Source organism: Rana temporaria, chromosome 5 (assembly GCF_905171775.1).
Source record: "Rana temporaria chromosome 5, aRanTem1.1, whole genome shotgun sequence".
Lineage (NCBI taxonomy): Eukaryota > Metazoa > Chordata > Amphibia > Anura > Ranidae > Rana > Rana temporaria.
This window is the reverse complement of record NC_053493.1, coordinates 415646561-415718649: the sequence shown is the minus strand read 5'-3', so window position 1 is coordinate 415718649 and position 72089 is coordinate 415646561. Positions and strand designations below refer to the sequence as shown.

The following is a 72089-nucleotide window of genomic DNA, read 5'->3' as shown; positions in this document are numbered from 1 at the left end:
TTTGGGTCATTTCTTTTACTTTCAATGATAATGGTAAAAAAGGACCAATAGAGAAGGTGAGACCCCTTAACGGGGGAACAGACTGCAATAAAAAATTGACAAGTGTTTAGTTATACATCAAATGGTATTTTTATGTGTTCTCTGAGTTCAGCTTTAATTAGAAGAGTCACATTTAGCTTGTTGTTGGTGGACACGGTGGAGGAACTAACCCCTATGCAGGCTTCCTGACCCCAACATTTGGAGGATGTATCTAGAAGAGGGGGGTCCAACAACTTTTACATCTCCCACCCTGTTCTTGGACAATCAACATCTTCACATTCCATGGTGACTGGATGAAGGTGCCAATGCTACCTGTGTGGATAGAAATGCTATAGTATGGTGTGAGCCGTCTCTTCTAGTTACATCGTCCCATCCTTGGTGTCTCAATGGGATGATGTAACTAGAACAGGGGGGGTTCCACACCTTTCACACCCCCCATGCTGGATAATCAACATCTGTCTCATCACATCTAATGGTGATTGGATTAACCACTTAAGACCCTGACCTTTAGGCAGGTAAAGGACCCGGACAGTTTTTGCGATTCGGCACTGCGTCGCTTTAACTGACAATTGCGCGGTCGTTGCGACGTGGCTCCCAAATAAAATTGGCGTCCTTTTTTTCCCACAAATAGAGCTTTGTTTTGGTGGTATTTGATCACCTCTGCGGTTTTTATTTTTTGCGCTATAAACAAAAATAGAGCGACAATTTTGAAAAAAATGCAATATTTTTTACTTTTTGCTGTAATAAATATCCCCCAAAAAGATATAAAAACACATTTTTCCTCAGTTTAGGCCGATGTGTATTCTTCTACCTATCTTTGGTAAAAAAAATCGCAATAAGCGTTTATTGATTGGTTTGCGCAAAATTTATAGCGTTTACAAAATAGGGGATAGTTTTATTGCATTTTTATAAAAAAAATTTTTTTACTACTAATGGCGGCGATCAGCGTTTTTTTTTCGTGACTGCGACATTATGGCGGACACTTCGGACAATTTTGACACATTTTTGGGATCATTGTCATTTTCACAGCAAAAAATGCATTAAAAATGCATTGTTTACTGTGAAAATGACAATTGCAGTTTGGGAGTTAACCACAAGGGGGCGCTGAAGGGGTTAAGTGTGACCTCATCTGTGTTTCGAACTGTAGGGGGGTGTGGCTGTAGGTGTGACGTCATTGATTGCAGTTCCCTATATTCGGGAAACACACGATCGATGACGGCGCCACAGTGAAGAACGGGGAAGCTGTGTTTACACACAGCTCTCTCCGTTCTTCAGCTCTGGGGACCAATCGCGGGACTCCAGCGGCGATCGGGTCCGCGGGTCATGGAGCTTCGGACCGGGTCGCGGGTGCGCGCCCGCGACCCACGGCTGGGCACTTAATGAGGACGTACCTGTACGTGCTTGTGCCCAGCTGTGCCATTCTGCCGACGTATATGTGCAGGAGGCGGTCCTTAAGTGGTTAAGGTGTTGGTGTCACCTGAGTACATGTTGGGGGATCTTTCTGACACTCATTACAATGAAAGAAGTGGCTTAGAGAATCCACAAAATGTCTTCAACATTACAGAACAAGTCCAGCTGAATGTGACTAACTGCTACTAGATAAACAATGAAGGGTTTGTCCATACTGCATTGTATAAAATAATGCTTAGTTTATATTACAATAATGCAGTGTTTCTCAATTCCAGTCCTCAGGCCCCCCCAACAGGTCAGGTTTTCAGGATTTCCCTCAGATGAAAAGGCTGTGGTGATTACTAAGGCAGTGAAACTGATCAAATCACCTGTGCAAAATAATGGAAATCCTGAAAACCTGACCTGTTGGGGGGGCCTGAGGACTGGAATTGAGAAACACTGCAATAATGGAACATATGAGGTTAGGGTTACCACCTGTCCGGGATTCACCCGGACAGTTCGGGTTTGTAATCATGTGTCCAGGTTTCAGACTACCTGAAACCCGGACACATTATTTAGACTGGACTATGGGTCCCCAGCAGGGTTGCTGCCTGCAGTCGGCTAAGCTGAGAGTGTCTGTTACACTCTTTCACACTGCCCATCACTAAAAAAAAAATACAGAGATGGGAGAGGAGAGAGGGCTTAATCTGCACCTCTTTCTCCCACTCCTACCCCTCCTTGTCTGCCCCCCCCCTCCAATCCCTGGCCTCCAATCCCTGGCGCTGTGCCTCGAAAAAGAAATCGGGGTCCGGAGATTGGAAGTCTGGCAGCCTCAGATACATCTGAATGAGAGGTGCTCACTGTCTGTGACTGAAGTCTCCCCCTTCTCTCTCCTGCCTCTGAGTGAGAACACTAATGCCGTGTACACACGATCGGATTTCCCATGGAATAAAATTCCGATGAAGCTGACTTTTATCAGTCTTGCCTACACGCGATCAGACTAAATTCCGACCGTCCAAAAGGTGGTGTCGTAAAACACTACGACGAGCCGAAAAAAGATCAATGCTTCCGAGCATGCATTGACTTGATTCCGAGCATGCGTGGATTTTTTTCCGATGGACTTCCAAACAGATAATCGGAATTTCCTATTGTTTTTTTTTCCATCGGAAAAATAAAAAAAAAATTCAATTTTTTTACACCGATGGGAAAAAGGTCAGATGGGGCCCACACACGATCGTTTTTTTCGATGAAAAAAGACCATCTGACTTTTTTTTCATCGGAAAAAAACGATCATGTGTACACGGCATAAGGTAAATCATAGTTCTCAGAGTACCCCTTACCTCAGAGTTCCCCTTTACACCAGAGGCCACAGTGTTCCCTCTACAGCAGAGTCCTCTTCGTACATCAGAGTTCTCAGTGTCCCCCCTTAAATCAGTTCCCAGAGCAACCCTTACATTAGAGTCCCCAGAGTTCTCCCTTACATCAGAGTCTGCAGAGTCTCCCCTTACAGTAAAATAAATGTGATTAGAAATGTCATTTAAAAGCAAAACATATGTATAGTTTATACTATATTAAAAAAAAAAATTGCTGTTCGGCGCTAAAATGTTCAGGTTTGATTTGAATAAAAGGCGGCAACCCTATATGAGGTGTGTCCAGAAAATAATGAGAATGATGCTTCAAAAATTATTTTATTGAAAATTTTTACAATTGAACACAGTCTTCTAGTGGGATGGCGCTCAGAGCCGGTGTAGTGGTCCTTTGGGCGTTATCCACGCTACCAAAATGGCGTCCTTTCTGGTGTTCAAATCCTGCGTCACGATTTCATGAACAATTGACTTGGTAATTCCCGTTTCCTCTGCAATCATTCTGATAGTGATCTGTTGGTCGCGGTTGAGAACCAGTGTTGTTCATCTTCCTTTAAAAAAGTAATTAGTTACAATTACAAGTTACTTGTCCGAAAAAGTAATTGAGTTGGTGACTCAGTTACTTTATTGGCAAAGTAACTGAGATTTTTTTTTTTTATATTCTACAATGCAATTACGTTCTATAACATCTTTAATTTCAAAGATGTTTCGTACTGTGTACAATTATTAATATCATCATCACACTCCACCTGCCCAGGCAGCAATACTGTACAATATAGATTCAGTGTGCAGTGTGAGTGACACTGCTGCAGGGCACACTGAATCTATATTGTACAGTATTGCTGCCTGGGCAGGTGGAGTGTGATGATGATATTAAAGGGTTACTAAAGGAAACATTTTTTTTTGCTGAAATGACTGTTTACAGGGTATATAGACATAAAAGTTAACTGATTCTTTTTAAAAATAGATTAAATTCAATCATATAATGTGCCTCTAGTTTCACTTTCCGTTTTAAACTGGTTTCATGTTTCTGTGAAGTAAAGAGACCCACAGAACAAAAAACAAACAAATCCAGGGCAGTGTTTTGTTTTTAACCACTTAAGCCCCGGACCAAAATGCTGCCTAAAGACCCAAGGGGTTTTTACAGTTCGGGACTGTGTCGCTTTAACAGACAATTGCGCGGTCGTGCGACGTGGCTCCCAAACAAAATTCGCGTCTTTTTTTCCCCACAAATAGAGCTTTCTTTTGGTGGTATTTGATCACCTCTGCGGTTTTTATTTTTTGCGCTATAAACAAAAATAGAGCGTCAATTTTGAAAAAAATGCAATATTTTTTAATTTTTGCTGTGATAAATATCCCCCAAAAACATATATAAAAAAAAAAATGTCCTCAGTTTAGGCTGATACGTATTCTTCTACCTATTTTTGGTAAAAAAAATCGCAATAATCGTTTATCGGTTGGTTTGCGCAAAATTTATAGCGTTTACAAAATAGGGGATAGTTTTTTTGCATTTTTTAAAAATTTTTTTTTTTTTTACTACTAAAGGCGGCGATCAGCGATTTTTTTCGTGACTGCGACATTATGGCGGACACTTCAGACAATTTTGACACATTTTTGGGACCATTGTCATTTTCACAGCAAAAAATGCATTTAAATTGCATTGTTTATTGTGAAAATGACAGTTGCCGTTTGGGAGTTAAACACAGGGGGCGCTGTAGAAGTTAGGGATCACTGTGTATGTGTTTACTAGTGTAGGGGGGTGTGGCTGTAGGAGTGACGTCATCGATCGTGTCTCCCCTATAAAGGGGATGACGCGATCGATGCGCCGACACAGTGAAGCACCATTCTTCAGCTCCAGGGAGCGATCGCGACGGAGCGGCTATAAACAAATAGCCTCGCCGTCGTCCCGGATGGCTCCCCGAGCGGACCCGACCTCCGCATGTACCGGGGGGGTCCCGATCGGACCCCCCACCCACGTCTAGCAGAGGACGTACAGGTACGTGATTGTGCCTGTCCGTGCCATTCTGCCGACGTAAATGTACATGAGGAGGTCGGGAAGTGGTTAAAATGAATCTGATTGGTTCTGAGGAGTTTTAGACACACAGTAATGACAGCTTAGACCACCGTGAGAAAGCTCCCAGTACGATGGTTATAAGGAGCCAGACAAGCAGGAAGTGTGGAGATCACAGCAGAATTACAGCTACTTCAAAGCAAAAACGAACAATAAGGACATGAAATCAGTACTGCAGTAAGGTAAAGGAAGCTATTTAGCTAAAAAAAATTTTTTCCTCTAGTGACCCTTTAATAATTGTACACAGTATTGCATTTGCTGGGCCTGCCTGGGCATGTCTGTGGGGCGGTCTGGTGGAGTGTCACACTGTGTGACACAGTCCACCGAACCGCTCCACATGCCCAGGCAGGCCCAGCAAATGCAATACTGTGTACAATTAATTATATCAACTCCACCTGCCCCAATGCCCACGCCCACTGCCCAGGCTGTGCCAGCAATACTGACATGCGGGGTGTGCCCAGGCAGCACACCCTAATTACTTGTGCTCTGCTCATCGCTGTCCCTGGCACTCCCTGCTAATTCAGCCATCAATATAAAGAAGTCCAATTCTTTACACCCACACCCCCAGTCTGCAGCTATTCTCTGGCAGTGATATTAGTAAGGCCTTAGGCCTGGTGTGGCGAAATATGAACTTTGTGCTGCTACTGGCTGAGCTGACTGACTGCTGATATTGCTTGTAAAGCTTAAAAGACTCCAATTATCTGTCTATAAATATATAACAGGCTGTTATATAGACAGATAGACAGTTGGAGTTTTTTTTAAGCTACAAGCAATATCAGGCAGTCAGTCAGCTCAGCCAGTAGCAGCACAAAGTTCATATTTCGCCACACCAGGCCTAAGGCCTTGGACTAGGCCACTCTCCCCCCCCTCCCAATCCGCTCCTCACCTGGCTCTGGCTGCGAAGGGGCCACAGTCGGTCGGTGCTGTCTCTGCTTGCGCTCTAGCCTCAGTCAGGACGGAGTCAGGAGGTATCCCGGCGTCATAGTCCGGACCGCCGACCGGTGTGGTGGAGTGGAGCGGAGCCTCCGCGGAGGACAGGGCGGGAGATGTCGGCGGCTGGGAGTGAGAGTCAGTGACTCAGGTGAGGAGTGAGGAGGAGTAGAGCGCCAGACTCCCTCGGGCCTCGACACACGACACTGCAGGCAGGAGACTCCAGGCGCGTGCATGCGCCAGCGCCACCCACCCAAGACGAGTCACGAGTCCGACCGACACATGACCCGCCGGCGACGAATCAGAAGATGATGTGCAGTGTAAGTGTGACCCTCACCCAATCACAATCCACTGGCCAGCTCCATCCCGCCGACACTCACAGTCATCACAGACGTGATGATCACCACTAGTCAGACATGACCCCAGAGTCTGCCCGGACTGCCCCCACTCGCGCACCCAATGTGATCTCGGTAACGAGAGGGTAAGAGTAATCTGGTAGATTACTAGTTACCCTCAGGAGGCCAATCGTTACGTAACGGCGTTTATTTAAACGCCGTTACTTACAACACTGTTGAGAACAGACCTCACTACATCCACGTTCTGTTCTGTTTCTGACCGACGGCTCACTATCGGAATGATTGCAGAGGAAACGGGAAATACCCAAGTCAACACGTAAAAGGACGCCATTTTGGTAGTGTGGATAACGTCCATAGAGCCACTACGCCGGCTCTGAGCGCCATCCCACGTGAAGACTTCCAGGGACGATATGAAGAATGGAAGAATTCCTGGGAGCGTTGTGTACACTCACAAGGCGCAAACCTCGAAGGAGACAATGTTCAATGAAATGATTTGTAAAATATAATTCTCATGACTTTCTGGACACACCTCGTATAATGACTCTGTTTACTGTAAATGTGTCTCCTCGTGTTGCTTCTTCCTCCTGCTGTACAGGGACTGAAAAAAGTTGATCCCAAGTCACATTCAGGTCCAGGATTTGTAGAATAATCTCCACCCCCGTATGTCTCACAAATCCTGCTGTTCCCTCCATTATATTAATGAAGACCAGTTTTCAGTAGCTACATTGAGCAGGCTCCTGTCATCTGCTCTCCCAGGATGTGTGAGACATTCCGGGGTGGAGATTACTCTACAAATATCTGGGGATCCTGCTGACCCCACACGATACTTATATATTTTTGTCTAACAGACAATAACATTTCTCTCCCTTCGTCCCCCACTATTTCTGCCACCAACTGTATCCTATATTACTTTATTACGGTGTTGACCACTGCTGTGGATGCCACACACCTTGGTCCATGTTTCTTGAGCAGTGAAGGACTCCCCGGGACATGTAATTACTGTCTATAGTACCTACCTGAAGCTCCTGAAGAAGCGCGTCAGCGTGAAACGTGTAGCGCGTTGAGCATTGAGCTCTTCTACCCTTAAAACCAACCCACATCAGGCCCATATTTTGCTACCTATGATTATACTTATTAAGTCGAGTTACAGCGTGGCCTAAGGGTAATGGTGGGGATGTCTATATGTGGTAGGTTGTTTAGCTTATGTTGCTAGGAATTTTAAAATGCACTTGTTGATTTTATATTTATGTATCAATAAACGATTATATTTTAAGATTGTGTATAGTGTGGTGCCTAAAAAGTCCATCTAGAGTTCACATCACCCAACTTAAACCCCATAGAGATTCTGTGGGGTATTGTCAAGAGGAAGATGAGAGACACCAGACCCAACCATGCAGATGAGCTTAAAGCCACTATCAAAGCAACCTGGGATTCCATAACACCTCAGCAGTGCCACAGGCTGATCGCCTCCACTCCACTCCGCATTGATGCCGTAATTCATGCAAAAGGAGCCCCGACCAAGTATTGAGTGCATACTATGGACAGACTTTTCACTAAGCCAACATTTCTGTATTAAAAATCCTTTTTTTTATTGGTCTTATGTAATATTCTACTTTTTAGAGATGCTGAATTTGGGGTTTTCACTAGCTGTAACCCATAATCATCAAAAGTTAAAGAAAGAAATGCTGGAAATACAGTATCTCACAAAAGTAAGTACACCCCTCACATTTTTGTAAATATTTTATTCTATCTTTTCATGTGACAACACTGAAGAAATGACATTTTACTACAATGTAAAGTAGTGAGTGTACAGCTTGTATAACAGTGTTGATTTGCTGTACACTAAAACACACAGCCATTAATGTCTAAACCACTGGCAACAAAAGTGAGTACACCCCCAAGTCAAAATTTCCAAATTGGGCCCAATTAGCCATGTTCCCTTGAGTGCATGTGCTCAGCGTCATATCCAGAGGTTGTCTTTGGGAAATAGATGTATGAGTGCTGCCAGCATTTCTGCAGAGGTTGAAGGGGTGGGGGGGTCAGCCTGTCAGTGCTCAGACCATACGCCGCACACTGCATCAAATTGGTCTGCATGGCTGTCATCCCAGAAGGAAGCCTTTTCTAAATATGATGCACAAGAAAGCCTGCAAACAGTTTGCTGAAGACAAGCAGACTAAGGACATGGATTACTGGAACCCTGTCTTGTGGTCTGATGAGACCAAGATAAACGTATTTGGTGTCAGATGGTGTCAGGCGTGTGTGGCGGCAACCAGGTGAGGAGGACAAAGACATGTGTGTCTTGTCTACAGTCAGGCATGGTGGTGGGAGTGTCATGATCTGGGGCTGCATGAGAGCTGCCGGCACTGGGGAGCCAGGAATGTTTTTAAGGCAGGGCAAAAAGGGCGTCTGCCCTGGGCCCCATTATTTTTCTCATACTTGCCAACTATCCCAGTTTAAATTTCCTCATCCCTTGAAGTTTTAGTCCCGTGCTATGTCCTGATATCTCAGTGGAAAGTTCTCTGCCCTATTGCCATGTACAGATGACCCCACCTGCAGACCCGGTGTTTACATGTAAATAACCTGCATTGGTATGTAAATAGCGGTGGCATTAAGTTGTAAATAGTCGTGGACTGCGGCACTGATATGTAAATAGAGGCGGCATTCATATGTATATCATGTCCCCCTGAGGCCATATCTACCATCACTTCTGCTGAATTCTGCCCACTGGGGAGGGAAAGGAGCTTGAAAGTCCTGCCTACAACTATAATCATTAAGCCCAACACCAGACTGTTCTGCAAAGGTAAGGAAATTGGAGGTGGAACCCTTCTTCAGAATAACGAGGTACCACAGCACCCTGAATTGTGGTGCATGTGAATACGCACATCTCAGCTGATGCATGAGGGTGTCACTAACAACTAATGGCACTGCTGTGTATCTGCTAAAGGGCAGCATGTTTCTGTGTTGTCAGGAAAGTGATTTTGCATGTATTCCCAACACACACAAATGTGAACGCAGGCTAAATGTCTCAGTTACATTGGTGGTCAGTGTGACTCTTCTCCTTACATTGGGGCTTTGTGTACAATCCTTTCATTCACACTAGTGGCCAGTGTGAAGGTCCCCCTTACATTGGTGGTCAGTGTAAATATCTCTTTACATTGGTGGTTAATGTGAATGCTCCTATTACATTGGTGGTCAGTGTAAATCCCCATTACATTGGTGGCCAGTGTAGAAACTCCTCTTTATATTGGTAATTGTTAATAAAATCCAAACTTGCATTTGTGATCAGTTTACATTGGTGGTCCATGTAGAAGCCCCCTTTAAATTGGTGGTGAGTGTAAATCCCCCTTACATTGGTGGCCAGTGTAGAAATCCCCCTTTATTGGCTGTTGCGGTAAAATCCCCCATTACATTGATTGTCAGTGTAAATTCTTCATTACATTGGTCATCAGTGTACATTTCCCTTTACATTGGTGGTAAGTGCAGAATTGCCCTTACATTGGTGGTCAGTGTAAATCCCCCCTAACATTGGTGGTCGGTGTAGAAGTGTCACCTTACATTGGTGGTCAGTACAAATCTCCTTGACAATAGTTGTCAGTGTAAATTCCCCCCTTACATGGTGGTCATTGTATATTCCCCCTTACACTGGTGGTTGGTGTAAATGCTCTTATTACATTGGTGTCAGTGTAGAGATCCCTCCTTTCTATTGGTGAGTGGTGTAAAATACCCCCTCACATTGGTGGTCAGTGTAAATCCCCCTCACATTGGTGGTCAGTGTAAATCCCCCCTCACATTGGTGGTCAGTGTAGAAATCCCCCTTTATTGGCTGTTGCGGTAAAATCCCCCATTACATTGATTGTCAGTGTAAGTTCTTCATTACATTGGTCATCAGTGTACATTTCCCTTTACATTGGTGGTGAGTGCAGAATTGCCCTTACACTGGTGGTCAGTGTAAATCTCCCATTACATTGGTGGTCTTTGTAAATCCCGTCAAACATTGGTGGTCGGTGTAGAAGTGTCACCTTACATTGGTGGTCAGTACAAATCTCCTTGACAATAGTTGTCAGTGTAAATTCCCCCTTACATGGAGGTCATTGTATATTCCCCCTTACACTGGTGGTTGGTGTAAATGCTCTTATTACATTGGTGTCAGTGTAGAAATCCCTCCTTTCTATTGGTGAGTGGCGTAAAATACCCCATTACATGGTGGTCAGTGTAAATCCCCCCTCACATTGGTGGTCAGTGTAAATCCCCCCTCACATTGGTGGTCAGTGTAAATCCCCCATTACATTGGTAGAATCCCCCACTATATACTTGCCAAAGATTTCCAGCTTTGCTCTACATGATTCAGAATTTGCCACAGTGTACTGCCTCCTAACTAATCCCATCCCCCCCCCCCTCCCCCCCCCCCCCCCCTCCCCCATTGCCACTGATGCCAGGAGTCCTAGGAGTTTTCTGTCTATTGATGGGTCCCCTCACCTCCCCAGTCCATGGTGTGCAGGCAGTGAGGAGATGATGAACCTTTAGCAACCAATCAGTGAGCAGTAATGCTGTGCACTAACCTCTTGCAACCAATCATTGAGCGGTAAGGACATGCAGTAACCTCTAGGAACCAATCGGTGAGCAGTAATAATGTGCAGTAACCTCTAGCAACCAATCAGTCAGTGGTAAGGATGTCCAGTAACCTCTAGCAATCAGTCAGTGAGCAGTAATAATGTACAGTAATCTCTAGCAACCAATCAACAAGCAGAAGTCCTGTGCTGTAACCTCTAAAAAATAAACAGTGAGACATAATGTGTGCTGTAACCTCTAGCAGCCAGTCAGTGAGTGGTAATGATGATACACTGTAACCTCTGGCAACCAATTGCAATCACTGCCTGATCTGATTCAGTAAACTGATTTTGAATCTATTTATTGTATGTCTCAAAGCGTGCGGAGAGCGAAATTGCATGGAAGACGGGGCCCAAGAAAATGTTTGACCAGGGTCCAGTCAATATTAACCAGTTGGTAACCGCCCTATAGCCAAAATACGGCTACAGAGCGGTTCCTGTACTCTAGGAGGGCGTCAATGTACGTCCTCCCAGAGACTGCGTTGTGCGCGCCCGAGCGGGCGCGCACACGCGATCGCCGGTGCTCGCCGGGTCTACGGGACCCGCAGCAACAGCACTCGCGGTAAGGAGCCAATGGACGCGGCTCCTTACCACGTGATCGCGCCGTCCAATGACGGCGCGATCACATTTGTAAACAAACCCTGCGGCTGGGTCACATGCAGGTCATCTCTCTCCTCTCCTCACACCGTTGCAGCGTGAGAGGAGAGGAGAGAGATTTTTTCAACCATAGTAAGTGCCAGCAGTGCCCAGCAATCCCCAGCAGTGCCCAGCAGTGCCCAGCAGTGCCCCATCTTTACCCCAGCAGTGCCATCTGTCCCCCAGGAAGTGCCATCTGTCCCCCAGGCAGTGCCATCTGTGCCCCAGGCAGTGCCATCTGTGCCCCACTAGTGCCATCTGTGCCCCACTAGTGCCATCTGTGCCACCTGTGCCCCACAAGTGCCCCACCAGTGCCACCTGTCCTACACCAGTGAACACCAGTGCCACAAAAGTACCACAACACTGCCACATCAGTGCCACAACACTGCCACCTGTGCCCATAAGTGCCACCTGTGCCCATAAGTGCCACCTGTGCCCATAAGTGCCCACAAGAGCCGCCTGTGCCCACAAGTGCCGCCTGTGCCCACGAGTGCCGCCTGTGCCCACGAGTGCCGCCTGTGCCACACCGTTGCCGCCTGTGCCACACCAGTGCCGCCTGTGCCACACCAGTGCCGCCTGTGCCACACCAGTGCCGCCTGTACCAAACCAGTGCCGCACCAGTGTCATCTGATCCACACCAGTGTCATCTGAGCCACATCAGTGCCGCCTGTGCCCATCAGTGCCACCTGTGCCCATCAGTGCCGCCTGTGCCCATCAGTGCCACCTGTGCCACACCAGTGCCGCCTGAACCAAACCAGTGCCGCCTGTACCAAACCAGTGCCGCACCAGTGTCATCTGAGCCACACCAGTGTCATCTTTGCCACATCAGTGCCGCCTGTTCCCATCAGTGCCACCTGTGCCCATCAGTGCCGCCTGTGCCCATCAGTGCCACCTGTGCCACACCAGTGCCCGCCTGTACCAAACCAGTGCCGCCTGTACCAAACCAGTGCCGCACCAGTGTCATCTGAGCCACACCAGTGCCACACCAGTGTCATCTGAGCCACATCAGTGCCGCCTGTGCCCATCAGTGCCACCTGTGCCCATCAGTGCTCATCTGCACCCCACCAGTGCTCATCTGCACCCCACCAGTGCTCATCTGCGCCCCACCAGTGCTCATCTGCACCCCACCAGTGCTCATCTGCGCCCCACCAGTGCCATCTGTGCCCCACCAGTGCCATCTGTGCCCCACCAGTGCCACACCAGTTCCACCTGCACCACTGCAGTGACGCCTGTGCCCACCAGTGCCGCCTGCTAATCAGTGACCCCAGAGCCACAGCAGTGCAACCAGAGCCACACCAGTGCCACATTTGCCCATCAGTTACACCTGCGCCACTGCAGTGCCACTAGTGCCCACCAGTGTTCTGCAGTCCAGCCTCACTAGCCACCAGTATGGCAAAAATTTTTTTTACCACCGAGCAGGCCTTCCAGAAACTATGGGCGTCTGATGACAGCTGCGAGGAGTCTCTGTCCGATTCCGATTCGGCCTATGAGCCCGTAACAGGAAGCGGGTCTGATACTGATTCAGAGGAGGAACCTGTGCCCGTTAAAAGAAGGCGTTCTGGCGTGGAGCAGCCTACTACTAGTGCAGTGCCGTCCACCTCGCAAGCAGTGCCGTCCACCTCGCGAGCAGTGCCGTCCACCTCGCAAGCAGTGCCGTCCACCCCGCAAGCAGTGCCGTCCACCCCGCAAGCAGTGCCGTCCACCCCGCAAGCAGTGCCGTCCACCCCGCAAGCAGTGCAACAAAGGTCAGGCACCAGTAGGGTGTCCTCTCTGCCCCAAAGGGATAGGGGCCATGCCAGCCTTCCCTATGGCCTTCAAAACCCCCTGTGGCTGCCTTCGAATTCTGGAGCATCAAGTATCCCCCCTTTCACCGCCCAACCAGGTGTACAGGTGAACACCGATAATTTTGACACGATTGATTTTTTTCATTTAGTTTTTACAGACGAATTATTGTCATCTATTGTGGCCCAGTGCAATCTCTACGCTCAGCAATTTATTCTAAGCAACCCCGATTCCAGCTATGCCCGCCCCTTTCATTGAAGAGACCTGACCGTAGAGGAGTTTAAAATATTCTTAGGCCTGACCTTCAATATGGGTCTCTCAAAAAAAAACAAAGGGTACTCCTATTGGTCTACCAAAGCCATCCACCACATGCCCGTCTTCTCATCCCGTATGCCCAGATCCCGATACTTCATGATTCTACGGTTCCTCCACTATAATGACAACACCCAGTGCCCTCCCCGAAATGACCCTGCTTTTGACAAATTATTTAAAATTCGGCCACTTCTAAAAAAAAATTCTGAAAAATTCCCCCAGTTATATACCCCTCAACAAAATATATCAATAGATGAGTCCCTTGTAAAATTCCACGGCAGGCTGGGCATCAAACAATTCATCCCAAGCAAAAGGGCCCGATATGGGGTGAAGATGTACAAACTGTGTGACCGAGACACGGGGTACATCTACTCCTTCATTGTTTACGAAGGGAAGGACTCCCAACTACATCCCCCCGAATGCCCCGAATACATCGGAACAAGTGGAAAAGTCGTCTGGGAGCTCATCTATCCACTACTTGGAAAAGGATACCACCTTTACGTGGACAATTTTTATACCAGCTTGCCCCTGTTTAGAAATCTTTACCGGAGAGACACCCCAGCATGTGGCACAGTGAGAATAAACAGAAAGGGCTTCCCCCAAAAATTGTTGAATCAGAAGCTGAGACGAGGAGAGACGACGTCTTTACGGAACCAGGAGCTATTGGCTGTCAAGTGGAGGGACAGACGAGATGTCCACATGCTCACCACCATCCACAATGACACCTACGTGGAAGTCCCCAAAAGAAGCGGCCCAGTGCAGAAACCATCTTGTGTCTACGACTACAATTTATTTATGGGTGGCGTAGACTTCAATGACCAGATGATTGAACCCTATCTTCCCTCCCGAAAATCCCGTCACTGGTATAAAAAAGTGTCCATTTACTTTTTCAGTTTGGCCTTCTATAACTCTTATGTTATCTACAAAAAAGCAACACAGAATCCCGTTCCATATCTACTCTACCAAGAAGACGTTATCACCGCCCTTTTGTTCCCTGAAATGCCACCAGACATTCTTCGTACTGATTGCGTGAGCAGACTTCACGAACGGCACTTTCCTGACAAAATCCCCCCCCGTCGAACAGGTGCAGCCCGTCAGAAGAAATGCCGGGTGTGCGCCAGAGGAGGAGTCAGAAGAGACACAACAGTTTATTGTCCCGATTGTCCCTCCCAACCAGGCCTCTGTTTAGGTGCATGTTTCCGCCGTTACCACACTATTGAAAATTATTAGGTAAACAAAATTCAAATTCCCTGTCATTTTCCTCCACACCCCTTATGCCACTGCACTCTACATACCTCTGCCTTCTCCGGAACCGACCCTGGACTGTTATACGACCACGATTTTGCCTAATGCTAAAAATACCTCTGCTTTCTCTGGAACTGACCCTGGCTTGTTATACGACCACTCTTTTGCCTAACCCTAAACTGTACCTACATTTGCCTGCTCTGGAATTGACCCTGGACTGTTTGACCACGTTTTTTGCCTGCCCCTTGGATTGATCTTTTACCCTGCTATGCTAGTGGGAACACAGGGGTCTCACACATGTGAGGGGCTCCAGAATTGTTTTTCTGGATGAAAAAACGAATTTTTTAGTTTTCTCATTCCCAGATTAGGGTCTGGTTGCCCGGAGGCTTCAAAGAGATTTGGGTGGGAGAAGCCTCTACCCCTGTCCCCATTCTTTCCTGGCCTTACTACCAGGACCAATATTTTGGCACTGCTGGCTATGTACCGACTATAAACAATATTGCTGCCTGGACAATTCCATTCATTGTCGCTGACCACGTCCCTGCCTGCTGCCTGGATCAGGGCTCTCCTCCTGTGGACAATTGCACTACTAAAAACACAGGTAATCCTTTTTTTTTGTACCCATTACTCAGCAGAATGTATTTTAGGGTGTAATTCTTGGTATGTACATGCTGTGTTAGAAATATGAAGGGCCTTCAAAAATGTGATAGATTGTAAGGAAATTGGATGTGTAATTTGTGTCCCTACAACACCTGATGGTGCTTCTTGGATGTTGGGTCTCTATGTGGCCAGGCTGTGTAAAAGTCTCACACATGTGGTATCGCCATACTCAGGAGGAGCAGCAGAATATATTTTGGGGTGTAATTTTTGCTATGTACATGCTATGTGTTGGAAATATCCTATAAATGGACAACTTTGTGTAAAAAAAATGCGTTTTCATTTTTTTTCCACATTTTCCAAAAACATCTGCAAAAAAATGAACTGTTCAAAAGACTCATTATGCCTCATAGATTATACGTTGGGGTGTTAGCTTTCCAAAATGGGGTCACTTTGTGGGCGTTTCCATTGTCCTGGTGCTCCAGGGCCTTCAAAAGTGTAATAGGTGGTTGAGAGATTAGATGTGTAATTTATGCTCCTAGAATGCTTGAAGTTGCTACTTCGGTGTTGGGCCTCTGTATGTGGCCACGCTGTGTAAAAGTCTCACACATGTGGTATCGCCATACTCAGGAGGAGCAGCAGAATATATTTTGGGGTGTAATTTTTGCTATGTACATGCTATGTGTTGGAAATATCCTATAAATGGACAACTTTGTGTAAAAAAAATGCGTTTTCATTTTTTTTCCACATTTTCCAAAAACATCTGCAAAAAAATGAACTGCTCAAAAGACTCATTATGCCTCATAGATTATACGTTGGGGTGTTAGCTTTCCAAAATGGGGTCACTTTGTGGGCGTTTCCATTGTCCTGGTGCTCCAGGGCCTTCAAAAGTGTAATAGGTGGTTGAGAGATTAGATGTGTAATTTATGCTCCTAGAATGCTTGAAGTTGCTACTTCGGTGTTGGGCCTCTGTATGTGGCCACGCTGTGTAAAAGTCTCACACATGTGGTATCGCCATACTCAGGAGGAGCAGCAGAATATATTTTGGGGTGTCATTTGTGGAATATACATGCCATGTGAGAGAAATAACCTGTTATAATGACAATATTGGTATGAAAAAAAAAAAAAAAAAATCTTAATTTTGCAAAGAATTGTGGGAAAAAATGGCAACTTCAAAAAACTAACTATGACTCTTACTAACGACCTTGGAATGTCTACTTTCCAAAAAGGGGTCATTTGGGGGGTATTTGTACTTTATTGGCTTGTTAGGGTCTCAAGAAATGAGAGAAGCTGTCAGTACTTTAGGTGTGATCAAATTGTTCAATTTTCAGAAATTGGTACCAAAGCTTGTAGACCCTATAACTTTCACCCAGACTAAATAATATCCAAATTTTTTTTTTTTTTTACCAAAAATATGTAGCAGTATGCATTTTAGGCCAAATGTATGAGGAAAATTACTTTTTTACAAAATGATATGATAGAAATGAAGAAAAATTCATTTTTTTACAAAATTTTCGTTCTTTTTTCATTAATAGCGGGGAAAAAAAAACGCAGAGGTGATCAAATACCACCAAAAGAAAGCTCTATTTGTGGGAAAAAAAGGACAAAAATTTCATTTGGTTACAGTGTTGTATGACTGAGTTATTGTCATTCAAAACGTGAGAGCACCAAAAGCTGAAAATTGGTCTGGTTATTAAGGGTGTTTAAGTGCCCAGTTGTCAAGTGGTTAAAGACGGCCCTGTGGGGAGCTACAGATCATTGAGGGAACCATGAATGCCGACATGTACTGTGACATATTGAAGCAGAGAATGATCCCCTCCCACCGGAGACTGGGCCGCAGGGCAGTATTCCAACATGATAACGACCCCCAAACACACCTCCAAGATGATCACTGAAGCTGAGGGTAATGCCGCGTACACACGATCGGAAATCCCGACAAGAAAAGTCAGATGTGAGATTTTTGTCGGAAATTCCAACCGTGTGTAGGCTCCATCTGACTTTTTCTGTCAGAATTTCCGCCAACAAAAGATTGAGAGCAGGTTCTCTATTTTTCCAACGGAAGATCCGCTCGTCTGTATGCAATTCCGACGCGCAAAAAAACACACATGCTCAGAATCAAGCAGAAGAACCGAACTGCCTATTGAACTTCATTGATCTCGGCTCGTCGTACGTGTTGTACGTCACCGCGTTTCTTGACGGTTGGAATTTCCGACAAGATTTGTGTGACCGTGTGTATGCAACACAAGTCTGAGCCAACATTCCGTCAGAAAAAAATCCACGGTTTTCTTGTCGGAATTCCCGATCGTGTGTACGCGGCATAAAGGTAATGGACTGGCCAATCATGTCTCCAGACCTAAACCCTATTGATCATCTGTGGGACTCCTCAAAGGGAAGGTGGAGGAGCGCAAGGTCTCTAACATCCACCAGCTCTGTGATGTCATCATGGAGGAGGGGAAGAGGACTTCAGTGACAACCTATGAAGCTCTGGTGACCTCCATGCCCAAGAGGGTTAAGGCAGTGCTGGAAAATAATGGCGGGCACACAAAATATTGACACTTTGGGCCCAATTTAGGCATTTTCACTTAGGGGGTGTACTCACTTTTGTTGCCAGCGGTTTACACATTATCCACTTAAGACCCGGACCAAAATGCAGCTAAAGGACCTTGCCCCTTTTTGTGATTCGGCACTGTGTCGCTTTAACTGACAATTGCACGGTCGTGCGACGTGGCTCCCAAACAAAATTGGCGTCCCTTTTTCCCCACAAATAGAGCTTTCTTTTGGTGGTATTTGATCACCTCTGCGGTTTTTATTTTTTGCACTATAAACAAAAATCAAGCGACAATTTTGAAAAAAATTCAATATTTCTTACTTTTTGCTATAATAAATATCCCCCAAAAATATATATATAAAAAAAAATTTCCTCAGTTTAGGCCGATACGTATTCTTCTACCTATTTTTGGTAAAAAAAATCGCAATAAGCGTTTATCGGTTGGTTTGCGCAAAATGTATAGCGTTTACAAAATAGGGGATAGTTTTATTGCATTTTTATTAATTATTTTTTTTTTACTACTAATGGCGGCGATCAGCAATTTTTTTCGTGACTGCGACATTATGGCGGACACATCGGACAATTTTGACACATTTTTGGGACCATTGTCATTTTCACAGCAAAAAATGCATTTAAAATGCATTGTTTATTGTGAAAATTACAATTGCAGTTTGGGAGTTAACCACTAGGAGGCGCTGATGGGGTTATGTGTGACCTGAAGTGTGTTTACAACTGTAGGGGTGTGTGGCTGTAGGTGTGACGTCATCGATTGTGTCCCCCTATAAAAGGGATGACACGATCGATGCTGCCGCAACAGTGAAGAACGGGGAAGCCGTGTTTACACGCGGCTCTCCCCGTTCTTCAGCTCCGCGGACCGATCGCGGGACTCCAGCAGCGATCGGGTCCGCGAGTCCCGCGGTCACGGTCATGGAGCTTCAGACTGGTTCGCGGGAGCGCGCGCCCGTGACCCCACAGCTGGGCTTAAAGGACAACGTACCTATACATTGATGTGCCCAGCCGTGCCATTCTGCGGACGTATATCGGCGTGAAGGGGTCCTTAAGTGGTTAATGGCTGTGTGTTGAGTTTTTTTGAGGGGACAGCGAATTTACACTGTTATACAAGCTGTACACTCACTACACAACATTGTAGCAAAGTGTCATTTCTTCAGTGTTGTCACATGAAAATATTTACAGAAATGTGAGGGGTGTACTTACTTTTGCCATATACTGTATATGACTCTGTGTGTAATTTTTTTAATAGAATTATTGAAATAAATGAACTTTTTGATGATACTCACATTTTTTGAGACGCTCTTGTATATCTCTCAGGACAGGTTTCTTTTACCGTTGGAAATAATTTTCTCCTAAACACAAAAAGCATCAACATACAAATATCTATCACACTGCATTATATAACTTAGTTTTGTGCCTCGTCTGCAGAAGTCATTTAAAGCTCCAAGTCAGTACAATGTGTATCAACATGTAGGACATATACCTTCAATATAAACATTTATTTCTCCACAAACTTCCTCAAGATAAAAGCTGCAAGACCAGCTCAGCCCCTCCCTGTGCCGAGGAATGTGAGACGCCCTTTAGATTTTCCTTGTCGGAGACTTTTTACTTTCATTTCTCTCTTCTGCTGTCAGCGATGGCGTCTGCTGATCTGAGACAGGAGCTGGACTGTTCCATCTGTCTGACCACATATACAGATCCTGTAAACCTGAGATGTGGTCACAACTTCTGCCGGGTCTGTATTGATCGTGTGTTGGATACACAGGGGGGGTCTGGAGGATATTCCTGTCCTGAGTGCAGAGAAGAGTTCCGGGATCGGCCTGTACTGCAGAGAAACATAACACTACGTAACATAGTGGAGACTTTCCGATCTACTCAGCTGGAAGAAGGGAAGACTGGAATCTTCTGTACTTATTGCTATCACTCTCCTGTACCTGCTGTTAGATCCTGTCTGCTGTGTGAAGCATCTCTGTGTGATAATCACCTGAGAGTCCACAGCAAGGCACCAGAACATGTCCTAACCGATCCCACCACTTCCATGGAGAACAGAAAATGCTCCATCCATAGAGAACTTCTTAAATATTACTGCACTGAGGACTCTGCCTGTATCTGTGTGTCCTGCAGGCTGGATGGAGAACACCAGGGACACAAGGTGGAGACTCTGGATGAGGCCTCTGAGAATAAAAAACAGGAACTGAGAAATGTTCTGCAGAAACTGATGACAGAGAGAGAGGAGACGGAGAAAAGAGTCCAGAGTCTGCAGGATCGCAGGAGAAAAGTACAAGAAAAATCAGAGAGAGTCACTGCCCTGTTCATAGAGCTCAGGAGACATCTGGAGGACCTGGAGAAGAGAGTCCGGAGGAACATCTCCAGCCAGGAAGAGCGGATCTCATTGTCTGATCTGATCCATCAGCTGGAAATAAAGAAGAAGGATCTGTCCAGGAAGATGGAGGACATTGAGAAGCTGTGTAACATGACTGACCCACTGACTGTCCTACAGGAATCAGACACAGGGGACTTGTGTGATACTGAGGAGGGAGATAATGAGGACAGAGAGAGACATGATAGACTCCTCCATGATGGAGGGGATCTGGATGTGTCTGGAATCTCACACACATTACACACAGGGTTATCTCATATGATAAAAGAGGTAAATGTATTCTTCAATATACAGGAAGCTTCAGACATATTACTGGATGTGAGCACAGCTCAGAATAATCTACAGATATCAGATGACATGAAAACTGTATCCAGGTCAGATATAGAGCAGAATCGTCCAGAAACACCGGAGAGATTTCAGAGGTGGGCCCAGGTATTAAGCAGTCAGAGATTTTCCTCGGGGCGACATTACTGGGAAGTGGATGTCAGAGAGTCAGAAGATTACAGCGTCGGGATGTGTTATCCCAGTATAGAGAGGAGAGGAGGGCAGTCACTGATTGGATATAATAAGAAGTCCTGGGGTTTGTGGAGGGATAGTGGTGGGTGTTATCTAATACATGACAATAAACAGATCATCACATCTCCCGATCTCTCCAGTAACAGAGTCAGGATCTCTGTGGATTATGAGGCCGGGCAGCTGTCCTTTTATGATCTGTGTGACCCAATCAGACACCTCCACACCTTCACCACCACCTTTACTGAGCCCCTCCATGCCGGGTTACGTGTATGGAAAGGTTCTATAACAATATCCGGGGGTGAGGGGCGACGTGAGAAATAATAATATAACAGAAAATCGGCCCAAATCTGCTGACATCACAGAAATATGAATCTGATGATTTTTAACCAACAGAATAATGCAGTAGATTCATATTCCAGATGTCATAAATCTAAAGATTTCCAACACAACCAATCACAGCATTGAGAAATCTCAGCACAGGGAAGTGTGATTTGTTCTCTTATAGTGACAATAATAAGATTTGGGGTTTTCAGGGGTTCATTAAGTGTTAGTGGTTATGATAAGACTAGGAGATATTATCATTGATTATGATTTGAATGATTATTCAAGATTTTCAGGAAATGTAATATACACTATTCATTAAATGTGCTGACTGCATTAGTTTTCTTTTTTCAGACGTTTTTTTAATTATTTTCTATTTTTACCTAGAGATCCTGCCAGTAACACACTTCCTGTCCTGGGGTGACACCACTCACTCATAGTACTGCACACTGTAGATTTTTAGGTACTGTCGTTTTTTGGCGCTGTTCCACGAGCGTACGCAGTTTTAAAGCGTGACATGTTGGGTATCTATTCACTCAGCATAACATCATCTTTTATATTTTACCATATGGGTAATATATTGTGTTTTAAAATTGTGTGTGTATTAAAATGTATTACGTTTTTTTTTTTTTTGCATTTAAAAAAATGCTGTGCAAATATAAAAATTACAACACCCAACATTTTATTCTCTAGGGCCTCTGCTTAAAACAATATATAATGTTTGGGGGCTCTAAGCAGTTTTCTAGCAAAGCAATGCTGATTGTTACATATAGGAGAGGAATGTCAGAATTGGCCCGGACTGGAAGTGGTTAATATCAGACTGCAGAGTGCACAGGACAGCACTGGATTTCTGGCAGGATTCACAGGTGATTTATACACTTATTGAATAACTAGAACAATATTCTTTCAAGTGTATATGTAACAGATCAAAATGAAGGAAATAAGTGACGTTTGTTGGTATCTTCATTGTAGATTATTGTTGCTGTCACACAGAAGTGTACAAAGCTGTAAAGCTCTAATTTGCTCAGAGTGCTGCCCCACATATGCAGCCATGTCCCTCACATATGCAGCCATGTCCCTCTAGCCATGTCCCTCACATATGCAGCCATGTCCCTCCAGCCATGTCCCTCCAGCCATCCAGCCATGTCCCTCCAGCCATGTCCCTCTAGCCATGTCCCTCTAGCCATGTCCCTCCAGCCATCCAGCCATGTCCCTCCAGCCATCCAGCCATGTCCCTCCAGCCATGTCCCTCCAGCCATCCAGCCATGTCCCTCCAGCCATGTACCTCCAGCCATGTCCCTCTAGCCATGTCCCTCCAGCCATCCAGCCATGTCCCTCCAGCCATCCAGCCATGTCCCTCCAGCCATGTCCCTCTAGCCATGTCCCTCCAGCCATGTCCCTCCAGCCATCCAGCCATGTCCCTCCAGCCATGTCCCTCCAGCCATGTCCCTCTAGCCATGTCCCTCCAGCCATGTCCCTCCAGCCATGTCTCTCTAGCCATGTCCCTCCAGCCATGTCCCTCCAGCCATGTCCCTCCAGCCATGTCCCTCTAGCCATGTCCCTCCAGCCATGTCCCTCCAGCCATGTCCCTCTAGCCATGTCCCTCCAGCCATGTCCCTCTAGCCATGTCCCTCCAGCCATGTCCCTCCAGCTATCCAGCCATGTCCCTCCAGCCATGTCCCTCTAGCCATGTCCCTCTAGCCATGTCCCTCCAGCCATGTCCCTCTAGCCATGTCCCTCCAGCCATGTCCCTCCAGCCATGTCCCTCCAGCCATCCAGCCATGTCCCTCCAGCCATGTCCCTCCAGCCATGTCCCTCCAGCCATGTCCCTCCAGCCATGTCCCTCCAGCCATCCAGCCATGTCCCTCTAGCCATGTCCCTCCAGCCATGTCCCTCCAGCCATCCAGCCATGTCCCTCCAGCCATGTCCCTCTAGCCATGTCCCTCCAGCCATGTCCCTCTAGCCATGTCCCTCCAGCCATGTCCCTCCAGCCATGTCCCTCCAGCCATGTCCCTCCAGCCATCCAGCCATGTCCCTCCAGCCATGTCCCTCTAGCCATGTCCCTCCAGCCATGTCCCTCCAGCCATGTCCCTCCAGTCAGGTCCCTCCAGCCATGTCCTTCTAGCCATGTCACTCCAGCCATGTCCCTCCAGCCATCCAGCCATGTCCCTCTAGCCATCCAGCCATGTCCCTCCAGCCATGTCCCTCCAGCCATGTCCCTCTAGCCATGTCCCTCCAGCCATGTCCCTCCAGCCATGTCCCTCCAGCCATGTCCCTCCAGCCATCCAGCCATGTCCCTCCAGCCATGTCCCTCCAGCCATGTCCCTCTAGCCATGTCCCTCCAGCCATGTCCCTCCAGCCATGTCCTTTCAGCCATCATGCCATGTCCCTCCAGCCATGTCCCTCCAGCCATGTCCCTCTAGCCATGTGCCTCTAGCCATGTCCCCCCAGCCATCCAGCCATGTCCCTCCAGCCATGTCCCTCCAGCCCTCCAGCCATGTCCCTCCAGCCATGTCCCTCCAGCCATGTCCCTCTAGCCATGTCCCTCCAGCCATGTCCCTCCAGCCATCCAGCCATGTCCCTCCAGCCATGTCCCTCTAGCCATGTCCCTCTAGCCATGTCCCTCCAGCCATGTCCCTCCAGCCATGTCCCTCTAGCCATGTCCCTCCAGCCATGAACCTCCAGCCATGTCCCTCTAGCCATGTCCCTCCAGCCATGTCCCTCTAGCCATGTCCCTCCAGCCATGTCCCTCCAGCCATGTCCCTCTAGCCATGTCCCTCTAGCCATGTCCCTCCAGCCATGTCCCTCTAGCCATGTCCCTCCAGCCATGAACCTCCAGCCATGTCCCTCTAGCCATGTCCCTCCAGCCATCCAGCCATGTCCCTCCAGCCATGTCCCTCCAGCCATGTCCCTCCAGCCATGTCCCTCCAGCCAGGTCCCTCTAGCCATGTCCCTCCAGCCATGTCCCTCCAGCCATTCAAACCACGTCCCTCTAGCCATGTCACTCCAGCCATGTCCCTCCAGCCATCCAGCCATGTCCCTCTAGCCATCCAGCCATGTCCCTCCAGCCATGTCCCTCCAGCCATGTCCCTCTAGCCATGTCCCTCCAGCCATCCAGCCATGTCCCTCCAGCCATGTCCCTCTAGCCATGTCCCTCTAGCCATGTCCCTCCAGCCATCCAGCCATGTCCCTCCAGCCATGTCCCTCCAGCCATCCAGCCACGTCCCTCCAGCCATGTCCCTCCAGCCATGTCCCTCTAGCCATGTCCCTCCAGCCATCCAGCCATGTCCCTCCAGCCATCCAGCCATGTCCCTCCAGCCATGTCCCTCCAGCCATCCAGCCATGTCCCTCCAGCCATGTCCCTCCAGCCATGTCCCTCTAGCCATGTCCCTCCAGCCATCCAGCCATGTCCCTCCAGCCATCCAGCCATGTCCCTCCAGCCATGTCCCTCCAGCCATGTCCCTCTAGCCATGTCCCTCCAGCCATGTCCCTCCAGCCATCCAGCCATGTCCCTCCAGCCATGTCCCTCCAGCCATCCAGCCATGTCCCTCCAGCAATGTCCCTCCAGCCATGTCCCTCTAGCCATGTCCCTCTAGCCATGTCCCTCCAGCCATGTCCCTCTAGCCATGTCCCTCCAGCCATGTCCCTCCAGCCATGTCCCTCTAGCCATGTCCCTCCAGCCATGTCCCTCCAGCCATGTCCCTCCAGCCATGTCCCTCTAGCCATGTCCCTCCAGCCATGTCCCTCTAGCCATGTCCCTCCAGCCATGTCCCTCTAGCCATGTCCCTCCAGCCATGTCCCTTCAGCCATCCAGCCATGTCCCTCCAGCCATGTCCCTCTAGCCATGTCCCTCTAGCCATGTCCCTCCAGCCATGTCCCTCCAGCCATGTCCCTCCAGCCATCCAGCCATGTCCCTCCAGCCATGTCCCTCCAGCCTTGTCCCTCCAGCCATGTCCCTCCAGTCAGGTCCCTCCAGCCATGTCCCTCCAGCCATCCAGCCATGTCCTTCTAGCCATGTCACTCCAGCCATGTCCCTCCAGCCATCCAGCCATGTCCCTCTAGCCATCCAGCCATGTCCCTCCAGCCATGTCCCTCTAGCCATGTCCCTCCAGCCATGTCCCTCCAGCCATGTCCCTCCAGCCATCCAGCCATGTCCCTCCAGCCATGTCCCTCCAGCCATGTCCCTCTAGCCATGTCCCTCCAGCCATGTCCCTCCAGCCATGTCCTTTCAGCCATCATGCCATGTCCCTCCAGCCATGTCCCTCCAGCCATGTCCCTCTAGCCATGTGCCTCTAGCCATGTCCCTCCAGCCATCCAGCCATGTCCCTCCAGCCATGTCCCTCCAGCCCTCCAGCCAAGTCCCTCCAGCCATGTCCCTCCAGCCATGTCCCTCTAGCCATGTCCCTCCAGCCATGTCCCTCCAGCCATCCAGCCATGTCCCTCCAGCCATGTCCCTCTAGCCATGTCCCTCTAGCCATGTCCCTCCAGCCATGTCCCTCCAGCCATGTCCCTCTAGCCATGTCCCTCCAGCCATGAACCTCCAGCCATGTCCCTCTAGCCATGTCCCTCTAGCCATGTCCCTCCAGCCATGTCCCTCTAGCCATGTCCCTCCAGCCATCCAGCCATGTCCCTCCAGCCATGTCCCTCCAGCCATGTCCCTCCAGCCATGTCCCTCCAGCCAGGTCCCTCTAGCCATGTCCCTCCAGCCATGTCCCTCCAGCCATCCAACCACGTCCCTCTAGCCATGTCACTCCAGCCATGTCCCTCCAGCCATCCAGCCATGTCCCTCTAGCCATGTCCCTCCAGCCATGTCCCTCTAGCCATGTCCCTCCAGCCATGTCCTTCTAGCCATGTCACTCCAGCCATGTCCCTCCAGCCATCCAGCCATGCCCCTCTAGCCATCCAGCCATGTCCCTCCAGCCATGTCCCTCTAGCCATGTCCCTCCAGCCATGTCCCTCCAGCCATGTCCCTCCAGCCATCCAGCCATGTCCCTCCAGCCATGTCCCTCTAGCCATGTCCCTCTAGCCATGTCCCTCCAGCCATCCAGCCATGTCCCTCCAGCCATGTCCCTCCAGCCATCCAGCCACGTCCCTCCAGCCATGTCCCTCCAGCCATGTCCCTCTAGCCATGTCCCTCCAGCCATCCAGCCATGTCCCTCCAGCCATCCAGCCATGTCCCTCCAGCCATGTCCCTCCAGCCATCCAGCCATGTCCCTCCAGCCATGTCCCTCCAGCCATGTCCCTCTAGCCATGTCCCTCCAGCCATCCAGCCATGTCCCTCCAGCCATCCAGCCATGTCCCTCCAGCCATGTCCCTCCAGCCATGTCCCTCCAGCCATGTCCCTCCAGCCATCCAGCCATGTCCCTCCAGCCATGTCCCTCCAGCCATCCAGCCATGTCCCTCCAGCCATGTCCCTCCAGCCATGTCCCTCTAGCCATGTCCCTCTAGCCATGTCCCTCCAGCCATGTCCCTCTAGCCATGTCCCTCTAGCCATGTCCCTCCAGCCATGTCCCTCTAGCCATGTCCCTCCAGCCATGTCCCTCCAGCCATGTCCCTCCAGCCATCCAGCCATGTCCCTCCAGCCATGTCCCTCCAGCCATGTCCCTCTAGCCATGTCCCTCCAGCCATGTCCCTCTAGCCATGTCCCTCCAGCCATGTCCCTCCAGCCATGTCCCTCCAGCCATCCAGCCATGTCCCTCCAGCCATGTCCCTCCAGTCAGGTCCCTCTAGCCATGTCCCTCCAGCCATGTCCCTCCAGCCATCCAGCCATGTCCCTCTAGCCATGTCACTCCAGCCATGTCCCTCCAGCCATCCAGCCATGTCCCTCTAGCCATCCAGCCATGTCCCTCCAGCCATGTCCCTCCAGCCATGTCAATCTAGCCATGTCCCTCCAGCCATGTCCCTCCAGCCATCCAGCCATGTCCCTCCAGCCATGTCCCTCTAGCCATGTCCCTCCAGCCATCCAGCCATGTCCCTCCAGCCATGTCCCTCCAGCCATGTCCCTCTAGCCATGTCCCTCCAGCCATCCAGCCATGTCCCTCCAGCCATCCAGCCATGTCCCTCCAGCCATGTCCCTCCAGCCATGTCCCTCTAGCCATGTCCCTCCAGCCATGTCCCTCCAGCCATGTCCTTTCAGCCATCCAGCCATGTCCCTTCAGCCATGTCCCTCCAGCCATGTCCCTCTAGCCATGTCCCTCTAGCCATGTCCCTCCAGCCATCCAGCCATGTCCCTCCAGCCATGTCCCTCCAGCCATCCAGCCATGTCCCTCCAGCCATGTCCCTCTAGCCATGTCCCTCCAGCCATGTCCCTCCAGCCATCCAGCCATGTCCCTCCAGCCATGTCCCTCTAGCCATGTCCCTCTAGCCATGTCCCTCCAGCCATGTCCCTCCAGCCATCCAGCCATGTCCCTCCAGCCATGTCCCTCCAGCCATCCAGCCATGTCCCTCCAGCCATGTCCCTCTAGCCATGTCCCTCCAGCCATGTCCCTCCAGCCATGTCCCTCCAGCCATCCAGCCATGTCCCTCTAGCCATGTCCCTCCAGCCATGTCCCTCCAGCCATGTCCTTTCAGCCATCATGCCATGTCCCTCCAGCCATGTCCCTCCAGCCATGTCCCTCTAGCCATGTGCCTCTAGCCATGTCCCTCCAGCCATCCAGCCATGTCCCTCCAGCCATGTCCCTCCAGCCCTCCAGCCATGTCCCTCCAGCCATGTCCCTCCAGCCATGTCCCTCTAGCCATGTCCCTCCAGCCATGTCCCTCCAGCCATCCAGCCATGTCCCTCCAGCCATGTCCCTCTAGCCATGTCCCTCTAGCCATGTCCCTCCAGCCATGTCCCTCCAGCCATGTCCCTCTAGCCATGTCCCTCCAGCCATGAACCTCCAGCCATGTCCCTCTAGCCATGTCCCTCTAGCCATGTCCCTCCAGCCATGTCCCTCTAGCCATGTCCCTCCAGCCATCCAGCCATGTCCCTCCAACCATGTCCCTCCAGCCATGTCCCTCCAGCCATGTCCCTCCAGCCAGGTCCCTCTAGCCATGTCCCTCCAGCCATGTCCCTCCAGCCATCCAACCACGTCCCTCTAGCCATGTCACTCCAGCCATGTCCCTCCAGCCATCCAGCCATGTCCCTCTAGCCATCCAGCCTTGTCCCTCCAGCCATGTCCCTCCAGCCATGTCCCTCTAGCCATGTCCCTCCAGCCATGTCCCTCCAGCCATCCAGCCATGTCCCTCCAGCCATGTCCCTCTAGCCATGTCCCTCTAGCCATGTCCCTCCAGCCATCCAGCCATGTCCCTCCAGCCATGTCCCTCCAGCCATCCAGCCACGTCCCTCCAGCCATGTCCCTCCAGCCATGTCCCTCTAGCCATGTCCCTCCAGCCATCCAGCCATGTCCCTCCAGCCATCCAGCCATGTCCCTCCAGCCATGTCCCTCCAGCCATCCAGCCATGTCCCTCCAGCCATGTCCCTCCAGCCATGTCCCTCTAGCCATGTCCCTCCAGCCATCCAGCCATGTCCCTCCAGCCATCCAGCCATGTCCCTCCAGCCATGTCCCTCCAGCCATGTCCCTCTAGCCATGTCCCTCCAGCCATGTCCCTCCAGCCATCCAGCCATGTCCCTCCAGCCATGTCCCTCCAGCCATCCAGCCATGTCCCTCCAGCCATGTCCCTCCAGCCATGTCCCTCTAGCCATGTCCCTCTAGCCATGTCCCTCCAGCCATGTCCCTCTAGCCATGTCCCTCTAGCCATGTCCCTCCAGCCATGTCCCTCTAGCCATGTCCCTCCAGCCATGTCCCTCCAGCCATGTCCCTCCAGCCATCCAGCCATGTCCCTCCAGCCATGTCCCTCCAGCCATGTCCCTCTAGCCATGTCCCTCCAGCCATGTCCCTCTAGCCATGTCCCTCCAGCCATGTCCCTCCAGCCATGTCCCTCCAGCCATCCAGCCATGTCCCTCCAGCCATGTCCCTCCAGCCATGTCCCTCCAGTCAGGTCCCTCTAGCCATGTCCCTCCAGCCATGTCCCTCCAGCCATCCAGCCATGTCCCTCTAGCCATGTCACTCCAGCCATGTCCCTCCAGCCATCCAGCCATGTCCCTCTAGCCATCCAGCCATGTCCCTCCAGCCATGTCCCTCCAGCCATGTCAATCTAGCCATGTCCCTCCAGCCATGTCCCTCCAGCCATCCAGCCATGTCCCTCCAGCCATGTCCCTCTAGCCATGTCCCTCCAGCCATCCAGCCATGTCCCTCCAGCCATGTCCCTCCAGCCATGTCCCTCTAGCCATGTCCCTCCAGCCATCCAGCCATGTCCCTCCAGCCATCCAGCCATGTCCCTCCAGCCATGTCCCTCCAGCCATGTCCCTCTAGCCATGTCCCTCCAGCCATGTCCCTCCAGCCATGTCCCTCCAGCCATCCAGCCATGTCCCTCCAGCCATGTCCCTCTAGCCATGTCCCTTTAGCCATGTCCCTCCAGCCATGTCCCCCCAGCCATGTTCCTCTAGCCATGTTCCTCTAGCCATGTCCCTCCAGCCATGTCCCTCCAGTCATGTCCCTCTAGCCATGTCCCTTCAGCCATGTCCCTCTAGCCATGTCCCTCCAGCCATGTCCCTCCAGCCATCCAGCCATGTCCCTCTAGCCATGTCACTCCAGCCATGTCCCTCTAGCCATCCAGCCATGTCCCTCCAGCCATGTCCCTTCAGCCATCCAGCCATGTCCCTCTAGCCATCCAGCCATGTCCCTCCAGCCATGTCCCTCCAGCCATCCAGCCATGTCCCGAGTCCAGCCATGTCCCTCTAGCCATGTCCCGAGTCCAGCCATGTCCCGAGTCCAGCCATGTCCCTCCAGCCATGTCCCTCCAGCCATGTCCCTCCAGCCATGTCCCCCATACCTTTGCCGCCGCCGCCGCATGGAGAAGATCACAGCATTCATTTGAATAGCTGTTTTGCCCGCGCGTATAGACACTCCCCCTTGCTCGGGATTGGACAGATCACGATCACCCATCCAATCCCGGGCAAGGGGGAGTGTCTATACGCGCGGGCAAAACAGCTATTCAAATGAAAGCTGTTATGTTCCCGCACGGCGTTTAACCCATGCGGCGGTGCGATGCGGCGGCTTTCGATGCGGCGGCGCGATGCGGCGGCGGCAGCGGCGGGGGGGAAAGTATTCTATTTAGTATCGGGGGTATTTGTGTGTAATAAATATCCCCCAAAAATATATATAAAAAAATGTTTTTCCTCATTTTAGGCCGATACGTATTCTTCTATATATTTTAAGTAAAAAAAAATTAATAAGCGTTTATTTATTGGTTTGCGCAAAATTTATAGCGTTTACAAAATAGGGGATAGTTTTATTGCATTTTTATTAATAATTTTTTTTACTACTAATGGCGGCGATCAGCATCTTTTTTCGTGACTGCGACATTATGGCGGAACACATCGGACAATTTTGACACATTTTTGGGATCATTGTCATTTTCATAAAAAATGCATTGTTTACTGTGAAAATGACAATTGCAGTTTGGGAGTTAACCACAAGGGGGCGCTGAAGGCGTTAAGTGTGACCTCATCTGTGTTTCTAACTGTAGGGGGCGGAGCTGTAGGTGTGACGTCATTGATTGTGGTTCCCTATATTAGGGAACACACGATCGATGACGGCGCCACAGTGAAGAACGGGGAAGCTGTGTTTACACGCGGCTCTCCCCATTCTTCAGCTCCGGGGAACGATCGCGGGACTCCAGCGGCGATCGGGTCCGCGGGTCCTGCGACCGCGGTCATGGAGCTTCAGACCGGGTCCCACGGCTGGGCACTTAAAGAGGACGTACCTGTACATGCTTGTGCCCAGCCGTGCCAATCTGCCGACGTATATGTGCAGGAGGCGGTCCTTAAGTGGTTAAGGTGTTGGTGTCACCTGAGTACATGTTGGGGGATCTTTCTGACACTCATTACAATGAAAGAAGTGGCTTAGAGAATCCACAAAATGTCTTCAACATTACAGAACAAGTCCAGCTGAATGTGACTAACTGCTACTAGATAAACAATGAAGGGTTTGTCCATACTGCATTGTATAAAATAATGGTTAGTTTATATTACAATAATGGAACATATGAGGTTAGGGTTACCACCTGTCCGGGATTCACCTGGACAGTTCGGGTTTTGGAATCATGTGTCCAGGTTTCAGAATACCTGAAACCCGGACACATTATTTAGACTGGACTATGGGTCCCCAGCAGGGTTGCTGCCTGCAGTCGGCTAAGCTGAGAGTGTCTGTTACACTCTTTCACACTGCCCATCACTAAAAAAAAATCCAGAGATGGGAGAGGAGAGAGGGCTTAATCTGCACCTCTTTCTCCCACTCCTACCCCTCCTTGTCTGCCCCCCCTCCAATCCCTGGCCTCCAATCCCTGGCGCTGTGCCTCAAATAAGAAATCGGGGTCCGGAGATTGGAAGTCTGGCAGCCTCAGATACATCTGAATGAGAGGTGCTCACTGTCTGTGACTGAAGTCTCCCCCTTCTCTCTCCTGCCTCTGAGTGAGAACACTAATGCCGTGTACACACGATCGGATTTCCGATGGAATAAAATTCCGATGAAGCTGACTTTTATCAGTCTTGCCTACACGCGATCAGACTAAATTCCGACCGTCCAAAAGGTGGTGTCGTAAAACACTACGACGAGCCGAAAAAAAAATGAAGTTCAATGCTTCCGAGCATGCGTTGACTTGGTTCCGAGCATGCGTGGATTTTTTTCCGATGGACTTTCAAACAGATGATCGGAATTTCCTATTGTTTTTTTTTTCCATCGGAAAAATTTAAAACATGTTCTATTTTTTTACACCGATGGAAAAAAGTCAGATGGGGCCCACACACAATCGTTTTTTCCGATGAAAAAAGACCGTCTGACTTTTTATTTTCATCGGAAAAACCGATCATGTGTACACGGCATAAGGCAAATCATAGTTCTCAGAGTACCCCTTACCTCAGAGTTCCCCTTTACACCAGAGGCCACAGTGTTCCCCCTTACAGCAGAGTCCTCTTCGTACATCAGAGTTCTCAGTGTCCCCCCTTAAATCAGTTCCCAGAGCAACCCTTACATTAGAGTCCCCAGAGTTCTCCCTTACATCAGAGTCTGCAGAGTCTCCCCTTACAGTAAAAGAAATGTGATTAGAAATGTTATTTAATAGCAAAATATATGTATAGTTTATACTATATTAAAAAAAAATGCTGTTCAGGTTTGATTTGAATAAAAGGTGGCAACCCTATATGAGGTGTGTCCAGAAAATAATGAGAATGATGCTTTAAAAATTATTTTATTGAAAAATGTTACAACTGAACACAGTCTTCTAGTGGGATGGCGCTCAGAGCCGGTGTAGTGGTCCTTTGGGCGTTATCCACACTACCAAAATGGCGTCCTTTCTGGCGTTCAAATCCTGCGTCACGATTTCATGAACAATTGACTTGGTAATTCCCGTTTACTCTGCAATCATTCTGATAGTGATCTGTTGGTCGCGGTTGAGAACAGACCTCACTGCATCCATGTTCTGTTCTGTTTCTGACCGACGGCTCACTATCGGAATGATTGCAGAGGAAACGGGAAATACCAAGTCAACACGAGAAAGGACGCCATTTTGGTAGTGTGGATAACGTCCAAAGAGCCACTACGCCGGCTCTGAACACCATCCCACGTGAAGACTTCCAGGGACGATATGAAGAATGGAAGAATTCCTGGGAGCGTTGTGTACACTCACAAGGTGAAAACCTCGAAGGAGACAATGTTCAATGAAATAATTTGTAAAATATAATTCTCATGACTTTCTGGACACACCTTGTATAATGACTCTGTTTACTGTAAATGTGGCTCCTCGTGTTGCTTCTTCCTCCTGCTGTACAGGGACTGAAAAAAGTTGATCCCAAGTCACATTCAGGTCCAGGATTTGTAGAATAATCTCCACCCCCGTATGTCTCACAAATCCTGCTGTTCCCTCCATTATATTAAAGGAGTTCTCTGACCTAAAAGTTTTAACCCCCGCTGTGCCCGGGCTGTAAAAAAATAGAAAATAAACTGTCACTTACCTGCCTACGATCCCCCGTTGTTCCGATATCGCCGTCCCGTTCTCCGGTCCCGGGCCCCTTCCGCTTCCTGTGTGTCGGTGACTCATAGTGCGCTCAGCCTATCAGCGGCCGCAGCAATGTCCCGTCGCGGCCACTGATAGGCTGAGCGCACTATGAGTCACCGACACACAGGAAGCGGAAGAGACCGGGACCGGAGAACGGGACGGCGATATCGGAACAACGGGGGATCGTAGGCAGGTAAGTGACAGTTTATTTTCTATTTTTTTACAGCCCGGGCACAGCGGGGGTTAAAACTTTTAGGTCAGAGAACTCCTTTAATGAAGACCAGTTTTCAGTAGCTACATTGAGCAGGCTCCTGTCATCTGCTCTCCCAGGATTTGTGAGACATACCGGGGTGGAGATTACTCTACAAATATCTGGGGATCCTGCTGACCCCACATGATATTTATATATTTTTGTCTAACAGACAATAACATTTCTCTCCCTTCGTCCCCCACTATTTCTGCCACCAACTGTCTCCTATATTACTTTATTACGGTGTTGACCACTGCTGTGGATGCCACACACCTTGGTCCATGTTTCTTGAGCAGTGAAGGACTCCCCGGGACATGTAATTACTGTCTATAGTACCTACCTGAAGCTCCTGAAGAAGCGCGTCAGCGTGAAACATGTAGCGCGTTGAGCATTGAGCTCTTCTACCCTTGAAACCAACCCACATCAGGCCCATATTTTGCTACCTATGATTATACTTATTAAGTCGAGTTACAGCGTGGCCTAAGGGTAATGGTGGGGATGTCTATATGTGGTAGGTTGTTTAGCTTATGTTGCTAGGAATTTTAAAATGCGCTTGTTGATTTTATATTTATGTATCAATAAACGATTGTATTTTAAGATTGTGTATAGTGTGGTGCCTAAAAAGTCCATCTAGAGTTCACATCACCCAACTTAAATCCCATAGAGATTCTGTGGGGTATTGTCAAGAGGAAGATGAGAGACACCAGACCCAACCATGCAGATGAGCTTATAAAGCCACTATCAAAGCAACCTGGGATTCCATAACACCTCAGCAGTGCCACAGGCTGATCGTCTCCACTCCACTCCGCATTGATGCCGTAATTCATGCAAAAGGAGCCCCGACCAAGTATTGAGTGCATACTATGGACAGACTTTTCACTAAGCCAACATTTCTGTATTAAAAATCCTTTTTTTTTTATTGGTCTTATGTAATATTCTACTTTTTAGAGATACTGAATGAGGGGTTTTCACTAGCTGTAACCCATAATCATCAAAAGTTAAGGAAAGAAATGCTTGAAATACAGTATCTCACAAAAGTAAGTGCACCCCTCACATTTTTGTAAATATTTTCTTCTATCTTTTCATGTGACAACACTGAAGAAATGACACTTTGTATCTACAATGTTGTGTAGTGAGTGTACAGCTTGTATAACAGTGTACATTTGCTGTCCCCCTCAAAATGACTCAAAACACAGCCATGAATGTCTAAACCGCTGGCAAAATAGTGAGTACACCCCTAAGTGAAAATCGGCACTGATATGTAAATAGAGGCGGCATTCATATGTATATCATGTCCCCCTGAGGCCATATCTACCATCACTTCTGCTAAATTCTGCCCTCTGGGGAGGTAAAGGAGCTTGAAAGTCCTACCTACAACTATAATCATTAAAGCGGAGTTCCGGCCACAATTTCACTTTTTTAATATAAATACCCCTGTAATACACAAGCTTAATGTATTCTAGTAAAGTTAGTCTGTAAACTAAAATCCGTTTTGTTAGGTTGTTACAGCATTTAGACACTTTATAAAATAGAAATTGACTGGGGCCATCTTAAGTGTACCATCTTAAGTGTAGGCATTATGAAGCCAGACTGTATGACTTCCTGGATTTCAGCCTTGGAGATCTCGCACATGCTCAGTGCTGCACAAGCAGTGTAATAGGTTTCAGATCAGGTTTCAATAGCAACGGGAGTGTCAGAGAAAGTTGCCGCCCCTTATCTATGCAAACCTCTCCTCCCCTCCCCTCCTTCCAGGAACCAGTAAATATATTAAATAATTTGTCCCTGTGCAGATATATCTACATAACAAGATTATATATATATCTATCTTGTTATATATGTGGTGTGTATACATATACCAGACATGTGCACTGTCAATAAATTAATTGGCCTAGATTCAGGTAGATTTGCTCCCTCTTACGGAGGTGCAGCATACCGTTTTTACGCTACTCCTCCATAAATCACGTGCGCTACGCTTCATTCACAAAGCAGTAGCTCCGTAATTTGCGCGGACGCTCCGTAAAAATGGCCGGCATAAGCGCGTGTAATTTAAATGCTCCGTCGGGAAACTTTACCGACGTGCATTGCGTCAAATGACGTCGCAAGGACGTCATTTGCTTCAACGTGAACGTAAATGGCGTCCAGCGCCATTCACGATTCACTTACGCAAACGACGTAATTTTTACGCAGAAACCGACGTACGCAAACGACGTAAAATGCAAACGCAGGGCGCGCGTACGGTTGTGAATCGGCGTGAGTATGCAATTTTGCAATTTGCATACTCTACGCTGACCACTACGGGAACGCAACCTAGCGGCCATCGTAAGAATGCAGCCTACGATACGACAGCATAAGAGCCTTATGCCAGTCATATCTTAGGCTGCAGTCGGCGTATCAAGCTTTCTAAATACAGAAAAGTCGATACGCCGGCGCAACTAAGCAATTGCGCTGCGTAACTATGGATACGCAGACGCAATTGCTTACTGAATCCACCCCACTATGTTTAGTTCCGTTTCGCATTAGCCGTATTTTGTGCCCGAAACTCACTTCGGATTCATACGCTCATAATGAGCACAGCAGGAGTAAAGCCACAGGAACAGGGATGGTGGGAACCCTTCATGAGGGGTTCCCACCATCCCTGCACTGACTTCCTGTGGCTGTACTCCTGCTGTGCCCATTATGAGGGGTTCCCACCATCCCTGTGCTGTGCTGCTTAGGCCCCGGCACCCTGCATCGGCCCCAGAACCACGCATTGGCCCCCGGCACCCTGCATCGGCCCCAGCACCACGCATTGGCATGCCTATGCTTGGTTGCCCCTGTAGGCATGGGCGTAGGAACCGGGGGGGACGCATCCCCCCAGGAAATAATGCGGGGGGGACAAATATGGTAAAATCCCCCCCAGGTTAGGATAGGGAGATCGTCCCTGGTTTTGTCCCCGGATCGCAGGCAGGGGCCGCCGAGTCCAGCTGCGGTCACTGCTTTTCTCCACCTTCAGTCCGGATGTAGTGCCGATCCAGCCCCGACCCCTCCCCTCCCGAGCGGCGCACAGCTGATTGCACACAGACACGCATAGCTGTGCTGGCCGCTCTGGTGAATGGGAGAAAGGAGCAGGAAGGGGGCGGGGCCCAGACTGACACTCGTGGCCACACTGCACCCGACCAGCCTGCAGAGCCAGAGAGACTTGCATGTGATGGAGAGCCAGAATGACACAGTTGAGGTACAGGGGGGGAGGAGGTATATTTTACAGGGAGGGGGGGAAGTTACAGTTTACAGAGAGAGGGAGGTATAGTATTCAGAGAGGGGGGGGTATGGTATACAGGTACTAACCTGGCACTGGATAGTCATAGATTCATGCTTTTAGTACAGCTGATGGAAATGGGGAACAGGACTCTTATCTATTCATGTCATGTATTTACTCTGGCACTACCACTCTAACCTGGCACTACAACCTAACCTGGCACTACAACCTAACCTGGCACTACCACCTAACCTTCCACTTCCACCTATCCAGGCACTACTGTATACCACCTAACCTGGCACTACTGTATACCACCTAACCTGGCACTACTGTATACCACCTAACCTGGCACTACCACCTAACCTGCCACTACCACCTAACCTGCCACTACTGTATACCACCTAACCTGCCACTACCACCTAACCTGCCACTACCATCTAACCTTCCACTTCCACCTATCCAGGCACTACTGTATACCACCTAACCTGCCACTACCACCTAACCTGGCACTATTGTATGCCACCTAACCTGGCACTACTGTATACCACCTAACCTGGCACCACCACCTAACCTGCCACTACCACCTAACCTGGCACTACTGTATACCACCTAACCTGGCACTACCACCTAACCTGGCACTACTACCTATCCAGGCACTGCTGTATACCACCTAACCTGCCACTACCACCTAACCAGGCACTACTGTATACCACCTAACCTGGCACTACTGTATACCACCTAACCTGGCAATACTACCTAACCTGGCACTACCACCTATCCAGGCATTATTGTATACCACCTAACCTGCCACTACCACCTAACCAGGCACTACTGTATACAACCTAACCTGGCACTACCACCTAACCTGGCACTACTGTATACCACCTAACCTGGCACTGCCACCTAACCTGACACTACCACCTAACCAGGCACTACTGTATACCACCTAACCTGGCACTACCACCTAACCAGGTACTGCTGTATACCACCTAACCTGGCACTACCACCTAACCTGGCACTGCCAACTAGCCTGCCACTACTACCTAACCTGGAACTATTGTCAATCACCTAACCTGCCACTACCAGCTAACCAGTTAATTTTTGCTAATACCACGTGGGTTCATTTTTACTTATGCCGTGTGGATTAATTTTTACTTATGCCATGTGGGTTGGTTTTTACTAATGCCATGTGGATTAATCTTTACTTATGCCATGTGGGTTGATTTTTACTAATGCCTTGTGGCCCACAAGGCATTAGTAAAAATCAACCCACATGGCATAAGTAAAAATTAACCCACATGGCATAAGTAAAAATTAACCCACATGGCATTAGTAAAAATTAACCCACATGGCATAAGTAAAAATCAACCCACATGGCATGTGGGAGTCCGAGTTTACTGAATAAGAATTTACCTGGCGAGTAAAAATGCTGTCCCCCCCAGATTTGTAAGGGTTCCTATACCCATGCCTGCAAGTGTGAACCAAGCCTAACTGTAAGGCCCCTTTCACACGGTGTTCTGTTCCCACATGAAGGCGAATGAAGGTATAACTGATAATAGCTGTGTGACTTCTTACCTTCGTATCCAAGCAGTGGGGCAGACAGGACCGGCAGATGTTCAGGTTAGATGGATCCAGACTCAGACATGAAGATGAAATCAGCGTGGGTTTATTCAATCCAGATAAGACAACAAACGGTGATACAATACTGTTCTGTAGTAGTGGTATCAATGCTGACTTGTTAGAATATGTCCTGAGGCTAGCTGCTGTGGCTGCTGAGCTGCTGCTGAGCTGCTGCTAACTACTGCTGACTTCTGCGTGACTTCTGCGTGATCAAAAACTGATGCCTTCTCGAGCCCAAAAATGTGGAGTGTCTAGTCACACAGCCATGAGGAGCCCCTCATGGCTGCCCCCAGTGAAGAGACCTGCCCAGCAAGAATCCACGCCTCCGAATACAAAAAACTTTACTAACCAAAACAGAGACGTGTGCGGCATGCAAATTCTGGCCAGCAGATGGCAGCAGTGAAAGAAATGCATGAAAACAAACATGGAGAAATAAAAATTAAGAATGCAATGTACAAATAACTATAAGGAGAACAGCACACTCCCCATCTGAAATTTACGTAAGGAGATTTCACTATGACGAATGTCCATAAAAATATAATACAACCTGTAACAAAGAACATGTGAAATGCAATAAACATGACATAGTGGGTTGGCTGACCCATAGCGGGTAAAACTGTGAATTTCGAGTTCAGTCCTTTTTCATCCTTCAGGAACGTTCTCGATGGGTAATATTAGAATGAGTTCGTTAATCGGCCTTGCAAAAGTTTTAAGCTCACCCTTCCTGAAGATCTTCAGCTCCACCTTTCGGACCTTGCCATCCTTGCTAGGAAGAACCTTTGTAATTAGTCCCATAGGCCAGGTGATCCTTTCGGTTTGCTGCTCCTTCATCAATACGAGGTCTCCTTCTTTCAAGTTTGGTTTTTGATGTTGCCATTTCCTCCTTCCTTGAAGAATATTGAGATACTCTTTACGCCATCTGTTCCAGAAGTAATCTGCTAGGTGTTGTACACGTTTCCAGTGTTTTTGGTAGATATTCCCATGGGTAAATTCTCCACTAGGAGTGAGCATATTGTCCGTTTTTTGGGTAAGTAGAATAGCCGGAGACAGTATGGCTGGTGTTTCAGGATCCATAGATACTGGCACAATGGGTCTTGAATTGATGATAGCTGAAACTTCAGCGAGAAGAGTGACGAAAGTCTCATGTGTAAGTCTTGAAGAGTTTACATCCATCAACATAGAATTTAAGATGTTGCGTGAGATCCCGATCATTCTCTCCCAGGAACCCCCCATGTGGGAACTATGAGGAGGATTAAAAATCCAGGTGCAACCTTTCTCCGCCAACTGATCTTGGATAGGCTTAGTGTCGATGTTCAGTTCTCTACAGGCGCCGATGAAGTTACTTCCCTGGTCTGACCTCAACTGTTTCACTGGTCCTCTGATGGCGAAGAACCGTCTTAAGGCATTAATGAGGCTGGATGTGTCCATAGATTCTATCACCTCTATATGAACGGCTCGCACACTCATGCAAGTAAATAGCACGGCCCACGGTTTACTGTTTGCGTGACCACCACGGGTTCTACGTGCGGACACCATCCATGGTCCAAAGAGGTCTAGGCCAGTGTAGGTGAAGGGCGGCTCTGTGCATAGTCTATCCGCGGGCAAGTCGGCCATTTGTTGGTGTAGCTGTTTTCCTCTGGCTTTACGACAGTGCACACAGTCATGCAGTAGTTGGGCTACACGTTTCTTCATACCTATAATCCAAAGACCCGCAGACCTTAACTTGCCCTCAGTGATTTGTCTGCCCTGGTGTTCAGTCTTTTTGTGGTAATGTCGGATCAGCAACGTGGTGATATGATGTTTGCTGGGAATAATGACAGGATTTTGCTCCGCAACTCCTAGGTGGGCTTGATTCAAACGACCACCGACTCTGAGCAGGCCAAAACTGTCCATAATTGGGTTTAAGTTTGCAAGGGGACTTTTTATAGGAATCTGCTGTCTGTTGTTCAAGCACTTCCATTCTACGTTAAATTCCTGCTGCTGGACATGACGTATTATGAGAGACTCGCTATGAGAAATGTCCTCAGCAGAGAATGGTTTATGGCAGACGTGCCAACCATGACAATCTTTATCTTCCTGAGTATTGTGATAACATCTGGCGATGTGCACTAACCTTGCAATGGTTCTGACAAGTCTCATCCAACTGGAGAAATGTTCAAAACGATGACAGTCAAGCCTGGAGGTCTGCTTTGTTTCAGTGACTAATGCGCTAACTTCGGCGCGGATTTCTGGATCATTATCCGGATCCTGGATGCTGTAAACTTCCTGTTCACATTTGTCTGCCCGTCCTAGCAGAAACTCTGGGCCTGTAAGCCAAGTAGATTTAGCAAAGGAACCCACGGACGTAGGCCTGGTGGCGTGATCTGCTGGATTAAGTTCGGATGGTACGACAATGGGTTCTCTCATCTCAGGCTTGCTGTCCATGGTGCGCTGAAGAGAGTTAGATCTGGATGGCGCTTGCTCCTGATTGTCCGGGAGTCTTACCCTGGTGGTTCCGTAGGGTAATGGAGAAACCCAGTGATTGGTTTCATCTTTAAAGAACTCTCTGGGCCTGATTTACCAAGCCTTTACTCCATGACTCATGGAGTAAAAGCAGGAGTAGCAGCCGTTTGGCCATTTACTAAAGAAATACGCTGCTAGTGCAGTGTATTTCCCTAGTTACTAATGTGCTCCGTGCGCCCAGGAGAGGGTGCATTGTGCACCAGTACAGACCTGGCGCACGGCACATTAAACTGTAAATTGCGGGGGTTCGGGCGGGAGTTTATTAGGGGGGGAGGTGGGGGGATGCAGGGGAAGTGAAGTGACATGTGTTTTGAAGTGTTTGGCGGGCCGAATTGAAAGGGAAAGTGTTTTTTGAAAACAGATCCCCGTACGCTTGCACAGTGCGCCTGAACCTCGGGAGGTTCATTTGCATACTGGGCATGCGCAGAGAGAAAAGTCAGGGATTCCCGTGCGCCTTGTCAGTACGCCGTGAAACTCTTGGTAAATACCAAGCGGCGTACCCGTGATTGCGCTGCGTGACGCGGCGCACGGGAATCTCCGAGCTGTTTTCAGCCCTGAAGGGGAACTCGGCGCCAAATTTCAAACTTGAAATCGGCGGATGTCGATAGGGGCATCCGGACTTCGGGAGGGGCATCCGGACTTCGGGGTCTTCTGCCGGGGGATGGCGCCTATCCCCCGGTCTTTCCGGTGCCTTCCGCCAGGGTTCCGGTCTTCCTGGTATTCTGCCGGGGGTGCGCCAACTCCCAGGTCTTTTCTCTTCTGTCTTCTCTGCTCCCTCTTCTGCCTGGCTCCCCCGCGGAGCCAGGGCTTTCTTCCGTCTTCTTTCTTCTCTCTTCCTTCTTCTGCCTGTCTCCTCCGGGAGCACAGGGCTTGTCTCCGCTGTCTTCTTGCTTCTCTTCCATTGGATGTTGACACGACGAGGTCCGGCGCTGGAATGCCGTCTGAGCAGTGGGCATGGACTTATATAGGGCAATGCCACCATGTGACCTCAACCCATGTGACATCACATTCCCATCATGCCCAGGGAATGTGATGTCACATGGGTTGAGGTCACATGGTGGCATTACCCTATATAAGTCCATGCCCGCCGCTGACACGGCATGTCAGCGCGGAACCTCGTCGTGTCAACATCGAATGGAAGAGAAGGAAGAAGACAGCGGAGACAAGCCCTGTGCTCCCGGAGGAGACAGGCAGAAGAAGGAAGAGAGAAGAAAGAAGACGGAAGAAAGCCCTGGCTCCGCGGGGGAGCCAGGCAGAAGAGGGAGCAGAGAAGACAGAAGAGAAAAGACCTGGGAGTTGGCGCACCCCCGGCAGAATACCAGGAAGACCGGAACCCTGGCGGAAAGCACCGGAAAGACCGGGGGATAGGCGCCATCCCCCGGCAGAAGACCCCGAAGTCCGGATGCCCCTCCCTAATGAAAAAGAGCTTAAATGGGGTGGGGGCATCCGGCGGAAGGCTCCGGAGAGGACCGAGGGATGGCGCCCTCCCCCGGCAGAAATCACCGAAGCCCAGGGTCCCGGCAGAAGATCGGGAGAGAAGAAACCCCCCCTTCTAAGAGAGCTAAAGAAGAAAGGGGGGGCTCCGGAGCAGATTAATAAAATATTTTATTCTGTGTGGTGTTTTTTTTACTTTACATTTCCCCCATGTGAATGGGTAGAGGTACGATGTACCCCATACTCATTCACATAGGGTGGGGGGCCGGAATCTGGGGACCCCTTTATTAAAGGGGTCTCTCAGATTCTGATAAGCTCTCCGCCCGCATACCCCGACAACCAACGGCCAGGGTTGTCGGGAAGAGGCTCTTGTCCCTATCGACATGGGGGCAAGAGTGCTTTGGGGTGGGGGGCAGTGCCCCCCTCCCCCACAGCACACACTCCCCCATGTTGAGGGCATGTGGTCTGGTATGTCTCAGGAGGGAGGGGGGCGCTCGCTCGTCCCCACCCCCATTCCTGTCTGACCAGACTGCGTGCCTGGGATAAGTGCTTGGTTTGGATCTTGGGGGTGACCCCCACGCTATTTTTTTTTGCGCGGGTTTAACCCCTTATGTTCCAGACCAAGCCTAAGAGCCTGGTATGCACCTGGAGGGAACCCACCTTATTTTTTTTTGGGGGGGTCTGGAGTTCCCCTTCATGAACAGCGATCTGTCATTTACACATGTCAGTCCCCCCCCCTACAGTTAGAACACACCCAGGGAACATATTTAACCCCTCCCTCGCACCTAGTGTTAACCCCTTCCCTGCCAGTGGCATTTTTTGAGTAAGCAATGCATTTTTTACAGCACTGATCGCTAGAAAAATGCCAATGGTTCCAAAAAAGTGTTCGATGTGTCCGCCATAATGTCGCAGTACCGATAAAAATCGCTGATCGCCCCAATAACTAGTTAAAACAACAAAAAAAAAAAATTTGTAGACGCTATAACTTTTGCAAAAACCAAACACTAAACGCTATTTGCGATTTTTTGGAACCAAAAAGATGTAGAATACGTATCGGCCTAAACTGAGGGGTTTTTTAGTTTTTTGAATATATATTTTTGGGGATATTTATTATAGCAAAAAGTAAAACTAATTTTTACATATGTGGGCGGGACTTACGCAAGTCCCGCCCACATATATAAACATCGTTCAAACCACACATGTGAGGTATTGACGCGTGCGTTAGAGCGAGAGCAATACTTTTACCACTAGACCTTCTTTGTAACTATAAACTGGTAACCTGGAAAAAAAAAAAAAAACGTCGCCTATGGGGATATTCATGGAATTCATTTTGGCCCCATTGCAGGAGTGTTTCCAATAGTAAAGCGTGACATGTAAGGTATCTATTTACTCAGTGTAACATCATCTTTCACATTATCCCCAAAAATTGGGCTCACTTTTGTGTTTTGTTAATTTTTAACCACTTGAGCCCGGACCATATTTCTGGTCAATGACCGGGCAAGTTTTTGTGATTCGGCACGGCGTCGCTTTAACTGACAATTGCGCAGTCGTGCGACGTGGCTCCCAAACAAAATTGGCAACCTTTTTTTTCACACAAATAGATTATTAAATGTGCGTGTTTACTTCTGTCTTTAACACCTCCCCTTCAGGCTGGAAAGCATCAGATCAGGGGAAACCAAAAAAAAAAAGCTCTCATTCCATTGCAGCTTGGTTCCTACATGTGTGATGAACTGAGCATGCTCAAACACTTAGAAAAAAAATATCCTTTCTTTTTAAAAGGTGAAAAACACTCATTGGATGCTCATAGAGCGTGGTTTGGATTAATTGCAGGTGTGCCCAATTACAAGCTCACCCAAACTAGAGACTGCAATTTGTTCATGTGATTCCAATTGCTTCATTACTAGCACTGTTATAAAAAGCTTGGATCGATCAGTCCTCAGCTGCCCTCAGAAGGGGCAGGCTGGCAGAAATGCTGTTGCTAAACACAAATGTGGTTTGTTGCATGGGTTTTGTTTTATTTTGCCAATGGTTTTGGTTTATTTTTAAATGATGATCACTTTGATGTATTTGTCTATGTGGCCTTATTTTATGAAAAATGTGTAAAGCTATGGTTATTTAGAATTTTGAAATGTATTTTTGTTTGTTTGTCTTTTTTGCTTTCCTTGTTTTGTTGACCAATAAAAATTACTTTAAAATTGTTAAGTTTGTCTTTTGTTACTTTTTCATGCTACATATGTTGACAGCTGCAGCTGAACTAGGTTTGGGCCTAACAAATTATGTGTGATTTTTGTCTAAGCTTCTTTCCTGGTGTGTAATCATGAAATGTTTGCCATGTTTATTCTCCATGACTTTAAAGACAAAAACTGGTAAGTATTTTCTTTTTTCTGCAGTGGTCCTCAGCCCTCAAGTACCCCCGACAGGACATGTTTTGGGGATTTCTCTTATCAAGAATTGCTGTCCAGACTGTATTTTAAAGCACATGTGCAAGATGAAGGAAAACCTGCAAACATGGCCTGTGGGGGGGGTTTGCTATTGGTGGACAGGCTTGACGTGCTGATTTACAGCACTGTGCTTAAATCTAGCGCAAGGCAATCCTATTCAAATTGTGGGTGTTTGAGGGAAGCCAAGTGAGTGTTAGAACCCCTGCTTTGTGTTTTTTTATTTTTGTGTTGAGCTTTGTGTCCCTTTTCTTAAAATTGGCTTCACTTCCTGTCACACAGCTGAACAGGAAGTGAGGTTAAAACCCTACCAGTGTCATTTCTTGGGGACACAGGTCAATCTAACTAGTGTCCCCATTAAGCAAATTGCACTCCAGCACTGCTGTGTACACCCCAAATCATGGGTCTTCAAACTACGGCCCTCCAGTTGTTCAGGAACTACAATTCCCATCATGCCTAGTCATGTCTGTGAATGTCAGTGCATTACAAGGCCTCATGGGATGTGTAGTTCTAAAACAGCTGGAGGGCCGTAGTTTGAGGATCCCTACCCCAAATGATTATTTAGTTTGGGGTTTAGTAAAGGCAAAGCCACTCTGCAGTACAAGCATAGTTGCTGAAAATCAGAGAGGAAGCACTGATGGTTTTAACATCCAATCCTGTAGAAGCAAAGTTGTTTTTTGTTTTCTTTCTTCCTTGCTTTGCACTTGTAGTGCAAAGTGGATTTGCCTTTAGTCAATGGACCCCAAAGTCCAAGATCCCTAATAATTTGGGGTGTACACAGCAAAATGCTAGAGTGCAATTTACATAATGGGAAACTATTTAGCTTGATCTGTGTCCCCAAGAAAAGATATTAGTAAGGTTTTACCCTCACTTCCTGTTTGGCTATGTGACAGGAAGTGAATGAATTAGAAAGGGTGAAGACACCTCACAAATGTTGTCACTATCAGGGGTGCAGACATCCCCAAAAAATGAGCAGATAATACTTATTTGCAAATTAATAATTTTTTAGTTAACATTGGGTGGGGTGCTCTAACGCACACATTCCTACATATTAGCAACGCTGTATCCTGGCCTATTGGCATGGTTATATTTTTTGGGGCTCTCAATAAAACTCTATGAAATTTGTGCTTAAACTAGAACCAGAGGCGGACTGACAACTCATGTGGCCCCTGGGCAATAGAAGATTATGGGGCCCCTCTGGCTTACAGATGACCACCACGCCAGGAGGTAGTGCAGAGGCGGGCAGCTAAAATCTTGGGATATTCACATTAAAAGCATGTCATTTTCGGACATATCGGGGACAGATCTAAAAAAAACACAGATTTTTACATACTGTCCCTGGTTTTACTGAGCCTGGCAACCTGGATGGGGCCCCCTAGTGGCATGGGGCTCTTGGGCAGTGCCCGAGTGACTCAATGGTCAGTCCGCCCCTGACAAGAACTATAATCAACAAGTTTTATTTTCTTTAATTTTGGATAGAGTGAGGGAGTGTTATAGGCCCTGTCAGTTTATTTTGTATTATCTGTGTCCAATTGGGGAGATTTGCCTTCACTTCCTGCCCCATAGCCAAACAGGAAGTGAGAGAAAAACTATGCAAACTAACCACTTCCCGCCCAGCCTATGGCCGATTTACGTCCGGGAAGTGGTTACACAATCCTGACAGGACGTCCTGCAGGATTTCATGCCGCACGCGCCTGTGGGGGCACGCAGTGCGGCGATCGGTGATGCGGGGTGTCAGTCTGACACCCTGCATCTCCGATCTCGGTAAAGAGTCTCTCACGGAGACTCTTTACCATGTGATCAGCCGTGTCCAATCACGGCTGATCACGATGTAAACAGGAAGAGCCATCGATGGCTCTTCCTCACTCGCGTCTGACAGACGCGAGTATAGGAGAGCCGATCGGCGGCTCTCCTGACAGGGGGCGTTCGCGCTGATTGTTTATCAGCGCAGCCCCCCCTCGGATCACCACACTGGACCACCAGGGATGCCCACCCTGGACCACCAGGGTGTGCAAAAACAAAAAAAATATAGAACAAAAAAACAAAAAGCAATAAAAAATAAGAAAAAAGATGCCAATCAGTGCCCACAAATGGGCACTGACTGGGAAAATCAGTGCCACCCATAGTGTCCATCAGTGCCACCCATAACATCCATGCACAGTGCCCACCTATCAGTGCCCACCTGTGCCACCCATAAGTATCCATCAGTGCCACCCATAAGTGCCGCCCATCTGTGCCGCCCATGAGTGCCCATCAGTGCCGCCTATGAGTGCCCATCAGTGCCGCATAGCAGCGCCGCCAATCAATGCCACCTCATCTGTGCCGTCAGTACTACCTCATCGATGTCCATCAGTGCCATCTCATCGGTGCCCATCAGTGCCGCCATATCAGTGCCCGTAATTGAAAGAGAAAAACTTATTTACAAAAAAATTAACCTAAAAAAATAAAAACTTTTTTTGTTTCAAAATTTGCAGTCTTTTTTTAGTTGTTGCGCAAAAAAAAAAAACGCAGAGGTGATCAAATAACAACAAAAGAAAGCTCTATTTGTGGGGAAAAAAGGACGCCAATTTTGTTTGGGTACAGTGTTGTATGACCGCGCAATTGCCATTCAAAGTGCGACAGTGTTGAAAGCTGAAAATTGGCTTGGCGGGAAGGTGCGTAAGTGCCTGGTATGGAAGTGGTTAAGGGAATCCAATGCCCCCCCAGAACTAGTGTGTGGGTCCCCTGAAAATTACTGGGCGGGGTTATACAAAAACAGGGTGTGGCTTTGACAGGAAGGGGTGGGTAATTTTTCTATTAGGAGGTGCAGATATGTAGTCAGGCCTAGGGCAGAACCAAACCTAAATATACTACTGCATATTAGGGCTTATTTAGACCGGAACCGATTTACAGCGTGTTTTTATATTGTGGGAGGAAACCCACGCAGGCACAGGGAGAACATGCAAACTCCATGCAGATGCTGTCACGGGCGGGATTCGAACCAACGACTCTTTTGCTGCTAGGTCAAAGTGCTATACACTACACCACTGTGGTGAACGAACATGATTGCAGCTGAAAGCATGAGAACTTTTATTTTTTTTTTCAATACCATGCTTTCCAGCCTTATTGACCCCGCCTCTCTCCATAAAGAGGACCTGTCACACACTAGTCCTATTACAAGGGATGTTTACATTCCTTGTAATAGGAAGAAAACTGATCATTTTTTTTTTATTTTTTTATTTCAGTGTAAAACATTATAAAACTAAATAAAAATAAATAAGAAAACCCCCAAAAAAATTTTTAAAGCGCCTCGTCCCGACGAGCTCGCGCACAGAAGCAAACGCATACGCGAGTAGCGCCCGCATATGAAAACGGTATTCAAACCACACAAGTGAGGTATCGCCGCGATCGTTAGAGTGAGAGCAATAATTCTAGCCCTAGACCTACTCTGCAACTCAAAAAATGCAACCTGTAGAATTTTTTAAACGTCGCCTATCGAGATTTTTAAAGGGTAAAAGTTTGATGCCATGCCACGAGCGGGCGCAATTTTTAAGCGTGACATGTTGGGTATCATTTTACTCGGCGTAACATTATTTTTCACAATATATAAAAAAATTGGGCAAAATGTATTGTTGTCTTATTTTTTAATTAAAAAAAGTGATTTTTATCCAAAAAAAGTGCGCTTGTAAGACCGCTGCGCAAATACGGTGTGACAAAAAGTATTGCAATGACTGCCATTTTATTCCCTAGGATGTCTGCTAAAAAAAAATATATAATGTTTGGGGGTTCTGATTAATTTTCTAGCCAAAAAATTGTGATTTTCACATGAAGGAGAGAAGTGCCAGAATTAACCCGGTGGGCAAGTGGTTAAAGTACTCATGGCTATAAAGAATAGAGTCATTGCTCATTAAAAAAAAAAAAAAAAAAAGGGGGTCCCTCCAAATTAAATTACCAGGCCCTTCAGGTCTGGAATGGATATTAAGGGGAACCCCGCCGTAAAAAAACCCCCAAAAAATGGCGTGGGGTCCCCCCAAATATCCATACCAGACCCTTCAGGTCTGGTGTGGATTTTAAGGGGAACTCCACCCCAAAGTGAAAAAAAAAATGGCGTGGAGTCCCCCTAAAAATCCACACCAGACCCTTATCCGAGCACGTTGACCTGGCCGGCCGCAGAAAAGAGGGGGGGACAGAGTGCGGCCCCCCCCCTCTCCTGAACCGCACCAGGCCACATGCCCTCAACATGGGGAGGATGTCCCCATGTTGATGGGGACAAGGGTCTCATCCCCACAACCCTTGCCCGGTGGTTGTGGGGGTATGCGGGCGGGGGGCTTATCAGAATCTGGAAGACCCCTTTAACAAAGGGGACCCCCAGATCCTGGCCCCCCCCTATGTGAAATGGTAATGGGGTACATTGTACCTCTACCATTTCACCCCAAAAAAAATGTCAAAGTGTTAAAAATGACAGTAGCCGGTTTTTGACAAATCTTTTAATAAAATCTTCTTTTCTTCGGGTTTCTTCCGCTGCTTCTTTCTTCTCGTCCACATCTTGCCCGACGTGTTCTTCTATCTTCTCCGTCCGTCCTTCAGCCTTCTGGTCCCGCATCTTGCCCGTTGTCTTGTCCTGTCTTCTTCTCCGTCCGCCTCCTCGTCCGCATCTTGGGTCTTCTGCGGTGTTCTTCTCGGTCCGCCAGCCTTCTCGTCCCCGGACCCAGCGTTTGAATTTGATTTGGCCGCCGTTTTCCCGCTCCTGGGACCCGCCCCCCTCTGACGCCACAAGTAAACTCCTTAGAAGGTCATGTGCGTCAGAGGGGGGCGGGGTCACATGAGTGTGACACGGCGGGAACTTCTTCTCCGGGCGGCGCGATTGAAATTGAATTCCCCTGCTGTGTGACGCTCTGCGACCCCGCCCCCCTCTGACGCACATGACCTTCTAAGGAGTTTACTTGTGGCGTCAGAGGGGGGCGGGGTCACATGAGTGTGACACGGCGGGAACTTCTTCTCCGGGCGGCGCGATTGAAATTGAATTCCCCCGCTGTGTGACGCTCTGCGACCCCGCCCCCCTCTGACGCACATGACCTTCTAAGGAGTTTACTTGTGGCGTCAGAGGGGGGCGGGTCCCAGGAGCGGGAAAACGGCGGCCAAATCAAATTCAAACGCTGGGTCCGGGGACGAGAAGAACACCGCAGAAGACCCAAGATGCGGACGAGGAGGCGGACGGAGAAGAAGACAGGACAAGACAACGGGCAAGATGCGGGACCAGAAGGCTGAAGGACGGACGGAGAAGATAGAAGAACACGTCGGGCAAGATGTGAACGAGAAGAAAGAAGCAGCGGAAGAAACCCGAAGGAAAGAAGAAAAGAAGATTTTATTAAAAGATTTGTCAAAAACCGGCTACTGTCATTTTTAACACTTTGACATTTTTTTTGGGGTGAAATGGTAGAGGTACAATGTACCCCATTACCATTTCACACAGGGGGGGGGGGGTCAGGATCTGGGGGTCCCCTTTGTTAAAGGGGTCTTCCAGATTCTGATAAACCTCCCGCCCGCATACCCCCACAACCACCGGGCAAGGGTTGTGGGGATGAGACCCTTGTCCCCATCAACATGGGGACATCCTCCCCATGTTGAGGGCATGTGGCCTGGTGCGGTTCAGGAGAGAGGGGGGGCCGCACTCTGTCCCCCCCTCTTTTCTGCGGCCGGCCAGGTCAACGTGCTCGGATAAGGGTCTGGTGTGGATTTTTAGGGGGACTCCACGCCATTTTTTTTTCAATTTGGGGTGGAGTTCCCCTTAAAATCCACACCAGACCTGAAGGGTCTGGAATGGATATTTGCCGGGAACCGCACGTCTTTTTTTTTTTTGGTTTTTACGGCGGGGTTCCCCTTAATATCCATTCCAGACCTGAAGGGCCTGGTAATTTAATTTGGGGGAACCCCTACACATTTTTTTGTTTGTTTTATGAATGAATCCCTTTAGAATTGTCAGAGCCGACAATTCATTATAGCCGCGTGTGAATTTTTAAATGACTTTTTTCCTTCTGAATGTCACTTTGTGCAGGGGGAGTTCTAAGTGCGGGAAAAATGCGCTATTTCACATGCTGACATTACACCCCCCCTAGGTACGAAATTTAAAGGAATATTTCACTTTTATTGTTTCACTTTAAGAATTATTAATTTCACTGCTCCCGAAAAAACGGCCGTTTTAAAAAATAAAAAAAGCATTGATACATGTTCCCTGGGGCAGGACTGAGGTCCCCAAACACTTTTTAGGACAAAACTTGCAGATTAGCCTTTAAAATGAACACTTTTGATTTCTCCCATAGACTTCTATAGGGAGTTCGGCGCGGCTTTACATATTAGTTTCAATGCGCCGGCTGCTACGCTGGTTCATGCACCCAATTAAGCCTCCACCCGGAGTACTAATTAACGCATGAACCAGCGCAGCGCACAGAGCATAGTAAATCAGGCCCTCTGTCTTCTACCGATAAGGCTACCTTATCATCATCCTTGGTTGTGCGAAAGACTGATCTCCCCAAGTCGTCAGCAAAGAGGGGAGAAATGATGTCAGGTGGTTGTACGAGGTCTGGAGACTTCTCTTTCACTTCATAGTGATGAGGACACGGCTTAATACAAGTTGTGCGTCCGTCTTCACGCACGTACGTTTTGAAGGAGTCGATTTCTGGTTGATCCAGGCATACATTTCCTATGACTACCCATCCCAGGTCCAGCCTCTGGGCATATGGTGCGTAGTCAGGACCATTACACTGTTGGCGCACCTTGTGCACCCTTAGATTGTCTCTGCCAAGCAGGAGTAGAATCTCAGCATTGTTGTCCATAGGTGGGATAACGTTGGCTAGGTGCCTTAGGTGCGGTTGGTGAAACGCAGCTTCTGGGGTAGGAATCTCATCCCTATGGTTGGGTATTTGATCGCATTCAATCAGTGTTGGTAGGGGTATTTCTGTATTCCCACTGATGGGGGAAGCAATGAATCCTTGCGCCCTCCTGCCGCTAGTCTCTATGCGGCCTGAGCAGGTGTTTAAGATGTAGGGTTCTGATGGTCCCTTTATCCCAAAGGCTTCAAAGAATTTAGGTCCTGCTAGGGACCGGTTGCTTTGGTCATCGATGATGGCATACATTTTTACTGCCTTTTCTGGTAGTCCCTCTGGATAGACCTTGATTAGGCATATTCAGGCACAACATTTCTCACCCTGGCCCTCGCCACATACTTCCAAACATGAGCAGGAAACATCGGCGGCTGCGTTAGCGTGGTTCTGGGGCTCCCCGCCATGACTTGGAGCGGGACTGGTGGTGACGGCAGCTGGTGAGTCTCTGGGCAGTGGAACTGGGTGCATAGCCGAGGCATGTCTTTCACTATGACACTCCTCACACTTGATGATGGATTTACAGTCCTTAGCCATGTGCTCCAATGAAGCGCAGCATCTGAAACACACCCCAAGCTCGCTGAGGAACTTCTTGCGCTCCTGTATGGGTTTGGATCTAAACCCCCTGCATTTGTTCAGTGAGTGTGGTTTTTTATGAATGGGACATTCATGATTGAAGGACTTGTCTCCTGATGAGGTATTGTACTGTTTACCCATAGGTGCTGCAGAAGATGGTAGGTTAGTCTTTCTAACACTCACGCTGCTCTTAAAGTCTCTGTGTTTATGCATGGCACTCTCATACCTTGGTGATGGTGTCGCTGGAGCTGTAGTGTTGAACTCCAGGAAATCGAGGCTGGGGTCATTCCTCATCTGGCACTGTTCTTCAATGAATCTGCAGAAATGAATAAATGGGGGAAAGGTGATGTCATGCACCCTTTTGTACCTTGAGACTGATGCCGCCCACTTTTCTTGCAGACTGTATGGTAGTTTCACGACAATTGGGTTCACTCCATGGGCTGTATCCAGGTAGCATAGCCCGATCAGACGAGGGTCTCTTTTGGCAAGCTCTAGTTCCATGAGCAGGTCACTCAAATCCTGAAGCTTATGGACGTCCTTAAGATTGATCTTTGGGACGTTCTGCAGTCTCTTAAATAGGGCCTTCTCTATTGCTTCTGCACTGCCGAATGTACGTTCGAGTCTCTGCCAGGCGGCAGCGAGACCTGCTTCTGCTTGTCCCACATAGACAGTTCTGAGGCTCTTGATGCGATTTGTGGAGCTTGGGCCCAGCCATGTGATCAGGAGGTTGAGCTCCTTCTCTGCGTCTAGTTTGAGGTTGGCAATGGTGGCCTTGAAAGTTGCCTTCCAAGCTCTGTAGCTCTCTGCACGGTCATCAAATTTTGAAAGACTTGTGTTAATTAGCTCTCCGCTCGCCATAATCCTGGCCAACTCAGACATATCTGATTTCTCACTGCTTGTTGCCACGACAACCTGTGGTGCCTCCAGGGCGTGTAGGCTTTGCGGCGTGAAAGGGTGAGATGCATCCAGGTAGAATGATGCTGCTGCAAGGTTGAGCTGTGATCTAGTCTCTCTAGATCGTGAGGACTGCTGCTTGAGCTGTGGAGGTAGGCCAGGAAACGCCTGATGGCCCTTTTTGTAGTTTCGTAATAACTGTCCTTGAGAAGGCACATCTGGGTGAACACCATCAGATTTCTCGGGTGCTGTAAGTGACACTGGCACTGTAGGTGGAGATGACTTTGAGGTTTCGGTGTTGTCAGCTTGGACGGTACTGCATACTGGGGGTGATGCAGATAATTGTTTCAGCACATAGTCGCTGGTGCGGTAAGCTGAATCTTCTACCTCCTGTGGTAGCGAGCAGACTGGATCAAGACCTTGGCTTAATGCTTGCTCAAGTAGTCTTACTTTAGCTAATGCAACTTCCTCTTCCATCTCTGATTCAAGAATCTTTATTCGAGCCTCTGCTTCTGCGTCTGCCCTCTTGGCCTCTGCTTCTGCGTCTGCCCTCTTGGCCTCTGCTTCTGCCCTCTTGGCCTCTGCTTCTGCGTCTGCCCTCTTGGCCTCTGCTTCTGCATCTGCCCTCTTGGCCTGTGCTTCTGCTTTTGCCAGAGCTTCTTTTTTAGTGAAGGAACGCCTGACTTTGGATTGCTGTGCATTTATGCGGGCCTCTAGTAGTCTGTCGCTTAGGGTTGAGCTTCTTGAGCACGATGATCTGTATGACCGAGAGGAATGTTTGGATGAATTTGATCTGTGTGATCTAGTTTCTTGCAAATGGGAGATGCGGAGTTCCGCTTTATCTTTAGCAAGCAGCACCATGGTGTCTCTTTGAATGTCTATAGATTCTGCCTTGCTCAGTTCTGAAAGGGCTTCATCATTATTAAAGTTTTTTAGAAAGGTTATATACCTTGTGAACAGTCTCTTGTATCCTTCATGAGCTGTGTTCAGCCGCCTGATGCCAACTTGTAAGCTTGAGGTATCACCAGAGGATTTAAGTCCTGACATGAGGGAGGAAACTCGCTCCCATAGCTCTTCCAGGTTATCGCATAGCTCATCTTTTGTGGTTTGATAGTTTTCCCTGACCTTTGTCGGTTTGAGGGAGCGTCTTGGTCGCACGACTTGGTCTGCTGGAAGTGTGGGTTCTGCTTCCTGTACTTCTTGGTGATCAGTATCAGGCTGCATTAGCTCTGTTTCATCACTGGGGAACTGTGCAAGGTCCTTTTTGTCCATTTTGGTTTAAGGTGCGCTGTCTCTTTAAGAAAATAAACGTTTGAATTGGGGGCTGAAAATTGCAGTGCGCCTGCGCTGGGGCACTCTGGCAAGGATCCTCAGGTGTTTTAAGTGATTTGCGGGGGTTTAGGTTAGAGAGGGACCCCGTGTGCGTTAACAGTTCTGCTATGCGAACAAAGGTTGATATGGGATATAGAAAACGGCTTGATGAGTTGTGGAGGGCTTTCAGGCAACAGTAAAGATACTGTGGACATGCGGTGCTTGCCCTGAGACTTGTGGAAGATGCACTGTAGCTGGGCAGATTCGCTGCAGATGGGCCTGTTACAAGGGAGATTCCTTAGTGTGGCAACTCTGAGGGAATCTGTGACTGGGGTGTGGACATTAAGGCAGTTTTTGACTGTTCTGTTCCCACATGAAGGCGAATGAAGGTATAACTGATAATAGCTGTGTGACTTCTTACCTTCGTATCCAAGCAGTGGGGCAGACAGGACCGGCAGATGTTCAGGTTAGATGGATCCAGACTCAGACATGAAGATGAAATCAGCGTGGGTTTATTCAATCCAGATAAGACAACAAACGGTGATACAATACTGTTCTGTAGTAGTGGTATCAATGCTGACTTGTTAGAATATGTCCTGAGGCTAGCTGCTGTGGCTGCTGAGCTGCTGCTGAGCTGCTGCTAACTACTGCTGACTTCTGCGTGATCAAAAACTGATGCCTTCTCGAGCCCAAAAATGTGGAGTGTCTAGTCACACAGCCATGAGGAGAAACTGAAATGGCTGCCCCCAGTGAAAAGACCTGCCCAGCAAGAGTCCACGCCTCCGAATACAAAAAACTTTACTAACCAAAACGGAGACGTGTGTGGCATGCAAATTCTGGCCAGCAGATGGCAGCAGTGAAAAAAATGCATGAAAACAAACATGGAGAAATAAAAATTAAAGCGGAGTTCCACCCTCTTTTTTAAGTCCTGTGCATTGCCTGCTCCTATGCCACCTGAAACACATTTGGCACATTATTTTTTTTTTGGTTTTGATACTCACTGTGTTGTTGATGATTGAAAATCGCCCCTGCCACGGCGGGAGGCTGAGCTACCCCCCCCCCCCGCCGCTATACCTCCTGGGAGATCATTTCCAGCATTAGGATTCTCGTCCGTCGAATCGCGGGGCTCTACCGCGCATGCGCGAGTGCAAGCCGCACTTTAAAACCTCGAGCAGGCAGAGGGGGGCGGGGGAGGAGGCGGAGGGGGGGGAAGGCGGAGGGATGTTAATACCACAACGGCCCCGCCCACCCCCACGCCCAGAATGCACGCTTGTGCTGTATTATAGATTTGAGGGGGCGGGCAGAGGTGGAGAGTTGCTGGGAGGGACAGATGCAGCAGAGCTTGGCGAGGGGGGGCGTGCAATAGCAAGTCACCTGTGCAATGTCATGTACCCCATACAAATAATTGTTCTGCCAGCAAACGCAGCCACTGTACCAAACACTGTGCCCGTCAAATGCATCCACTGTGCCAAACACTGTGCCCATCAAATGCATCCACTGTGCCAAACACTGTGCCCATCAAACGCATCCACTCTGCCCGTCAAGTGCATCCGCTGCGCCCGTCAAGTGCATCCGCTGCGCCCATCAAGCGCATCCGCTGCGCCCATCAAGCGCATCCGCTGTGCCCATCAAATGCATCCACTGTGCCAAACACTGTGCCCGTCAAGTGCATCCGCTGCGCCCATCAAGCGCATCCGCTGTGCCCATCAAGCGCATCCGCTGTGCCCATCAAGCGCATCTGCTGTGCCCGTCAAATGCATCCATGTAGCGGGGATCGATGCGGTGTGCTGCAGTGTGCAGGGACCGATGCGGGGTGCCGGGGCCGATGCAGGGTCCGATGCGGTGTGCCGATGCAGTGTGCTGTGCCGGGGCCGGTGGGGGGTGTGTCGGGCCGATGCGGGGTGCTGTGCCGGGGCCGATGCGGGGTACAGGGGCTGATGCGGGTTGCTGTGCCGGGGGCCAATGCGGGGTGCCGGAGCCGATGCGGGGTGCCGGGGCCGATGCGGGGTGCCGGGGCCAAAGCAGCACAGCACAGGAATGGTGGGAACCCCTCATAATGAGCACAGCAGGAGTACAGCCACAGGAAGTCAGTGCAGGGATGGTGGGAACCCCATATGAAGGGTTCCCACCATCCCTGTGCTGTGCTCATTATGAAGGGTTCCCACCATCCCTGTGCTGTGCTCATTATGAGGGTTTCCCACCATCCCTGTGCTGTGCTCATTATGAGGGTTTCCCACCATCCCTGTGCTGTGCTCATTATGAGGGGTTCCCACCATCCTTGTGCTGTGCTCATTATGAGGGGTTCCCACCATCCCTGTGCTGTGCTCATTATGAGGGTTTCCCACCATCCCTGTGCTGTGCTCATTATGAGGGTTTCCCACCATCCCTGTGCTGTGCTCATTATGAGGGGTTCCCACCATCCCTGTGCTGTGCTCATTATGAGGGGTTCCCACCATCCCTGTGCTGTGCTCATGAGGGGGTGGTTCCCATCATCCATGTGCTGTGCTAAGTTCCTGGGTCTGTACTTCTGCTGTGCTCATTATGAGGGGTTCCCACCATCCCTGTGCTGTGCTCATTATGAGGGGTTCCCACCATCCTTGTGCTGTGCTCATTATGAGGGGTTCCCACCATCCCTGTGCTGTGCTCATTATGAGGGTTTCCCACCATCCCTGTGCTGTGCTCATTATGAGGGTTTCCCACCATCCCTGTGCTGTGCTGACTTTCTGGGTTTGTACTTCTGCTGTGCTCATTATGAGGGGTTCTCACCATCCCTGTGCTGTGCTCATGAGGGGGTGGTTCCCATCATCCATGTGCTGTGCTAAGTTCCTGGGTCTGTACTTCTGCTGTGCTCATTATGAGGGGTTCCCACCATCCCTGTGCTGTGCTCATTATGAGGGGTTCCCACCATCCCTGTGCTCTGCTCATTATGAGGGGTTCCCACCATCCCTGTGCTGTGCTCATTATGAGGGGTTCCCACCATCCCTGTGCTGTGCTCATTATGAGGGGTTCCCACCATCCCTGTGGCTGTACTCCTGCTCTGCTCATTATGAGGGGTTTCCACCATCCCTACAGCCCCGGGAAGTCAGCACAGCACAGGGATGGTGACAACCCCTCATAATGAGCACAGCACAGGGATGGTGGGAACCCCTCATAATGAGCACAGCACAGGGATGGTGGGAACCCCTCATAATGAGCACAGCACAAGGATGGTGGGAACCCCTCATAATGAGCACAGCACAGGGATGGTGGGAACCCCTCATAATGAGCACAGCACAGGGATGGTGGGAACCCCTCATAATGAGCACAGCACAAGGATGGTGGGAACCCCTCATAATGAGCACAGCACAGGGATGGTGGGAACCCCTCATAATGAGCACAGCACAGGGATGGTGGGAACCCCTCATAATGAGCACAGCACAAGGATGGTGGGAACCCCTCATAATGAGCACAGCACAGGGATGGTGGGAACCCCTCATAATGAGCACAGCACAGGGATGGTGGGAACCCCTCATAATGAGCACAGCACAAGGATGGTGGGAACCCCTCATAATGAGCACAGCACAGGGATGGTGGGAACCCCTCATAATGAGCACAGCACAAGGATGGTGGGAACCCCTCATAATGAGCACAGCACAAGGATGGTGGGAACCCCTCATAATGAGCACAGCACAGGGATGGTGGGAACCCCTCATAATGAGCACAGCAGATACTATTAGTCCTCTTTAAGCGTCCAGATTTTTAAATTCATCATAACGAATGTTGGTGAAAGACAAAAGAGAAAAGCGCCTCTGAGTATACTGCTTTAATTTTAAAACATAAAATATATCCAGCACTTACATCATGGTAGTATGGTGCAATCGTGGGAGCTGGTGTACGTCTGTAGCAGACAGTCCGCAAGGCATGAGAGCTGGGCAGCCGGAGGGAGCCGGGGAGAGACGGCTATATCCTAGTTGTTGTGCCGCTGCTTGGCAGTGAGTTCATCAGCTGATGCGTGACGTCAGCTCGGACGGAGGCTGAGGAGGACCACAACGCGTTTCAGCATCAGTCCTGCGGACTGTCTGCTACAGACGTACACCAGCTCCCACGATTGCACCATACTACCATGATGTAAGTGCTGGATATATTTTATGTTTTAAAATTAAAGCAGTATACTCAGAGGCGCTTTTCTCTTTTGTCTTTCTCCTGCATATACTGAGCTGGCTTCGCTCCTGGATAGCAGCCCTGATTTACTGCCTTCATCTACAACAGTTCCTCACTGTCATCAATCATAGCCTTTTTTGGCATCCTGCTGGGACTGAACCTTTCATGGACTTCTGAATATGAATATTTATACCATATATCCCCAATGTGGTTCGTGATTTTAATCTTAATTTAATTGATCATTTAATTCTATTCTTATTATTTTTAATTTTTAACCCTTTGTTGATTGTTTTGTGCAAACACTCCATCCATTTTTTCTATAACGAATGTTGGTAATTGTTATGAAAAGTGAACGAATCTAACGAATATTCGTATTTCGTACGAGTCCGAATTGAGTTTCGGGCACAAAATATGAAATAACGGCTAATAATGCGAAACGGAACTAAACAAAATGGATTTATTGACAGTGCACATGTCTGGTATATGTATACACACCACATATATAACAAGATATATATATCATCTTGTTATGTAGATATATCTGCACAAGAACAAATTATTTTGTATATTTACTGGTTCCTGGAAGGAGGAGGGGAGGAGAGGTTTGCATAGATAAGGGGCGGTAACTTCCTCTGACACTCCCATTGCTATTGAAACCTGATCTGAAACCATTACACCGCTTGTGTAGCACTGAGCATGTGCGAGTTTTGCAAGGCTGAAATCCAGGAAGTCATACAGTCTGGCTTGGCTTCATGATGCCCACACTTAAGATGGCCCCAGTCAATTTCTGTTTTATAAAGTGTCTAAATGCTGTAACAACCTAACAAAACGGACCTTAGTTTACAGACTAACTTTACTAGAATACATTAAGCTTGTGTATTACAGGGGTATTTATATTTAAAAAGTTTTATATTTAAAATTGTGGCCGGAACCGAGGACTGCCTGTCCATTTCCATCCAATCCGCCAGACAGATGGAAAATAGGACCACCGTCCACCATCCATCTGATTTGGCGGACAGGATCAGATTGGATAGCAGATGTCAGCGGACATGTCACCGCTGACATCTGCCGCGCCATAGGGAACACTGGAGGATCCAATCGGGTCCATCTGAAAAACAGACAGGCAGACCTGATCGGAAAGCCCATGTGAAAGGGGCCTTGGCACATAAAAAATATAAATTCTCCATAAACATACATGATTCTCTAAATGATCAGTGTTCATACAGTAACATGCAAATAGCCATGGACACTGTGCTCTGATATGTTTATTGAGGAATGTTGTTTTCTATATGGAGTGTAGAGTTTATGTGGTGAGTGTACACGTCATTGTACAGGGTGTGCATAACGCAGGGTTAAATGGAAAGGTCCTAAATGAACTTCTCATTGAGTGTAGGCTTGCCACCTGTCCAGGATTCACCCGGACAGTTCGGGTTTGGAATCATGTGTCCGGGTTTCAGAAAGCCTGAAACCCGGACACATTTTTTAGCCTGGACTATGGCTTGCCAGCAGGGTTTATGGCTGCAGTTGTCTCTTTCACACTGCCTTAGAGAGGGCTCAATCTACACCTCCTAGCCCCGACCCCCCCCCCCACCACCCGGTCCCCTCTGTGTCTGCCCACACTCCAATCCTCAGTGCTGTGCCTCAGGAAAGGAAGGTTGGGGATGGAAAATTGAAGTCCAGCAGCCTCAGATACATCTGCATGAGAGGTGCTGACTGCCAGGGGGTGAGTGAGCTCACCATCCATCTCTGTCTGTGAATTTCTCCCCCCTTCTCCCTTTTCTCTCCTGCCTCTGATTGAGTACACAAAGGTGAATCAGGGTTCTCAGAGCACCCCTTACATCGGAGTTCCCCTCTACACCAGAGGCCACAGTGTTCCCCCTTACATCAGAGTCTTCTCTGTACATCAGAGTTCTCAGTGTTTCACGTTACATCAGAGTTCCCCTTTACACCAGAGGCCACAGTGTTCCCCCTTACATCAGAGTCTTCTCCGTACATCAGAGTTCTCAGTGTTTCACCTTACATCAGAGTTCCCCTTTACACCAGAGGCCACAGTGTTCCCCCTTACATTAGAGTCTTCTCCAAACATCAGAGTTCTCAGTGTTTCACCTTACATCAGAGTTCCCCTCTACATCAGAGGCCACAGTGTTCCCCCTTACATTAGAGTATTCTCTATACATCAGAGTTCTCAGTGTTCCCCCTTACATCAGAGTTCCCCTTTACACCAGAGGACACAGTGTTCCCCCTTACATCAGAGTCTTCTCCGTACATCAGAGTTCTCAGTGTTCCCCCTTACATCAGAGTTCCCCTCTACACCAGAGGCCACGGTGTTCCCCCTTACATCAGAGTCTTTTCCGTACATCAGAGTTCTCAGTGTTTCCCCTTACATCAGAGTTCCCCTTTACACCAGAGGCCACATTTTTTCCCATTACATCAGAGTCTTCTCCGTACATCAGAGTTCTCAGTGTTTCCCCTTACATCAGAGTTCCCCATTACACCAGAGGCCACAGTGTTCCCCCTTACATCAGAGTCTCCTCCGTACATCAGAGTTCTCAGTGTTTCACGTTACATCAGAGTTCCCCTTTACACCAGAGGCCACAGTGTTCCCCCTTACATCAGAGTCTTCTCCGTACATCAGAGTTCTCAGTGTTTCACCTTACATCAGAGTTCCCCTTTACACCAGAGGCCACAGTGTTCCCCCTTACATTAGAGTCTTCTCCAAACATCAGAGTTCTCAGTGTTTCACCTTACATCAGAGTTCCCCTCTACATCAGAGGCCACAGTGTTCCCCCTTACATTAGAGTATTCTCTATACATCAGAGTTCTCAGTGTTCCCCCTTACATCAGAGTTCCCCTTTACACCAGAGGCCACAGTGTTCCCCCTTACATCAGAGTCTTCTCCGTACATCAGAGTTCTCAGTGTTTCCCCTTACATCAGAGTTCCCCTCTACACCAGAGGCCACAGCTTTCCCCCTTACATCAGAGTCTTCTCCGTACATCAGAGTTCTCAGTGTTTCACGTTACATCGGAGTTCCCCTCTACACCAGAGGCCACAGTGTTCCCCCTTACATCAGAGTCTTCTCTGTACATCAGAGTTCTCAGTGTTCCCCTTTACATCAGAGTTCCCCTTTACACCAGAGGCCACAGTGTTCCCCCTTACATCAGAGTCTTCTCCGTACATCAGAGTTCTCAGTGTTCCCCCTTACATCAGAGTTCCCCTCTACACCAGAGGCCACGGTGTTCCCCCTTACATCAGAGTCTTTTACGTACATCAGAGTTCTCAGTGTTTCCCCTTACATCAGAGTTCCCCTTTACACCAGAGGCCACATTTTTTCCCATTACATCAGAGTCTTCTCCGTACATCCGAGTTCTCAGTGTTTCCCCTTACATCAGAGTTCCCCTCTGCACCAGAGGCCACAGTGTTCCCCCTTACATTAGAGTCTTCTCCATACATCAGAGTCCTCCTGTATATCAGAGTTCCCAGTGTTCCCCCTTAGATCATGGTTTCCAGAGCATCCCTTATGTTAGAGCCCCCAGAGTTCCCCCTTACATCAGAGTCTGCAGAGTCTGATGTAAGGGGGAACTCTGGGGGAGTCTCTACGAGTTCAGATGTAAAAGGGGAACTCTGAGGACTCTGATGTAAAGGGGAACTCTTGGTATTAACTTCATATGATCAGAAATGGTGTTTAATAGCAAAATATATGTATAGGTTATACTATAAAAATAATTGCTGTGGGCCGCTAAAGTGTTCGGGTTGACTTGAAGAAAAGGTGGCAACCCTAATTGAGTGGGACATACACAGAGTGATGGGGGATGTTTATGTAGATAGATAGTGATTAGTGTACTGTGCCTGCTTAGGAGATATCTGTCCCGATGTCTGTCAGCTAGGGGGAGGGGTGCTGCAAACTCTGCCAGCTCCTACACACACTTGCCTGCTATTTCAACTCGGCTTGTCACTTAACCCGTCACATGTTGCCACAAACATTTCCTCCGAGTCCTGACATGAAACTTTGTATTGTGTGCACTTTACCTGCACAAAACTTCCCTCCCTCACTCAGCTCAGCTCCCTCTCTGCATACAGCGTGCAGCAGCTATGCCCCCCCTCCGGGTTCTCCCATCGCACGCCACTGAAGGGGGAATCTGAGGGGAACACGGAGCGAGTGTGCAGGAGAACACTGAGGGGTAAGACAGAAAGAATACTCAGAACTTCTAAATGCATACACCGCCAGGCAGCGCATGTATTTGGAAGCAGTGACACTGCTACTGACAAACCCGGGGGCGGTGCTAGGAGTTGGAGAGGGACAAGAGGACACCACCTCTATGGGCGGCACTGCCCTCCCTCTCGCCCGCCCCCCGAGATTCAACTACGGCGGCGATAGTTCAGCCCAGCCTCCTGGGATTGATGATGACACACATCTCCCAGCGCTGGATGCGGCGGAGAGGCCATTCCGCCGCAACGGGGAAATGAACTCGTGAGGATAAAACCGTGAGTTTAAAAAAAAACACGCCAATTCTATTTAAGAGGGCAGTGTTAAATAGAATGCAAAGAAGTTGAAAAATAGGGTGGAACTCCGCTTTAAGCCCAACACCAGACTGTTCTGCAAAGGTAAGGAAATTGGAGGTGGAACCCTTCTTCAGAATAACGAGGTACCACAGCACCCTGAATTGTGGTGCATGTGAATACGCACATCTCAGCTGATGCATGAGGACGTCACTAACAACTAATGGCACTGCTGTGTATCTGCTAAAGGGCAGCATGTTTCTGTGTTGTCAGGAAAGTGACTTTGCATGTATTCCCAACACACACAAATGTGAACGCAGGCTAAATGTCTCAGTTACATTGGTGGTCAGTGTGACTCTTCTCCTTACATTGGGGCTTTGTGTACAATCCTTTCATTCACACTAGTGGCCAGTGTGAAGGTCCCCCTTACATTGGTGGTCAGTGTAAATCCCCCTTACATTGGTGGTCAGTGTAAATCCCCATTACATTGGTGGCCAGTGTAGAAACTCCTCTTTATATTGGTAATTGTTAAAAAAAAAAATCCAAACTTGCATTTGTGGTCAGTTTACATTGGTGGTCCATGTAGAAGCCCCCTTTAAATTGGTGGTGAGTGTAAATCCCCCTTACATTGGTGGCCAGTGTAGAAATCCCCCTTTATTGGCTGTTGCGGTAAAATCCCCCATTACATTGATTGTCAGTGTAAGTTCTTCATTACATTGGTCATCAGTGTACATTTCCCTTTACATTGGTGGTAAGTGCAGAATTACCCTTACACTGGTGGTCAGTGTAAATCTCCCTTTATATATGTGGTCAGTGTAAATCCCCCCCTAACATTGGGGGTCGGTGTAGAAGTGTCACCTTACATTGGTGGTCAGTACAAATCTCCTTGACAATAGTTGTCAGTGTAAATTCCCCCTTACATGGAGGTCATTGTATATTCCCCCTTACACTGGTGGTTGGTGTAAATGCTCTTATTACATTGGTGTCAGTGTAGAAATCCCTCCTTTCTATTGGTGAGTGGCGTAAAATACCCCATTACATGGCGGTCAGTGTAAATCCCCCCTCACATTGATGGTCAGTGTAAATCCCCCTCACAATGGTGGTCAGTGTAAATCCCCCTCACATTGGTGGTCAGTGTAAATCCCCCCTCACATTGGTGGTCAGTGTAAATCCCCCCTCACATTGGTGGTCAGTGTAAATTCCCCTCACAATGGTGGTCAGTGTAAATCCCCCCTCACATTGATGGTCAGTGAAAATCCCCCCTCACATTGGTGGTCAGTGTAAATCCCCCCTCACATTGGTGGTCAGTGTAAATTCCCCATTACATTGGTATAATCCCCCACTATTTACTTGCCAAAGATTTCCAGCTTTGCTCTACATGATTCAGAATTTGCCACAGTGTACTGCCTCCTAACTAATCCCATCCCCCCACCACTTCCAGCCCCCCCCTCCCCCATTGACACTGATGCCAGGAGTCCTAGGAGTTTTCTGTCTATTGATGGGTCCCCTCACCTCCCCAGTCCATGGTGTGCAGGCAGTGAGGAGATGATGTGCTGTAACCTTTAGCAACCAATCAGTGAGCAGTAATGCTGTGCACTAACCTCTTGCAACCAATCATTGATCGGTAAGGACATGCAGTAACCTCTAGGAACCAATCAGTGAGCGGTAATAATGTGCAGTAACCTCTAACAACCAATCAGTGAGTGGTAAGGATGTGCAGTAACCTCTAGCAACCAATCAGTCAGTGGTAAGGATGTCCAGTAACCTCTAGCAATCAGTCAGTGAGCAGTAATAATGTACAGTAATCTCTAACAACCAATCAACAAGCAGAAGTCCTGTGCTGTAACCTCTAAACAATAAACAGTGAGACATAATGTGTGCTGTAACCTCTAGCAGCCAGTCAGTGAGTGGTAATGATGATACACTGTAACCTCTGGCAACCAATTGCAATCACTGCCTGATCTGATTCAGTAAACTGATTTTGAATCTATTTATTGTATGTCTCAAAGCATGCGGAGAGCGAAATTGCATGGAAGACGGGGCCCAAGAAAATGTTTGACCAGGGTCCAGTCAATATTAAAGACGGCCCCTGTGGGGAGCTACAGATCATTGAGGGAACCATGAATGCCAACATGTACTGTGACATATTGAAGCAGAGAATGATCCCCTCCCTCCGGAGACTGGACCGCAGGGCAGTATTCCAACATGATAACGACCCCAAACACTCCTCCAAGATGATCACTGAAGCTGAGGGTAATGCCGCGTACACACGATCGGAAATCCCGACAAGAAAAGTCAGATGTGAGCTTTTTGTCGGAAATTCCGACCGTGTGTAGGCTCCATCAGACTTTTTCTGTCGGAATTTCCGCCAACAAAAGATTGAGAGCAGGTTCTCTATTTTTCAATCGGAAGAAGTTTTTATCGGAAAATCCGCTCGTATGTATGCAATTCCGATGCGCAAAAAACAGACATGCTCAGAATCAAGCAGAAGAGCCAAACTGCCTATTGAACTTCATTGACCTCGGCCGTCGGACGTGTTGTACGTCACCGCGTTCTTGGCGGTTGGAATTTCCGACAAGATTTGTGTGACCGTGTGTATGCAACACAAGTTTGAGCCAACAATCGGTTAGAAAAAAATCCACGGTTTTCTTGTCGGAATTTCCGATCGTGTGTACGCGGCATAAAGGTAATGGACTGGCCAAGCATGTCTCCAGACCTAAACCCTATTGATCATCTGTGGGGCTCCTCAAAGGGAAGGTGGAGGAGCGCAAGGTCTCTAACATCCACCAGCTCTGTGATGTCATCATGGAGGAGGGGAAGAGGACTCCAGTGACAACCTGTGAAGCTCTGGTGACCTCCATGCCCAAGAGGGTTAAGGCAGTGCTGGAAAATAATGGTGGCCACACAAAATATTGACACTTTGGGCCCAATTTAGGCATTTTTACTAAGGGGGTGTACTCACTTTTGTTGCCAGCGGTTTAGACATTAACCACTTAAGACCCGGACCAAAATGCAGCTAAAGGACCTTGCCCCTTTTTGCGATTCGGCACTGCGTCGCTTTAACAGACAATTGCGCGGTCGTACGACGTGGCTCCCAAACAAAATTAGCGTCCTTTTTTCCCCACAAATAGAGATTTCTTTTGGTGGTATTTGATCACCTCTGCGGTTTTTATTTTTTGCGCTATAAACAAAAATAGAGCGACAATTTTGAAAAAAATGCAATATTTTTTTCTTTTTGCTATAATAAATATCCCCCAAAAATATATATATATATAAAAAAAATTTTTCCTCAGTTTAGGCCGATACGTATTCTTCTACCTATTTTTGATAAAAAAAAATTGCAATAAGTGTTTATCAGTTGGTTTGCGCAAAATTTATAGCGTTTACAAAATAGGGGATAGTTTTATTGCATTTTTATTAATTTTTTTTTTTTACTACTAATGGCGGCAATCAGAGATTTTTTTCGTGACTGCGACATTATGGCGGACACTTCGGACAATTTTGACAAATTTTTGGGACCATTGTCATTTTCACAGCAAAAAATGCATTTAAAATGCATTGTTTATTGTGAAAATTACAATTGCAGTTTGGGAGTTAACCACTAGGGGGCGCTGATGGGGTTATGTGTGACCTGAAGTGTGTTTACAACTGTAGGGGGGTGTGGCTGTAGGTGTGACGTCATCGATTGTGTCCCCCTATAAAAGGAATGACACGATCGATGCAGCCGCCACAGTGAAGAACGGGGAAGATGTGTTTACACGCGGCTCTCTCCGTTCTTCAGCTCCGGGGACCGATCGTGGGACTCCAGCGGCGATCGGGTCCCGCGAGTCCCGTGGTTACGGTCACAGAGCTTCAGACCGGGTCGCGGGAGCACGCGCTCGCGACCCCACGTTGATGTGCCCAGCCGTGCCATTCTGCCGACGTATATCGGCGTGAAGGGGTCCATAAGTGGTTAATGGCTGTGTGTTGAGATATTTTGAGGGGACAGCAAATTTACACTGTTATACAAGCTGTACACTCACTACACAACATTGTAGCAAAGTGTCATTTCTTCAGTGTTGTCACATGAAAAGATAGAAGAAAAGATTTACAGAAATGTGAGGGGTGTACTTACTTTTGTCAGATACTGTATATGACTCTGTGTGTAATGGATCTATATAATATAGGAGTTTATTTTTTTAATTTGAATTATTGAAATAAATGAACTTTTTGATGATATTCACATTTTTTGAGACGCTCTTGTATATCTCTCAGGACAGGTTTCTTTTACCGTTGGAAATAATTTTCTCCTAAACACAAAAAACATCAACATGCAAATATCTATCACACTGCATTATATAACTTAGTTTTGTGCCTCGTCTGCAGAAGTCATTTAAAGCTCCAAATCAGTACAATGTGTATCAACATGTAGGACATATACCTTCAATATAAACATTTATTTCTCCACAAACTTCCTCAAGATAAAAGCTGCAAGACCAGCTCAGCCCCTCCCTGTGCCGAGGAATGTGAGACGCCCTTTAGATTTTCCTTGTCGGAGACTTTTTACTTTCATTTCTCTCTTCTGCTGTCAGCGATGGCGTCTGCTGATCTGAGACAGGAGCTGGACTGTTCCATCTGTCTGACCACATATACAGATCCTGTAAACCTGAGATGTGGTCACAACTTCTGCCGGGTCTGTATTGATCGTGTGTTGGATACACAGGGGGGGTCTGGAGGATATTCCTGTCCTGAGTGCAGAGAAGAGTTCCGGGATCGGCCTGTACTGCAGAGGAACATAACACTACGTAACATAGTGGAGACTTTCCGATCTACTCAGCTGGAAGAAGGGAAGACTGGAATCTTCTGTACTTATTGCTATCACTCTCCTGTACCTGCTGTTATATCCTGTCTGCATTGTGAAGCTTCTCTGTGTGATAATCACCTGAGAGTCCACAGCAAGTCACCAGAACATGTCCTAACTGATCCCACCACTTCCATGGAGAACAGAAAATGCTCCATCCATAGAGAACTTCATAAATATTACTGCACTGAGGACTCTGCCTGTATCTGTGTGTCCTGCAGGCTGGATGGAGAACACCAGGGACACAAGGTGGAGACTCTGGATGAGGCCTCTGAGAATAAAAAACAGAAACTGAGAAATGTTCTGCAGAAACTGATGACAGAGAGAGAGGAGACAGAGAAAAGAGTCCAGAGTTTGCAGGATCGCAGGAGAAAAGTACAAGAAAAATCGGCCGGTCTAACAGAGAGAGTCACTGCCCTGTTCATAGAGCTCAGGAGACATCTGGAGGACCTGGAGAAGAGAGTCCGGAGGAACATCTCCAGCCAGGAAGAGCGGATCTCATTGTCTGATCTGATCCATCAGCTGGAAATAAAGAAGGAGGATCTGTCCAGGAAGATGGAGGACATTGAGGAGCTGTGTAACATGACTGACCCACTGACTGTCCTACAGGAATCAGACACAGGGGACTTGTGTGATACTGAGGAGGGAGATAATGAGGACAGAGAGAGACATGATAGACTCCTCCATGATGGAGGGGATCTGGATGTGTCTGGAATCTCACACACATTACACACAGGGTTATCTGATATGATAAAAGAGGTAAATGTATTCTTCAATATACAGGAAGCTGCAGACATATTACTGGATGTGAACACAGCTCATAATAATCTACAGATATCAGATGACATGAAAACTGTATCCAGGTCATATATAAATCAGAAACATCCAGAAACACCGGAGAGATTTCAGTTGTATACCCAGGTATTAAGCAGTCAGAGATTTTCCTCGGGGGGACATTACTGGGAAGTGGATGTCAGTGAGTCAGAAAATTACATAGTCGGGATGTGTTATCCCAGTATAGAGAGGAGAGGAGGAGAGCAGTCATGGATTGGGTATAATAAGAAGTCCTGGGGTTTGTGGAGGTATAGTGGTGTGTGTTCTCTAATACATGACAATAAAGAGATCAGAATATCTCCCAATCCCTCCAGTAACAGAGTCAGGATCTCTGTGGATTATGAGGCCGGGCAGCTGTCCTTTTATGATCTGTGTGACCCGATCAGACACCTCCACACCTTCACCACCACCTTCACTGAGCCCCTCCATGCCGGGTTATGTGTAGGAGAAGGTTCTATAACAATATCTGGGGGTGAAAGGCGACGTGAGAAATAATAATATAACAGAAAATCTGCCCAAATCTGCTGACATCACAGAAATATAAATCTGATGATTGTTAAATAACAGAATAATGCAGTAGATTCATATTCCAGATGTCATAAATCTAAAGATTTCCAACACAACCAATCACAGCATTGAGAAATCTCAGCACAGGGAAGTGTGATTTATTCTCTTATAGTGACAATAATAAGATTTGGGGTTTTCAGGGGTTCATTAAGTGTTAGTGGTTATGATAAGACTAAGGCCCCGTACACACAAGAGGATCGATCCGCTGAAATTGATCCGCAGATCGGTTTCAGCGGATAGATCCGCTGGTGTGTACGATCCAGCGGATATTTATCCGCGGATATATTTTGGGCCGACCGATTTCCAGCGGATAAAAATTTCTTAGCATGCTAAGAAATCTATCCGCTGGAATCGGCTCCAGCGGATCGATCCGGTGGTCTGTACAGACTCACCGGATCGATCCATCCGAACTCATACCTCGCATGCGTCGTAATGATTCGACGCATGCGTGAAATTCCTTACATGACAGAGTCGCGCACGTCGCCGCGTCATCATCGCGGCGACGGCACGACACGTCATCGCGATGGGAATTTGGCCCGGATTTCGATCCGATGGTGTGTACACTCCATCGGATCAAAATCCTCAGAGGATTTATGAGCGGAAACGGTCCGAAGGACCGTATCCGCGGATAAATCCTCTCGTGTGTACTAGGCATAGGAGATATTGTATATATGTAGGTGATTACAGGAAGTGATATCAGGACAAATTCAGATATATACAACAGTTCTATGTAGACAAAAAAATAAGCTTTTTTAATAATACATAATTGCATTACAATAGTACTATGGGCAAACCTTTTCATTTTGGATAGATCAAGGGAGGGTTATAACCCCCGTCAAATTTTTTTTGCGCAATCTTTCTCTCATTGTGGAGATTTCCCTTCATTTCCTGTCCCATAGCCAAACAGGAAGTGAGAGGAAATCCCTGTAAATCAAGGGAATTTCTTGCCCCCCCCCTATAGGTCACCAGAACTAGCGTGCCCATTGGAAGATTCCCCTTCTATTACTTTTCTGGTGACAACCCAAACTTTGGGTAATTTATTTTACTTTCAATGATCTTGGAAAAAAGAACCAATAGAGAAGGTGAGACCCCTTAACGGGGGGCACAGACTGCAATAAAAAATTGACAAGCGTTTAGTTATACATCAAATGGTATTTTTATGTGTTCTCTGAGTTCAGCTTTAATTAGAAGAGTCACATTTAGGTTGTTGTTGGTGGACACGGTGGAGGAACTAACCCCTTTGCAGGCTTCCTGACCCCAACATTTGGATGATGTATCTAGAAGAGGGGGGTCCAACAACTTTTACATCTCCCACCCTGTTCTTGGACAATCAAATCTTCATATTCCATGGTGACTGGATGAAGGTGCCAATGCTACCTGTGTGGATAGAAATGCTATAGTATGGTGTGAGCCGTCTCTTCTAGTTACATCGTCCCATCCTTGGTGTCTCAATGGGATGATGTAACTAGAACAGGGGGGGTTCCACACCTTTCACACCCCCCATGCTGGATAATCAACATCTGTCTCATCACATCTAATGGTGATTGGATTGAGGTGTTGGTGTCACCTGAGTACATGTTGGGGGATCTTTCTGACACTCATTAAAACTAAAGAAGTGGCTTAGAGAATCTACAAAATGTCTTCAACATTACAGAACAAGTCCAGCTGAATGTGACTAACTGCTACTAGATAAACAATGAAGGGTTTGTCCATACTGCATTGTATAAAATAATGCTTAGTTTATATTACAATAATGGAACATATGAGGTGTGTCCAGAAAATAATGAGAATGATGCTTTAAAAATTATTGTATTGAAAAATGTTACAATGGAACACAGTCTTCTAGTGGGATGGCGCTCAGAGCCGGTGTAGTGGTCCTTTGGGCGTTATCCACACTACCAAAATGGCGTCCTTTCTGGTGTTCAAATCCTGAGTCACGATTTCATGAACAATTGACTTGGTAATTCCCGTTTCCTCTGCAATCATTCTGATAGTGATCTGTTGATCGCGGTTGAGAACAGACCTCACTGCATCCACGTTCTGTTCTGTTTCTGACCGACGGCTCACTATCGGAATGATTGCAGAGGAAACGGGAAATACCAAGTCAACACGTAAAAGGACGCCATTTTGGTAGTGTGGATAACGTCCAAAGAGTTACTACTACGGCTCTGAGCGCCATCCCATTTGGAGACTTCCAGGGACGATATGAACAATGGAAAATTTGCTGGGATCGTTGTGTACACTCACAAGGTGAAAACTTTGAAGGAGACAATTTTTAAGTGTGAAATTTCTCAATAAAATAATTTTTGAAATATAATTCTCATTACTTTCTGGACACACCTCGTATAATGACTCTGTTCACTGTAAATGTGTCTCCTCGTGTTGCTTCTTCCTCTTACTTTCCAGCCCTGCTGTACAGGGACTGCAAGGAATTGATACCAAATCACATTCAGGTACTTACATTGCTTGCATTAAAAAAAAAAATGTATGATTATACAGCCGCATTCATTTGTGTCTTTTTATATCTGCATTGAGTTTGGCTTCAATGGTCGAATTTGCAATAGTTTCTCATAGTTGTCCTCCTTATTCATTTGGATCTCCTTCTCTGCAGCCTTTCCAGTTCCAGGACATATTTTTGGTTAAAGTGGTTGTTAACCCTTACAAACCTCTCTTTACTACAGGTAAGTCCATAATAAGTCTTACCTGTAGCTACCCCGGATATCTCCTAAACCTGCACAGTTCAGGAGATATCCCCTGTATCAGCATGTGCCGACGTCATTGACACATGCGGACTAAAGCAACGGCTCGTTCATGCCGCTGCTTCATCTGATGTGCCGTTACTGGCAGCTCCCCTGTGCATGTGCGGGAGTGACGTCATTGCGGCTCCGGCCA

General features: G+C 48.1%; 1 protein-coding gene across 1 annotated transcript; it reads left to right on the top strand.

Moving 5' to 3' along the window:
* The first annotated feature begins 19347 nt into the window (after window positions 1–19347).
* On the top strand, window positions 19348–69411 carry LOC120941360. The gene is made up of 3 exons (XM_040354698.1): window positions 19348–21094; window positions 53676–53869; window positions 67368–69411. The coding sequence occupies exons 1-3, from the start codon at window positions 19525–19527 to the stop codon at window positions 69123–69125; spliced, it is 3522 nt and encodes a 1173-aa protein (XP_040210632.1). The 5' UTR covers window positions 19348–19524; the 3' UTR covers window positions 69126–69411.
* The last annotated feature ends 2678 nt before the right edge of the window (window positions 69412–72089 follow it).

What these genes read in the sequence shown, in the direction of transcription:
- LOC120941360 (XM_040354698.1), top strand. Translation starts at nt 19,525, where the DNA reads ATGGCGTCTGCTGATCTGAGACAGGAGCTGGACTGTTCCATCTGTCTG. An exon ending in ATCCGGGGGTGAGGGGCGAC is followed by an intron (nt 21,095 to 53,675) that starts GTGAGAAATAAT and finishes CTTCTTTTTTAG; the next exon opens with TGAAGGAACGCCTGACTTTG. An exon ending in CTTTAGCAAGCAGCACCATG is followed by an intron (nt 53,870 to 67,367) that starts GTGTCTCTTTGA and finishes ATCAACATGTAG; the next exon opens with GACATATACCTTCAATATAA.